General features: G+C 43.3%; 2 protein-coding genes across 5 annotated transcripts; one reads left to right on the forward strand and one right to left on the reverse strand.

The window, feature by feature from the left end:
- Positions 1 to 11,908: 11,908 nt before the first annotated feature.
- On the reverse strand, positions 11,909 to 54,946 carry LOC139223516 (fibroblast growth factor 14-like). 4 transcript variants are annotated; one of them, XM_070855444.1, is made up of 5 exons: positions 54,280 to 54,946; positions 28,397 to 28,507; positions 23,863 to 23,966; positions 12,224 to 12,422; positions 11,909 to 12,057 (listed from the first exon to the last, which is right to left on the reverse strand). In XM_070855444.1, the coding sequence occupies exons 1-5, from the start codon at positions 54,944 to 54,946 to the stop codon at positions 11,909 to 11,911; spliced, it is 1,230 nt and encodes a 409-aa protein (XP_070711545.1). The 4 variants fall into 4 exon arrangements, with proteins under 4 accessions (XP_070711545.1, XP_070711546.1, XP_070711548.1 ...); XM_070855445.1 differs by lacking the exon at positions 54,280 to 54,946 and adding an exon at positions 35,912 to 36,104; XM_070855447.1 differs by lacking the exon at positions 54,280 to 54,946 and adding an exon at positions 32,798 to 32,807.
- A 5,909-nt stretch (positions 54,947 to 60,855) lies between these two features.
- Positions 60,856 to 66,763, forward strand: LOC139223556 (RCC1 and BTB domain-containing protein 1-like). Its single transcript, XM_070855496.1, has 14 exons — positions 60,856 to 60,902; positions 60,999 to 61,028; positions 61,930 to 62,215; positions 62,467 to 62,617; positions 62,877 to 63,043; positions 63,747 to 63,905; positions 63,977 to 64,084; positions 64,193 to 64,335; positions 64,644 to 64,707; positions 64,833 to 64,959; positions 65,046 to 65,172; positions 65,267 to 65,418; positions 65,519 to 65,649; positions 65,962 to 66,763. The coding sequence occupies exons 2-14, from the start codon at positions 61,012 to 61,014 to the stop codon at positions 66,100 to 66,102; spliced, it is 1,773 nt and encodes a 590-aa protein (XP_070711597.1). The 5' UTR covers positions 60,856 to 60,902; positions 60,999 to 61,011; the 3' UTR covers positions 66,103 to 66,763.
- The last annotated feature ends 5,326 nt before the right edge of the window (positions 66,764 to 72,089 follow it).

A 72,089-nucleotide genomic window follows, 5' to 3' on the forward strand; every position in this document is an offset into this window, starting at 1 on the left:
TCTTGACTACAGCTTAACTGGCTGAAAAAATGTCAACCAGAGCAGGTTAACAAAGTTTAGGACTTTCTTCCCCCTACAATTTTCGAGTAATTGTCGTAACAACTGTCGGCACACACCTGGACAATTACCTGCTGCGATTGCTGAGGCCAGATGTGTCTCACGCCATGAGCCGCTGACACAACCGCCTGATTCATCAGGCTAAAAAGCTTAAGTGAATAAATGGGCTGCAGAAAGGCTTTTATTCTGAAAATCAATCTTTTCTACATGTGCATGTATAAGAAAATAATACATTGATTTTCCATTTGATCATCTTGACCTCCCCTGAGCGTGACACGCGCTCACATGCACGCACCAATCAAGTGTTCTGCTCCATCGCCGGTTTCCAAGGTCACCACACCTGCACACACCTACTGGAGCCTAAAAGCAAAGAAAAACACTTTATTTTTTTCTTGCTCTTTGTGCAGCAGTCGGCATTGATCTCTCTGTCTGGCTGACTCTCTTCTCTCTCTCTGCTCCAGTCCAATCCCCCCCCACCCCTTCGGTACCCAGCAAAGAGGTAGACGGAAATAAAGCGGCCTATTCTCAGAAATCTCCAAAGGAAGTGCTGTCTCTCTTTCTCCAAAACCACGGAGCTGTGACATCAAAGCCACTCTCTCAAAACTGGGGGGGGGATGAAAACCGCTCGATACCCGGTATAGTGAGGTTGTTTTGTGAATGAACCAACATGCACTCTCCTCCCTGAGATACAAAACCAATCAAACATGAGCTGTTTCCACATGTTTACCGGCAATTTTATCTCTCGTTCCTCACAAAGGCGCCACACTGAGGTCAAGCCTGATGTTCAGTTCCAACCTTTCAAACGCAAGCTTGCTTGTTCATTCATACTTTCAGCCTTCAGAAACTGTAAGTGCCCTGCAGTTGTGACAGCACAGAGAGGAGCACTCTCGCCTGTCAGGGCCTATTTGTGTCGTAATGCTGTGCGTTCTAATACGCTGTCCAGCTGAGACGTTTAATGACCTCTTCTGACGAGCTTAACCCTCTTAACCTTCAGCGTGTGGAAAAAGATGTTTGCTAAATGCTGATTAAAACATCAGACTCCATTATTACTTCTTCAGCATCAATGCTAGCCGTATTATATTCAGAAATATTTATACAGTCTAATCTATTCTCTGGATTTTATTCTAAGGTTGAAACTCCAAGAAAGAAATGAAAATACCACAAATAAGTTTGTTTTCCAGCCTCTTATTAGTGAGTTAAGAGCTGATGAGGCAGCTTAATAATAGAAGACTTGAACATCCTAAATCATAATAGGATACTGGTGTGTGTTTGTCGGACGAGAGGCAGCCAGGGAAATCATATTCATATGAAATGCAATATTTATGAATGCTGATATCGAGGGCTTCTCTCTAACTTCAATATTAAACCTGCCGAGGTGCCCTTCAAAAATCTTGTAATAATCTTCTGCTCCTTTTTCTCTATTCTCCCCATCCGTCTGTCTAATAATATCACTTACACAAAGATATCCAAGCACATGCACACTCTGAGGGAGCATGTTTTCCCTACTGTTAACCTCTCTGGAACTGTGCTTTTAAAGTGAGCCTCCTCTTAAAGGAGTGAATTACACCCAGGGTTTATCCCAAATTTGTGTGTTAAAGGACACACTTGGTAAATGTTAACCTAGGGCTGTTACAACCCAGAGTTTGATGCTTTGAAAGCGTCAATACTCCAAAAAAAGGTGCCAACGAAGCGTGACTTCGTCCTGCCGTTTTTGATTACTTTGCACGCCAGCCTGGATGCGCTGTGGTCAAACTAAACACGACGCTGCTCCGTGGAGACGATAAGTGACGCGGCGGTTTGAAGTGGACGTGATTACTGTGAAAAACGACCCATGACTCATGGCTGTGTGTGAGTGTGAGTGTGTGTGTGAGTGTGTGTGCCAACAGCAGCCTGACTGGGGTGCATGGTGAAGCCTGAATCTTGGGGATTAGATGAGTAAATACAACTGTTGACATGCAACAGTTCTGTGCTGTAATATACTCTATAATATATGTGCAGAACTCAGTATACAGCAGAATATGAAGTCCTGGTATGTGGATGTGTGGTGCATGATATAGATTTAAGTCAGGAAGTTTAGATGTTATTTCTTTTGGAGCACAATCCTCGCTGTGGGCGCCAAATGGAATAACAAGGCAAGATTTTCGTCGGCTATCTCTTTCTGCTCTGCCCATCTCTCTCCTTGTATTTCTCAGGCCACTGCTCCTCATTTGCATGACAGTTGAGAACAATATCGGCGAGACAAAAGGCTCTCCCTGTCTTTAATTTCGTTCTCCTTTCTCTCTTCCAGCGCCTCTCAGATAATAAAATGCTCCGCAGTCGTCAAAGTGTGTCAGAGATGCCAAAAGTTTCGCCCAGAATGAAGGCCTGATCGCATTCACCAGACAACCCTCGACACAATGCTTTAATGGCGTGAGTATTTATGTTGCTGTTTTGGTTCACTGCTAAATACTGGACATAAATAAGAGATGACCATCACCAGAAAAACTTTTAATTATTATAATTCTTCTTATTATTATTATTTAAAGCTGCTTTTATTCATGTATTTTTTGTCCACTTGGGGGCGACAGAGTGAGCTGTCAGATTATTATCTTATAAAATGACCGGTTGCTGTTTTTACACACCTTGCAGAAGCAGAATATCAATAATCATTTGGACTCATTCTGATGTGGCCATCTGAAGAACATAAATGAAATATTGATCCGACTTTTGAGGAAATAGTTGGCTTTTAGCAGCTAAATGTGCTTTGCTCTTTAGCTAGTTGCTAACTTAGTTTGTCTGCTCTTGGTCATTTATATTTACTATATTATATTACTATAGAAATATATTGATTAGTGCAGCTTTTAAGTTAGAAAATGGTTGCCAAATCATATTTTCCATAGCAACCAGTGTAGAAGTGATGAGTTCAACAATAAATATTGTCAATTTTGTCATTTTTCTTTCTCCAAGTTGGAGGAAATAGATTTGTTTCTTCTCAGCACACACACACACACACACACACACACACACACACACACACACACACACACACACACACACACACACACTCCATGGCACTTCCTCCCTCTCCTTTTAGCTATGATGCTTTCTTGGTTGCCATGGCAGCCAACAAGTATCTCTGGTGCCAGGCAGAAATGGGCTCTGATTGGTTAATCAGTATTCAGCCTGCGTGTTTGCTTGGCTGAATGCTGTTCTGCCCTACTCTGTGTGTGTGTGTGTGTGTGTGTGTGTTAGTGTGTGTGTGTGTGTGTGTGTGTCCATCAAATGCCACTTATCACCTGAGAGATAAATTATTCCTTTCTCTCCTCCTGCCTTCATGTTTCTCTTTCCTCATCAACCTTTTCCTCCCTTTCCTGTTGTGGAGAAAAGGAGGAGGAGGAGTGATGGTTGATGAGAGGGGCAGAAGGAGAACAGAGGAGAAGCAAATGGAAGAGAAGGGGTCAAAGGGGAAAAGGGAGCAGGGGAAAAAGAGGGAGGAAGAAGAAGTGAGAGCCATTGATTTTGAAATTGAAACATCCATCAATAACTGGGCTTCAGTGGAGAATCTAGATTTTTTTTTTAATTTTAACGCTAATGAGACATAGAAGCGGTAATTACAAAAGAGAGGAGGTTTGATCTTAACCTTTCAGAGTGATTGACAGCAGTCTGGTTGCCATGGGGATATAATGAAACGGCACGCTGCCTTACATAATGCAATTATCGTGCGAAAACCCTCACATTGTTGTTGATTTTCATGTTTCGGCTTCAGTTAAAGGATCACACGCTCCCCGAAGGTTCATGAGTCCATTTGAAAGCATAACTGGATAACAGTGAAAAGGAAAAAAATAAAACATGGGGGGGGCAAGCGACATGCTCTTTTTAGGCTCCCTGTTGTTGACAGTTCAGATATACAAGGTTTTCATGTGACAGCAGCTGTGAGGGACATAGCGGCTTGAAATGGCCGTGATTACTATGAAACCCATCTATGACGCATGCCTTTGTGTGCATACGAGTGTGTGTGTGTGTGTGTGTGTGTGCATGTAAACGTGTGTGTGTGAGTGCATGTGCTGGTGCGCCTGTTGTCTTTGATGATAATGAGGCAGACAGAAACAGGCTCTCAAGTGAGCTCTCAATGCCACCTCAAACACATTGCTTTAACATGGGCATACTATCAGTGTGTGTGTGTGTGTGTGTGTGTGTGTGTGTGTGTGTGTGTGTGTGTGTGGCAGATAAGAGACCAAAAGTCCCAACTCGATGCTGTTTTAATGAAATTAATCAAAAAGGCAGGAAATTGAAACATTTTGCACTATGTGATAACAAAATGTCATTTTGCTTTCCGGCTATAATTGGCTGCTTTTTAATAAGAGATTAATGTTCGGCCATTTTGCTTTGTGTATAATGGAGTTTGAGTTTTGCTGGTGGCAAAAGTGATCTCGCTGGCTAGGAGCTAAACATAAATAGACATTTTATAGGAGGTCACAAGTCCAAATTTCAGCAGATTTTCTGGGGCTCTTTTACCTTTTACAACCTCGTCGTACAGAGACGTGCTAAACGTGAACAACCATAAAGAAGCAATAGCTTTTAAACATGTTTTTTATTGCCCCAGAAGCCCCCATGTGAGCTACGTTTCATCCTGTGAGAACAACATAGAACAATTATTGTGAAGCCTTCGATCGTATCACATTAGAGGAAGCTTGTCCGGCTGTGGCATCATGGGGGATTTGAGGAGCGTTAATGCTAAACCTTCACGCCTGTAAGTCCTTAAAGTGCTATATCGGTGAAATCATCACAGCTAATGGGTTCTCTGTGTCAACAGGTCCATCTCCGTGACAACTGAGCGATCCTGCTGATGAAGACCAGGTGGAAAAGTAAGTGGAGTTTGAGCTGAGATCAAATCACTTTTTCTAGGGTCAAAAAGGGATTTTTAATTCTTTCAGGATGTGCATGCGAATAATTTTTTGTTATTTACTGTAAATCATAATGCTTAAATTATTATTATAGTATAATATTTCGTGCCTATGTGATTCTAGCATCATGTAAAAAGTTCACAAACAGCTCGCACCAAAAGAAATGACGTGAACATGTTAGGGATGCATCTCTAGATTAGATTCTTCTCTTTTTGGTTTTGGCCTCTCTGAAGTCAAAGCAATCTGGCATGGCATGCACAAACATGGAAGAACTATGAATGAGCGGCTATTCTTAACATCACTTTGCTCATATTGAAGTAGTCTAATTGAATCTGTCTCCTGAGCGATGAATCACAAAAGTGCAATGACGAAGTGAAAAACCTACATTTGTGCAGGAGGCTTCTGATCACAGCATGAAAGAAACTATGGTGAGGCCTGAAATGACAGAGAATGACAAGACGGCGACATGTTGAGGAAAAATAACCAAGGCGGGATGCAGGAAATAAAATCATGACCTAAAAAAACGCTGGCAAGCACGCAGCGCTGCAGACATAATTAGAGTTACAGGTCTTCATAACCCCCTTCTTGCTAATTAATCACCATGCTGCCCTTCAAAGAACACCCCATTTACGTTACATTTACATATGCAAATCTGAATCACATCCACCTAATTACAGTATTTGCTGGTTCATCTGTCATTTAAGGGAAAGCCAAGCAGAGGGATGCATTTCCCCGCTGCCTGTCAACCTGTCTGAATGTGTCTCCACACGCTCTCTCCGTCCACATCTGCCTGATGATGGAGCTGTTTAATGGTGCTTCCATCGCACTCTGCTCTGTGGTAACGCGGCGATGCCATTTCTGTCTCCAAAGGCTGGAGTACCAGCCGAGCGTGGCAATTTGTTTGTTGTCATTTGCTCAGCTACACATGGGATCTAAAAGTATTTCTTATCAAACAAAAATCGGAATAAAACATCATCTCAGACGTGATGCTCTGGTCCGTGCTCGCTGAGCTTATACACATTTTGCATCGGGAACAGCATCAGACTTAAATCTTAATAGCTGACTGATTTCTAGGTCTGTAAGACCGGTTACTGTACTGTTCGGCAAAATCTAATGTCGTCTGCTAGGTGCACTCTACCTGATTAATAGTTAAAGGCAACAGGATACATACACAGTATTGTGACAGTGATGGGGGGCCCCTAAAGGCTCATTTTACCAGGGTGCCTTTAGCTGGTTAGTCCGTCCTCTTTGGCTGCTCATTTGACTTCATTCAGTACCCAACAGGATGACATACACATATAATATTTCCATTAAGACGACACAAAGCTGCTCATTTACTGACAATGGCGCTCCCTTTGTGGTGTTTTCTGTTGATGATGAATGTTTGCGCTCAAGTTGCTGTAGCAGCGGCTGAATAGCACCACCGTCCCCTTTTTCTAAGCAACGTCAGTCACTTATTGCACATTTTCTTGCTGATAACACAACCTGCCCTTCGGTCAACACAAAGGATGAGTGGGCTGTATTGTGGGGACCAACAGGTGTGTGATGCTGCTAAGTAGTAAACCTATAAGGGATGAGTACATTGATTAAAAAAAAAAACAAGTCGATCAGTCCAGTCACACTTCCTTTCTATAAATCCTTTATTCAATAGCATTGTTTTCTGTGTGTATACAATGGATTGGACACAAACTGTACAGTGCAGACAAACTGTTTGCATAATATGTATGTAAAGGTAACTGTACATTTACTGACAGACAGAGTAATCTCCTTTAAGATTGACACCAGTGACGTTTTGCTCTTAGCTCCTAGCTAGCATGGTTTGCACGAGCAGAATGCAGCAGGTTGTGGTGAATCTGTGACTTTACATGGCTTGTATGCTAATGTAATTACGTGCGTATTAGCCCCGCTCCAGGTCCGTCACGCTCTGCATGAAGGATAGTGTTTAGTCACGCAGCTGCTCCTGACATCAGTTGCAGGAAGAATGTTGGAAATACAAACTCACGGGACGATGCAGGTTAAGAAAAGATGGGGGGGGAAACAGCAGGAGGTCATGAGTTAACTCTGGCCAAGACAGGTTTCTTCCATTGAAGTCAACACAAACAATGTAGGTGGAGTGCTGGAGTGTAGCCTCTGACCATCAGTGGCAGCACGAATTGCACTCCAGCAGAAGAAAACCTTAAAATATACTAAAATAATGGCTTACCGTGTGGCGTGTCTGTGTTTTCAAGATGTTGTATGATGGTCCTTGATCAGGGCTAGCCACCACCACTGACTTCTACACCTACCGGCATCTAAAATAACTTCCTGAGCTCAATGCATCATTGTTAAAAAGAAGCAGCAAAGGAAATCAAGCAGTTACTTGTTCCTATTTTTCATTTCACAATTTTTGTTTTCCTGCTCTCAGCCACCAGAATCAAATATCGGTGCTCTGCTGAAAGCGTCATGCATTAGTGTAACAATGTAAGTGATATGAAGTCATTTTGATTCCTTCTTCCTTTGCTATATTATTGCAATGATGGATTATGCTTCACAAACAATATGTCTCAGTAAGTTGTTTCTGATGCCACTAGGAACTACATGTGTCTACAAGATCTGAATATACAAATGAAATATAAAAAGTGGCCGTAGCATCACCGCCAGTGCAAACCGATGGCAGAAATGAGCTGAGGCAAAGTTTTACTGGTGCTACACTGTAAATGTATGTTTTGTTTTGATAACACATTTCCTACATTACCACATGCATTAGCCCCGGGCGTCTTTCCTCTGTTAAAAACCATGCAACAAGTGGGAAACACAGAGAGGAGGAGGAGGAGGAGGAGGAGGTGGAAGAGAAAAGAGGAATAAGGAATAAGTTCTCTGGCTGCATGATTACAAAACGAGCAGAGAGCGAAAGCTAGCATAGTTACAGTGAACAGAAGATTGAAGATCAAAGGATAATTGAAAAGTAAAATATGATGAAGAGTGTGTCTGCTGTGTGTGTGTGTGTGTGTGTGTCTGAGAGAGAGAGAGAGAGTGATGAGAGTCTTCGGAGAAAGAAACAGCTGGGGAGAGAGCGCGTTTGCTGTCTCGTTTGAGATTCGGATGCAATAAGGCAGTCTTTTGTAAGAGGAATAAAGTGGAACGGGAAAAAAAAAAAAAAGAAAAGAAACGGCAAAGAAAAACCTGAGGGAGACAAGCTACATCATGAGTACAGTGCTAACCACTCCGTGTTCCTGTGTCTCTAAAGTGCACCTGTACTGCAGTGGTCAGCTCACAAAAGCCTTTTTCGTCCTATTATGTCCCGTCTTGTGTCCATTTTGTGCCCTCTGCTTCCAGAGCCACGCTTCATGCAGGACGGAGTAAGATGGCTACATGTGTACCTGTCAGGAGGACACGAGTGGTCCTCGCATGTGGATATCAAAAGTGACCCAGGTTGTTGTGATTGCTCGCTTCTAATTAAATCAGCTGCTCTCCTCCAGCGCTGTTATATATGTCATTATTGTAGCCGTGGTACCAGCGGAGAGAAATCTCCTTGCTGACAGTAATTGCGCCTTTTCGTTGTTTGAACCAGGAACTGTGATTACCAGACTGGAAACACTGTTGTTGCAGTGTTTTTTTTGCTCAGTAGCCAGGAAACCATTTTTTTTTTTTCTGGCCTCAACCATTATTAATTCTTGAGGATGCGCCACAGATCTCCAATAGCTGCTTTCACAGGAAGCGAGCCCTACTGCTAACCTAACAAGCTGAGCCTCTCTGAGGTCCATCTTGCTCGCAGTGTAGGACAAATTAGCTTTTGATAGTCATTCTGTGAACGGTAGTTGCCGTCCTGGAGTTATTGTTAGTATTGTTGTGATGGTATCTCCTAATGGATGCTCAGGCAAGTAGAAAAACATTGTCCTCTATACTGTAATTGAGTGGCTTCTTAGGAAGGTACTGCTTAGACACTGGCAGTTGAGACAACACAGGATACATTAAAAATAAAAAGGTTTACAGACCTGATTGTCTGGCTTTATTATTTTTTTTTAACCATTTTGCTAGTAACCCCTAGTGTGACACGACAAGTAGTCAGTAAATGTTACATCCACACATCTTTGACATGAGACAAGCACAACATTGGTCAAAAGACTTCTTCCTCATCACCGTTATCCCACTTTGCTCTTCAAGTAACATTAGACAGGACAGAGCTGGAGTCTGAGAATTTAGAGATTTTGGTAAAAACCCTGCTGGAGCCCAGGGAGGCGGAGGTCTGCAGCCACCCTGGGTCTCGTGTCTTGAGCTCGGCTGGGGATGAGAGGCACTCACAGAGCAAGAATCTATAATAACACTTTCTGAAGAACCGACAGCAGCAATACATTTCACGTGTACTCGCAGATTTTCAGCATCAAGATTACAATTTGGTGACACAAACTTAAAACTCTTGAATTGCTTTCCCCACACATATTTCATATTTTACATTTTGGCTTTATTTTCTGTGTTTTCCTCTAAAAACCGTAGCCAAGGATGGGCATATTAGATAAGTTAATGCAATGTGAGCTGGTCAGCCACACATATTTGAACACAAAGGCAAGTAGCAGCTAATGAGATCAGAGGAGGAGAGAAAAAAAATGTGGTGTATGTGAGAAATGCCAATTAGGAACACTGAGAGCTGTCTAGTATTTTCACAGTCTCTTCAGTTGCGGCGCGTATCCACTGTACAACACAGCGGGCCGACATTAAACACGACAGAGTGGCTTCATTTGTGTGCAGCCGTGCGGCGCTTTCAGCTGCTTACGCGGAGACGCACCTGTTGCCGAGGCTGGGGGATGCAGCTGATTTGGGCTGGTGCTCGTTTCATGTTGGAACAACTGCAGGGATTAATCACACAGCCCTGTTTTTTTTTTCTAGAGTGGTTGATTTGTCTTCTTTTATAGTTTCCGTCAGTGGAAGTCCGTCGTTTTCAGCAAATACCACATCTGATTAAAATGTAAAGTGGTAATTTTTCCCAAAATTGCAAAGCAAGAGAAATGCTTCTCACTGAGTGTATTCATTTGCATGTGTCTGCCTCATTGTAGCTGACGCTAATATGAAGTGTGGGATCACAGTATTAACGTCTCCTCGGTGGTCTGAGACTTCTTGAGGAGTTAATTGGCGCCTAATCTCGCCGTCTAAGAAAGACGAGTAAACCGAAAGCCTGGGTGTCGACGTCCGGAATAGATTGGTGCCATGTTGACTGTCACAGTGAGAGGGCAAAGCATGGGAATCTATTTGGTTTCATTTCATTTGCAAGGCATTTTGATTTTCCTGCCTTGTGTGTCCTCCACGTTCCACACGAACCCATACCTCAGTAGTCTGATCTGACACCGTAATCAACCAGTGCTATTTGTTTTGGAGGTTAAAAACACATTTCTAATACTTTTTAGTGAGCAATAAAATGATTTCATAGGCCACTGTGCATGCTAATTTTAAAGCCACTGTGTGTAGTTGTACTTCTTCCTTATTCACAGCTTACCATGTGAAAGAAAACGTACTTAAAGGCTGTGCTGAAATCCAGTTTTGCATGACCTTACTTAACTTTTTACTTTACAGCATTTTAGAGACAAATATTAATATTAATGATAAATCTGACAGCTATAGTTATTAGTCCATTAGTTTATCTGATGGGCCTTTGGAGGGGCTCGACCCCCATGTTGGAAACCATCGGATTGAGGCATTGAAGTAGTTAAAGTAAGCTCTTTTTTGACGGCACCACTGGGCAGCAAAGTCAGAAAGCTCCCACACACAGTGGCTTTAACATACCCTGTTCCCCTTCACCCTCATTCCTTTGATTTCAAGTACTTGGGAAGGCAACAGAACTTAAAAAAAAAAAAGTACTGACTCATCTGACCGTTGTGTCAAAACTCATTCAACAATATCTGCTACTCCATGTAAACACTGACTGCTACCATGCTGCTCGGACACCAGCATGCCTCCTCTTGCTACAAATGGGGACTTTGTGGAAAACTTTATTGTTTTGCGGCACCGAGCTGCACACACTAATTTGGTGCCTCACCTGACACGTCAGTCGGTCTCCTCTCCTGAGCTAAACTTGTGTCCGTGACGTGGAAATCATAGTATTGGTAAAGGGGACGGAAATAAAACAGAGAGGTAGAAACTCAAATCTGTTTTGTGTGTCTGTACAACAATGTAGCTCGATAGTCACTAGTGCTCTGTGTGTGCAGAACGACAAACCACCTGGAAAACAGATAATTAACTGAAAGGACAAACATGCTTTAAACTCTCTCTTTATAACAGCTGTATAGTAAGTGACAAAATTAGGGACAGGCCATAAGAAGTGTTTGCCTTATATGCGATGCACCGGGCCAGTTCATTATAGGCTTGTGCCAAATCTTAATTGATCGATGACTAAGCACCCTCTGAATCACCAGTGTTTGGTGTTTAAAATGTTCTCTTTGCCTGATGTTTTTAATCTGTTCTTCATTTACTCAAAGATCGAATACCAGGTGGGGTCGATTTTGGGAGTTGGGTGTGTGTGTGTGTGTGTGTGTGTGTCTGTAGCCACCAGCAAGCAAGCATACCTGGCAACAGAAAACTGTACTATCGGGAGAGGAAAAAAGGGGGGGGGCCTCGTTCTTACAGATTGTCACAGAAAAATACCGGTGAGGACGACATTTTTTCCCATTTTTTGTCTTGTTTTGTCTCCCATATGAGCCGCAGCCCCAGTTCCGCAATATCTGGCCGGCACTGGCCTGACTTTACCGTCTTCATCCCTCGCCACCAGCCGCAAGCGCTCTGTGCCTCGGGCCCTGCCCCACAACATCGGATCCGTCCAATGGCGAGAGAGAGGTGAGGCAGGGCGTGCGGCCCCACTGTTGACCAGTCAGAACTGGAGCTGTTGTTAGTTTTGTTACCTTTTGTCGCAGTTTAGTTTTTTGAGAGCGCAGCAGCGGGGCGAGTCTCTGGCTTTTCCTGACCTCTGGTCGGCCAGGGGAGGGTTTTAAAGGGGGGTGGGGTTATGTCTCCTCCTTGTCGGGTTTGTTGACTGGTTTGCCGCCATTCATGACCACTGGTTCGCTGGTTGTGCTTTTGGAAGGCGGGCCCCCGGCGAGTTTAGGCGCCGCCTCCCCTACGTCGTGCAATGAAGGCTCTCGGTACATTGCAACTAGAGGGGTGATGAAAGAGATACAGTGCGTTAGGAAGAGAAGGAGGAGGAAAGAGGATGTAGAGGAGGATATAAGAGAAGTGTGAATGAATGTTTTTATTCTGCACTACAACCAGACTAAAAGAAATCTGCACATTTAGTTAAAAATAAAAGCTAAAGACATTACCTTCTATAGGTTTAGGTAGGAAGTGTGCAGCTGGTTTGGTCTTTTTGACCCTGTTGCCCTTCATGGCCTGTCCCTCTTTATTGAGGCCCAGAAACCAGGCCCGGCCCGACTCCTTCTGTCTGTAGAGCATGGAGCTGTAGATCACATAGTAGTTCTCGAACACCGATTCCTTAAACTTGCACTCTGCTGTAAACAGTTCCTGCGGGGACACACGGACGGAGACAGAAAGAGAAACGGCTCTGATTATTTCAGTGCAGCTGCACATCTGTCATTTAGATGTAATGTATATCTTCAAAACACTTATTCTTCTTTTACATCTGCTGAAAATGCTGAATACTGAATGATACTGTATGAGAAAATGAACCAATACTGATGAAGTAGCAGCTCCACAAAACACCTGTAGCACCTGTTCAGAAGAGACCAATATTTCCATCAATACATTGGAGTGAATGTGGTCAGTTCCATCATCAAACCTGAACTTTCACACAAACTAGAATGATTTCTCTGGTCAGACATGTAAGAAATAATGAAGCCACATTGATGAGCCACAACAGCACGACACTAACTGAATGATGTGTTGCTCTAACCCGTGTCGTTCTCCCCTGACTCTCTCCTCTGTATGCGCATGAACGACAAACTAAACAGATAAAAAAAAGCAGATTGATTCTGGTGACACAAAAGATCTCAGCCTCCCACCCACATCAGCTCTGCTGTAATGTGTCAAAACTCTTTCCCGTGGCTGCCGGCGCCTCCAGCTGGAGCATATTTCAGCACAGAATCAAGGTGTTATTCTTACTGGGGAGAGAAATCATCTCTCCCCAGTGTCCCCTCGCGCTACTGAGTCACAGCAAGTGCAAAGGCAGCCTGACATAAAATATTGTGCTGTTAGGGGGGTCAGAATTGAGGCCGTCGGAAAAGTCAGGCGCGAGAAATTCTCATTAGTTATCAGCAAACTAGAAATTCTAAAGCAATATTTACATTTAGCAGCTAAAGCTTAAGGCGGTGTCATGTGAAAATAGCATATATAGCATCTTCCCAGTTGATCGTACACATCTCTGGGCTAATTAACTCATCAGTTAGTTAGTAACATTTGAGAATAGCAAATTTCTCGTTTAGCTCTGGTTTGGTTTTACATAATTTTCCTCCTCACCTGCTCGATGTTCCAGTTTCCTCACCAGCTAGTCTGCCATTTGGTACTTTGGCAGACCTTTTTTAGTCTTTTTCTTTTTGGGGTGACAAACAGCTGTGAGTGAAAATGAAAGGAGTTTGTGGGCCTGCAAACGAAAACAATGAGCAGAGCTGAGAGGAGCTGCAGGGCTGTTTGTCACTATACGAAGCACCTTTCACCTTATATATACAGTCGTATGAAAAAGTTTAGGCACCCCTCTGAGGCTGCATAATAATTTACTCTGTCTGCACAGAAAACGCTCACAGTGGCATGCCATTCATTTTCTAATAAAAGCTAAGTAATGGGGTATTTTCCAGACAAAGATTTTTAGTGTAGCAATATTAAGTTGTATGAAATTGTATAAGATGTGAAAAATAGGCTGTGCAAAAATTTGGGCACCCTTGTCATTTTGCTGATTTGAATACCTGTAACTACTTAGCACTGATAAATTGGAACACAAAATTGGTTTGGTGAGCTCATTAAGCCTTGAACTTCATGGACAGGTGCATCCAATCATGAGAAAAAGTATTTAAGGTGGCCAATTGCAAGTTGTTCTTCTCTTTGAATCTCCTCTGAAGAGTGGCAACATGGGGGCCTCAAAACAACTCTCAAATGACCTGAAAACAAAGATAGTTCAGTGTTACGGTTTAGGGGAAGGCTACAAAAAGCTATCTCAGAGATTTCAGCTGTCAGTTTCCACTGTGAGGAACATAGTGAGGAAATGGAAGACCACAGGCACAGTTGTTGTTAAGGCCAGAAGTGGCAGGCCAAGAAAAATATCAGAGAGGCAAAGGCGAAGGATGGTGAGAACGGTCAAAGACAACCCACAGACCACCTCCAAAGACCTACAACATCATCTTGCTGCAGATGGTGTCACTGTACATCGTTCAACAATTCAGCGCACTTTGCACAAGGAGAAGCTGTATGGGAGAGTGATGCGGAAGAAGCCTTTTCTGCACACACGCCACAAACAGAGTCGCTTGAGGTATGCAAAAGCACATTTGGACAAGCCAGCTTCATTTTGGAATAAGGTGCTGTGGACTGATGAAACAAAGATTGAGTTATTTGGTCATAACAAGGGGCGTTATGCATGGCGGCAAAAGAAGACAGCATTCCAAGAAAAACACTTGCTACCCACAGTAAAATTTGGTGGAGGTTCCATCATGCTGTGGGGTTGTGTGGCCAGTGCTGGTACTGGGAATATTGTTAAAGTTGAGGGTCGCATGGATTCCACTCAATATCAGCAGATTCTTGAGAATAATGTTCAAGAATCAGTCACAAAGTTGAAGTTACGCCGGGGCTGGATATTTCAACAAGACAACGACCCAAAACACTGCTCAAAATCTACTCAGGAATTCATGCAGAGGAACAAGTACAATGTTCTGGAATGGCCATCCCAGTCCCCAGACCTGAATATTATTGAAAATCTGTGGGATGATTTGAAGCGGGCTGTCCATGCTCGGCAACCATCAAACCGAACTGAACTGGAGATGTTTTGTAAGGAGGAATGGTCGAAAATACCTTCATCCAGAATCCAGACACTGATTAGGGGCTATAGGAACCGTCTAGAGGCTGTTATTTTGGCAAAAGGAGGCTCTACCAAATATTGATGTGATTTTTCTGTTGGGGTGCCCAAATTTATGCACCTGTCTAATTTTGTTTTGATGCATATTGCACATTTTCTGTTAATCCAATAAAACTCATTTCACTACTGAAATATTACTGTGTCCATCAGTTATTTGATAAATCAAAATGAAATTGCTGATCCAAACACCTCATGATTTAGAAATGAAAATAATGGAAATTGTCAGGGGTGCCCAAACTTTTTCATACGACTGTAGATATAAAGAAGTCTGATAGACACAGCTTTAACTAACTCTGCTTGAATTATTACTGTAATATCACATCAGTATTATTGTCACAAGAATTTCCCTTTCTTGCGGCAACATTTTTATCAAACCCTGATTTCATGAAGGAGCTCTCATTTAACACAATGACTGACATATCTTCTCATTAAGCCAACTGCTGGGGAAATGAAAAAACGGTGTTAATAAACTGCTCCTCATATGGCTGAGGAGGCTCCTGCCAACCCAAACAATCACCCCGAGGTCCCCAGACTCTAGATTGGGAAGTGTTTGTCTAGACCGTCTCTTATTGGTTGTTGTGGGCCTCTTGCCAGAGCCACAGACACATTGTCATTCAGCTCAGGTCTGTCGGTCCGAGTCTCATAGCAACATGAGGAAGAGAGGCGACACTGTAGCCGTGGCAACCAACCAGCGCTGAGAGGGAGGGGTCAGTGGGTGTGTGTGTGTGTGGGGGGGGCGGGTGGAGGGCTGCGAGAGCGAGAGAGAAAAACACACACACATACACACACACACACAAATCCTTGCATTGGTAATCTAACATATAACGTGCTTTACCCTGCGCTCTACCACATCCACTCATGCTAACGTAGGAAGACACTTATTAAAGGGTGGCGCCAATACACAGCTGCGAGGGATCACACACACACACACACACATAACACACACACACACTTGTGGCTCTAGGGGATGAATGGAGGGAGGTGCAGGGCTTGCTGGGATATGAAATGTGACTAAATGAACAAGACAGGTTATAATGAATGGATGCTCTATTTATTGGCGATGTGAGTGATACATGCAAAAACACCACTGCCACAGATCAAATGTTCTCCTCTGGCAACAATGGTTGTGATTTGTATTAACAGTACAGCTTAACGTTTTTAATTCAAGGATTATATTAATTTAATGATATATATTTAGTCTTGACGTGCACCCTGATTCATTATTCATTTGTTAAAGAGGGTGATCTTTGCCAGTGTGCGGAGAGCGGTGCCAGACACTTATTAATGATGGTCAGTGAAGTCATACATTATTGAATGCTGCTTTTAAAATAAAAGATGTCTGATGTTGAGGCATCTCTCGGCCTCTAAGTATGAAGAAGAAACATTTATTCCCGGCTGAATGCAGAGAGAGGAAAAAAAGAAAGTGAACTGTAAGAATAACTTCAGATGAAAACCTCAGCCTTACAGGTGAGTCATTTTAACAACACAAGCCTGCCTGAATGTGTTTCTGCCGTCATTTCTAAAAAGCTGCCCACAGAAAAAAAGACGAGGAGAAAGAATGAATGAAAGACATCGAGGGTGGGGTGGGAAGGGAAGGGGGGTTAGAAATTGGGACGTGAAGGAGAGGAGAGAGAATAAATCACCCAGTGAGGAGGACGACGCCTCCTGATTGGAAAAACAGCAGGGGATTCTCTCTCTCTCCCTTCTCTTATCTTAGTGTTTCTCCCCCTCTGTCATTTCTCTGTGCTCTGCGGAGATTTAGTGGAAGTGAACACACTGCGCACATGCATGCACATTGTTATCTTATACAGTATATGCATCCCAGCCTGAACGGCAGCTGTTTTTTTCAGAGAGCCATAATCAGATGGAGAGGGAGGCCCATTAACATGTCAAACATCTTGCTCCAAAACATCCTAAATTGATACAGAGAGCACTTTGTCCCTTGTCCATTAAAGACCTAAAAATAAGAAACTCACAAAAAAAGAATGGGAAAAGCAATCTCAAGTCTTGGCACGGCACAAAGCCGCACTAATGACTACCACTTGGCAACTAAAGCTGCCCAGTGCTACCACGGCTTGACTGCTGGCCACTGGGAGCTTCCTAGTGGAGGCACACTCATAGTCTAACAAGATAATATTGTGAATTATTACTTTTTCACCTTGTTTGTGTTTGGTTCTGCTGTAATTTACCAAAGCTTTTAATCCATAGACAATCAGGAACGTGTCATGTTGAACAGCGCTGAATGAATGGCATCGCTCTCTCAAGATTTGACTCATGGGCTGAAGGCAGGCAGGCAGGCTGGATGACTGAAGCTACATTCATACCAGGTGAGCCGGAGCTGCTTCTACAAGATCCTGATACCGCTGGGTATTATCATCTTCTCTATCAAAGCAAATATTTAAACAGCATAACTTCATAATGATTACACGGCAATAGTCTTCAATTCAGCTGGGAGACATCCTATCAGTCTCTACGTTAAATGAAAGGGTATGTAATTAAAGCGTAAAATAGGCCTGGTAAAGTACATTACACCCGTCTAATGTTGCAGTGATGGTATCGAGGGGTGAAATCGGATGCTGAACTGTGATAAGATCACTGTACACTCTCGTGAACATGTGTAATTCCAGCTCTTGTAACCTGGACCTCCTGACTGTTGAGGCACCAAAGATATGACCTGACCAGCTCTGCTCTTTTCAGCCTCACAACATCCCAAACATCCAACAAATCCTCAAAAGTAAATGACAAAATATTCATACGATTGGTTTCTGATCAGCAAACAGGCCGTAATGGCTGTCATGTCATCCCTCAGGGCATATACGCCAGATACCAGCACTTCCACTAGTGTCTGTTCAAAGTGTCTGAGATCATCACGGAAAGGAACAAAGATACACCTATAAGGTGTTTTTTTATTTACCCAGAAATAGCCATTATATCGCTCCATGCACCACCAGACTCCACTGCCAAAAACAGTTATTTTACATGGGCGTTTTCCAGCTGTGTCGATCAGTTTGTGTTATTGTGTGGCTTTGGCATTTTAAAGGGTTAGTTCAGATACGATCCGCAAAAGCGAACCAGGAAGCAGTGGACTCACTCAAGTGTCCCGCAAGGTAAAATGACTGTTTCTAGTTTGAAAGGCAATACGACGACTGGCTCTGGTTTAACAAATGATCTGTAGGGATGCTTTCTGTGAAGATATCAAATAATAATCTGAACCTATCAAGTGGCAAAAACACACTTCGATTTGACTCAACTGCCCCGAAGGATCACATTACAGCCGTCGCAGCCTGTTCGTGGCTGTTAGATGAAGCTTTCGCATCAAACTTTTATCCTTTAAGGGAAGGGTTGCGGACAGGGTTAAAAGAAAATGTTGACTGAAAAATTAAAAAGTTCCACCAAGCAACCTCCTCACAGTATATTTCCTTCTGGCAGTGCTACAAAGACGAGTTTGCCCATGATCCTCGTTCAGCTTTTCAGCTTAGCAGCTTTTTTAAAGGCAGCTCAGGTTTTTGAAACACACCTGGTTGTCACTATTTTCCTTTTCTTTATAACCAAGAAATTATCAGCTGTGACTGAGATTATCATCAGATCGGCACAGAGTTTGTTAAAGTAGTTGCTGTATCTTATAAGTGATGATGTAGTTTTGCTTAACTTATATAAAAATGAGCTTAATTATCAAAAATGACAACTTTGCAGTTTCACTGTTTCTAAATATGTGGAAGCATCTTTCAGCATCTCTTTGTTCCCCCTCATTTAAAAGTACAGTTGCTCTACTTGTAATGCTACTAAATGTTTCATCCCAATGCGTATGTATGTATATGTGTGTGTGTGTGTGTGTGTGTGTGTTTATGCGTGTCTGTTTGTGTGCACTGCTCAGTGAGTGGGTGTGTTATTATCACAGCGCTAATTACCCAGGAGAATTGTGGGTAAACAAATCATTCTAAAGAAAAGAAGCCCACAGAGAAGAAAGGAGAGGAGGAGTGGAAAGAAAAGCGTCGGCATATGAAAACAAAAAAACAAAAATAAAAGAAGTGAAGAGGGCTGTTGGAGAGGGGACTTGAAAGGATGTCCTCCAGCCCAGACGGGCTGAATGAAAGCATAAATCAGACTCCGATCACAGCGTCGCCAGACCTGAACCTTTCCAGGCCAGACCTGCACACCTGATCCAGCTGCTCTGTTGTGAAAATGCGATGTCTTAGAGCTGGAGCAACAACTCACAGCACAGGACTTTCAATTACTTCTATAAATCAGCCTATGAAGCATTTAAATGATTTATTTTTTGAATTAGTTGCTCCACAAACGTTATTGCTGATTGTTGGCTGTCTCTATAAGGCTCTGCTCAGGCGGTGCGAACACGGGGGTCTCATCGTCCTCGGGTTTATTCAGGTTGGATTGGATCGGTTTCTATGCACGTCTGGTTCCGTCCAGTTGGTTTTCCATGGGTTTGGAGCGGATCGAACACTTCAGACTGGGGAGAAGCTCCACCTGTGTGAGCTGTGAAACATCATCAGCGGATGATAGTTTCATCCAAACGCTCTGACCTGCTATTTGAGTGTGGTGTCCGTCCTGTGGTACTTCAATGCCACGAAGCACAGAGTGGCATCTTTGAAGAGGCTCCACAGCTCACCAGTAACTAATTCATTCTCTAGTCACCAGAAACTAACTGTCTGTGTGTGTGTGTGTGTGTGTGTGTGTGTGTGTGTCATGACTCATATGGCTAACATTTATTCGCTCTGCCACTCCTCTTCCTTCTCATCTCTCTGGATGTAGACATCACAGGACTCACTCTGTCTGAGTGCTGTACTGACTGTGTTATGAATGGAAACACACGCCTACGTACACAGACGTGTGCCAGACACACAGATGCACACACAGGCACATGCATACGTACTGACACACACCCTATGCTCGCTAAGAGCACCCTTTCGTGGGAAGACATGGCTGTAGCCCAGGAAGAAGAGGGCAAAACTATGAATAAAGAATAGAAAAAGATGAGTAAGGTCAGGCGATTAACTGTTTCAATCATTTTTCAAGAAAATACACTTTTCCCTCCAACTCTCAGATGTGAGGATTTGATGCTTTTTTCATCATAGTTTACTAAAATGGCCATTTTCTGAACAATATATAGCACAAAGGGATAACTCGCTTAACAAAGATCCCAGCTGGAGTCATACCAGGGATGTTGCAGTTATATGTGCCTTAAATATAAGACTACCAGAGCGTCCCAGATCTTTTTTCTTTTTTTCACCTCCTCAAAGCTGGCGCTTCTTCTCTCAGGGAAAGACTTCTCTTGTTGCATATCAAAGCTGTGCAAAAAGAGAAGTGTGTACAAAAAAAGAACAGATGGATGGTTACGTTATAATCTCACTGTGATACGTGTGTGAGACGGTAATGATTTAAAAACGCAGGAATGGGTTTGATTTAAGATGCCACCATATTATTTAGTCAAATGTACGGCTCATGTCATTCATCTGGAAAGTCTGCTAAGCCTTCAGCACCAGGAGGACCACCTTTGCCTGCAGGCTTTCTGCCATCCGTGCTTTAAAATGTTCCTGAGGATGACCTGAGGATACCTGGACTGAAAGAGGAGGCTGAGCAGAGAGGAGTATTAGCGAAGAAACAAGAGGAGCAACAAGAGGATGAAAAAGACGGATTGGAGGATGGATTGAATTGATGGTGTTCGGGCTCCCAGGACCTCTCCGGCAGACAGACCGGGGCTCTAACAGTCTGACTCACAGGAGCTGGCATGAAGGAATACATTTCCATTTCTAATCTTGGCTCGTGGACAGTTAGCGCAATTCGGATTTCAAAAACAAGCAGATTTTAAGGGGGCACTGGTGAACACAAGCCGCGGTCATGATCTAGATCCAGCTTCATGGTGCTTAAGCAGTTGAACTCATTATGTCCACAAAGGGTTTTTAAGAAAAATGCTCCAAATGTTCCTCTTGTTCGTGTCTTTGCAGGATTATTTCTAGCAGTTCTGATCCATGTCACAGCTTTTACCTTTTATATCGCTTCTAATACTTGTCGGTAGTATAGGAGACGGTAAAGATTGCAAGAGAATGATATAAAAATAGCAATAAGGAGGAGCAGTAATAGTGGCATGTTACTGGAAATGTGTGATGATTTTGCTGAAACAGTCAATTTCCTCTTTCACCTCTCAGCTACCCAAGCACCCTGACACACCCACACACACACACACACACACACACACACATGCCAACACATGTATTACACACACTTTTCCACAGGAACTCACTCTTGTCACTCCTGGTTTCATTCACACACAAACACACACGAGAGTCCCAAACTCATCAGCACTTTTTTTTTTTTTTTTTTTTTTCCCACTTTCCCCAGCATGCTCTGTAATTATCACATAGCAGCTCATTGCACACTGTGCCATCTGTTAGTTGCACACACACACACAAAAAAAAAAACCCACACGCCTGCACGCTCGATCCGTGCATGCGCAACCACACACTTCCAGATGCCTGGGATCTGGGATTAATAAGATAGTCCTACCATGTATAACTAAGTTTGCAGCATATCATTAACAATTTGCAGTAAGAGGATAAAGGATCTCATTGAGAGCAGTGCAGTATAAATTTAGGAACAAGCTGAGGCTCAACTCGCTCGGTTGTACAGAGAATGCACTACACAAGGACATGCCCTACATTTTTGAGACAGGGGTGGGCAAAATAGAAAAAAACTGGCATCACAAAACTGCAAAAGTATAAAAAAGGCATGATAAATACTAAAATAATGATTTATTTGCCAAACATTTGTCTTTTCTAACATTTTATAGCCTAGATCAGCAGTCCAGACGAGTATGTAACATCTCATAGTGATGATATATTTAAATGACATGGTAAGATTCAGGTGAATATTCATTTCCAGCTGAGAAATGTGAGCTGCGATATCTCAAAATAAGAAAAAATAACAGTTTTCAGAGTGCCGGTGAACCGAATGTATGCTGGCTCTGGCACTGAATTTTCTTTTTGGACTGTGTTACATACAATCATCCTCACACAAAAAATAGAATTCAATATAACACCATTAATCACATACTTGCCCCACAAGCGCCTTTTCATGCAGCCTGTATTCAGCACATCATGTTCTAATTATGATGAATACATGATTACAACATTACATTGTTACCTAAAAGTTCATGTGAGGGAGAAAAGAACTACTTGAAAAGCCGCTTTTAGTTGGAGTTACAGGAGCTAGATTTGTATCGACTACCTGACACAATAACTAACCTGGCGGGACGAAAGATCATTTAAACGGTGTCCAATAAACAAGCGACTGTTAGAGACACAAATACATAAAGGTAAAAGTAAGTGCTCCGGGTCAAACCAGGATAGAATAATAGGATGATGGCGCCTCGTGATGTTTAATGAGTATCTCAGTATCCTCACCACACACTATAACACACTGCACCTGCCAGGACCATGGCAGCAGCCAATTAAACATCAAGCGGCGCTGACATCATGATAAATTAGACCTGCTGTATGTAATTTATATATTCGTTATCATGTAGCTGCCTGCACATCCGTCATAGAGCAGGAACATGATCAAACATCCTCACTTTCCCTCTACGCAGCTTTGGAGGGGATTTCTACTGTGTGTGTGTGTGTGTGTGTGTGTGTGTGTGTGTGTGTGTGTGTGTAGGGGGGGACTCCCCCTCTTCAATTATTTACAGGAAGCCCTCATGCATCTGTGACTTTCAGCGACAGGCTGAGAAAGCCCAGCAGAGCAGCACAGATCTCCTCTCTTTCTCCTCCCGATTACTCCTCTCTCTTCCTCTCAGCCCTTTGTCTACAATGTTTTTTCCTCCTTCTCCATCTTGTTTTCTCTTCTGTCTGACGCCGTTTTCTTCCTCTGTCTACATTTTTGTCCTCCTTCCTTCCCGGCTTCAACCTCTTCCTTCAACTCCAATCTCTTTTTCCGCTTCTGATTACAACCTCTTACTCCTCTTTTCCATCTTTCTCTTCTGCTGTGTGCACCTTTTGCTCTCCGTCCTCCTTCCCTCTTCCTTCAATAAACTTTTTCCTCTCCATAGTCTTTTTCTTCTGTCTATAACATTTTCCTTCCCCTCTTCATCTTTTCCTCTTCTGTCTGCAACCCTTTCTTTCTTTCTTTCACCGTCTGCTACCTCTCTGCCTTCTTTTCTCTGGCGTCTACAACCATTTTCCTCCTTCCTCTCCATCTTTTTCCTCCCATTGTCCTTGTCCTATTTCTTTCTCGGCTCCTTTCTTGCCTCCCACCCAAGTCCATCCTTTCTTCTTCTTTTTTTTTTCATGATTTGTCCTGGCCTCACCTTTATTCATCTGACCTCTCCCTTTCATTTCGCTCCTTTCATCTGCTCTCTTTCTTCCCTGTCCCCCTCCCATCCATTCCTGTTCCTCCATCCACTCTTTCTAGCGTCCTCTCGGCCTCCTCCCGTCACCTCCGTTCCCCTCCTCTCAGGCTCCTGTCATCTCCGCCCAGAAAAAGAAATGAAGGGGAGGAGAGAGGGATGATGTGAGGGAGAAGAGACGTTGGTGGGAGAGTTGAACTCTCTCTGAAGAGTCAGCATGGAAATAATTCATATTCCACTCAAGCGGATCTCCTCCTCTACCCCATCTCCCCTCAAACTGTTCTTCACCACCTCTTTCTTCCCTCTTTCCACTCATGTCTTACATATTGTTCCGTTAGCCCCTCGTGAATGACGTAGGTCCGACTATTTGAGCTTTACGACTTTGTTCTACTAAAGTTAGCTTTGTTTTTCTGAATCTTTGCACTAAAACCAAACACCCTCCCTCCACCTGTGTGCTTCTATGTGTCTGCGTGTGTGTGTGTGTGTGTGTGTGTGTGTGTGTGTGTGTGTGTGTGTGTGTCTGTGCTCACCGATGAGTAGAGGTGACCCTCTCCGTTCATGGCGATGTAGAGGCCGGTCTTGACTGATTGGATGGCCACGACTCTCAGACCCACAGGAATTAAGTTAAACAGAGCTGAGGACAAAAAGAGACAAACTGAGTTTACTGTGCATTTTTGGGCTGTTTCTCTTCTTGAAGCACAGTGACACAGTGTGTGTGTGTGTGTGTGTGTGTGTGTGTGTGTGTGTGTGTGTGTGTGTAGCTCTATAATTTACAATTAAGGTGATCTACTGTAAAAGGGATGAGTTATTACACCAAATAAGGAAGTAGTCCATGTTTCATGTGTTATATAAGTTATGTATTAACATAACAATGCAAAAATGTTCCTGCATGAGGCCCTTTGTATGTTATGTGTAGTTATATCTAAATATCAGCCAATGTTTGTGTGTTTTTCAAAGGCACAGTCACGCTCTCAGCTCCATCGGGTCAGTGTTATTTGAAGAACAGCAGCCAGTGATGGTAAAGGAACAGACAGCTGATCACACCCTTATAGCCTTGGGCAGGTATTTTAAAGGACACTGGCATTGTTTTTGTGCACTTCCTGCAAATCCCTGTACTGATACTGCTCTGTAATCTTTGTGGATTTGGTCTATGAGATCTTTGTAACATGTATTTTGAGGCCATAACTGTAAAAAGCTAATTTTCCACATTCATAAAGTGCATTAGAAAAAAAGAGAAACCATGTGAATGTGTTTTTACAAGCAGCTCTCGCAGTGTTGTGTATTCTTATCTCTTTAAAATGCTTTACATGTTCAGAGAGGAAAACAAAAGTTCACAGCCTGACAGCAACATCGGGATTCGACTCAGCAAGACATGACGGAGCTTTTCTGTGACGTTAATGTAACACTGCGGCGGTTTTGCGTGACATTTGGAGGCTTTGCTTGCACGGCCTTTGGAAGTTCAGCAGCATCATACTAGTCCATATGAGGAAAAAGTCAGAATTTACATCAAATTAGCATAACACAGTACTGGAACTGTCGTTTCAGACGACCAATCAAATCAAAAGAAAACCTCTCAACTGTCAAAACTCCCATAACACACTGATGGAGGAGCTGCTGCAGGAGAGCAGCTGACATTTTGCTCTAAACCATAAAAAGGCGATGATGGAGCTGCAGAATGATGATTATTATAATATTTTCATCCAGATATATCCCAGCATAGTGTCCGGATCCTCCCTAAGTGAAAATGGGACAAATATGATGTCGATCATTGGGCCATCTTTAGCTGTGACCTTTTCAAGGTTGCTGGAATTCGTCAGTCTCCCTCTGAGGTCAATTGAAGCCGTGACTCTTTAACCCGTGCGCCTCCAATCGTTACAGACTTATTGATTCACCAGCTGACGTTCAAGGAATTCTGACAGAAACAATGTCAAACTCAGCGGTGGGCCAGCAAGGCCTTCTCTGCTGGCCTAAACTCAGAATCACTGACTTACGTTTTAATATTTTCCCATTAATCTTTTTAGATTATTCCTAATAGTCTGTGCTCCTCATTTCATGTGTCGCCCTGAGGCCTTCAGAATCTAAAGTGCAGGAGCCCCTAGCTTAAAATACTAACTGTTGCTTTAACCAATCAGATTTCGAGCTGGTGACCCCAGGGCCACCTAGCAGGTGTACGATGACGTCAGTGTTTTAACGTCCTCTGATTGGCTGGTCAGAGAGTTTAGCCAAAGCTAGCGATTCTTAGCTGTAGCGACCTGCACGAGCTAAAACTTTATCGTAATTGTAAGTATTAATAGCAGTTTTCTTTAACACACAGTGGCTGACGGAGGAGAAGATGTTAATTTGGTCGCAGAACAACGGACCAATGGACGTTTTGAGGAAATGCCGCCAACCCCGAAGCTAGCGAGCCTGTCCCAGCCGGGAAAAGGGTTAGTCCGCCTCTTTCAGGTCAGTAACTAGGAGCCTCGGCTTACAGGCTCCGAGCAGCACTGTGGATGGTGCTGCTGGTGATTCCTGGTGTTGGAGACTGAACGACTCGGTGTTTGGAGCAGAGTCGGTGTTTGGACCGTTAGTGACGCTGATGACGCAGGTGCGCAGCAGCTGGTGCGCAGGAGACTCGTTGAACGCTTTTAATTGGCCTTAGTGACGTCATTCATCCTCCGCAACATGAGATACCTGTCTGCGGTGCAGCGTCCTGTTAGACTGCCTTTCTGTATAATACTGTTGGTTTCTATAGCCGTGGCGTCATAATGATGGTATTCAGAGGTGGTTTGGTTCAGGTAGGACGTCACTGAAGGACCAGGTGTGAAATGCACGGCCCGCCACTGGTCAAACTAAATACAAAGTGAATCTCGCTTCTCTTCGTGCATTCAGTAGTAAAATTCAGGCGCAATAATTTGGTGTAAGAGTTTGAAATGCAGTTGATTACTGAATATATATTGAGGCAATTTAAAATTTTTAAAAAAATGTAATCTAACCTAAATGCTTTTGGATGACTTCTGAATCAAACATTGAAAATATTGCCATTGTAACTTAAGCTAGTCTGCAATATCTCTCACTGTTTGGGCCTGAAACTCAGATCTTTGTCCCATTTTAGGGATGTTTTTATCAATTATTGATGGTGTAATTGTCTGTGGTGTTTGTGACTTCACTCCTTCTTCAGTCGGAAAAAGATTTTATGTTTCATGTTGTCGGTCTGATGCCGTTGTGAATGCAGAAATGAACATTTTCAGTAAACGTAGCGCTGTCGTTGCTTTTATTTGCCCAGGTTTTTAAAAAAAAAAATCGACCTCTGAGATTTCTGCCTCCGCCCCAATACAATGGAGGTGAAAAGAATTCTGCTTGTGTTGCTTAAACCTTTTCAAGACATTTGTAAAAATTCATCGATGGTGTTTCTTTCATAAAACACTGTCCAAGTTAAGCTGGATATTAGACTTTTTCTTCTCTTTCTTTCTTCATTAAACTGAAATTATGATGGGAATAGAGCAAAGATGGTTGTTGTGATCAGCTGAATTACCGACTACTGTTTATAGATTTCGTTATCATTATAAAATCATAGTATGACCTGTATTGAGGTCTGAGGACGTTATATTTGTGACCAGTGGCCCTGCTGCTTTTCTGTCTAATCAAGGGCTGATTACACCTGGAACATCAGAGCCCTCATTAATCAAGGTTGCATCGAAATGATTGTTAGATGTCTCTAACAACCAACATTTACAGTGCTCAGGCTCGAGCAGGGTAACTACACCTGCAAGTAATCACCCTCGATAAGTATCACACTTTCTAAACCGCCATCCCTTCATTAACATAAAGATATGCACCCAGCTGATTAGAGACGGTGACAACCCTCCCTTCAAATGCTGCAGGAAATGTCACTGATGTGTCCCCTCTGCTGAACATGTCTCAGCCAGACAACTTGGCAACAAATGTGAGCTGCAGTAAATTCTGTTTGATTTGCACACTTGAAAAATGTAAAAAAAAAAAAATGTAATGCCAAAAATTGATGTGAAGACGTTTGCCAAAATGAGGAGAAATCATAGTAAACAAGTGGGACATTGCTGCAACGCAGAATGGCAGACAGCAACCAGCCAATGTGGAAAGGACGCTTTGAACCAGTGAGTTGCCTGCTGTAGTGATTACAGATTAACATTTGTTTTTCTCTCTGCCTCGGAATATAGCAAAAGCTACATTAATCAATAAGCCATCCGTCTGCGGCTCCTCCCTGAGGCAGCGCCGGGTGCAGAGGTCCAATAAACTAGGCCTTAAAAAATACATTCCTCTGCACAGTCACTTGTCGCTGTCAGTCAAACAGTCGGTGTGCTCTCTGAAAACACACTGCCTGCACAAGGAGAACTGTCCCAAATGGAGCCACTATGAAAGCATTATTACTGTCTTTATGACAACCAACATCAAAAATCAGTCATTTAGCTCCATGTGTTGGACCTTTAGTTTTAACTAACTGCACAAACGTGTTGCTGGATGAATAGCATGTATTACTGCAGCATCTTATACTTATATAAATATATATATATATTTATAGGATTCGTCACATCTTTCCTGCTGGTCTCTCTCTAACAGCGAGAGAAAGACTTCTCTCTCAAATGAGGACAAGAGACTCATCATCTAAATAACTGTTTGGCCATGACAGAGACTGTCATGGTTTCCCTATGCTATGATGAAATTTCAGATTTAGGCTGCAACCCTCCTCAGCGCCGATTTTATTTTTCTCTTTGGTCTTTTCTTTTTCAGATACTTGTTGCGCTGCCTCACAGTCGCGTCGCACTGTACAATGACAATACTGATTAAAACTACCATTAGTGGCAGAATGCATAATCCAAATGTGCAGTATGTCTCAGAAAAGCACTTTACAATTAGGAAAACATGGTTGTTGCAGTTAGATGATAATTAACGTCACGTTTAACCGACATCACAATCTTTCCCTAACTTTAACCAAATGCTGTGAGCACCAAAACACAACCACACGTTGTCAGTGAACATTTGAAACACCGGTTTACCACAGCAAGACCAACTCTTGTATTGTTACGTGTATGCAGTGTGACTACTTACAGGAGTTGGTGCTGTCGTCTTTGGTCCCGTCCAAACTTCCATCCTGGCCCATCTGGAGATAGAAGCCCTGCCTGCAGAACAACCTGGTCACTATGCCCTTCAGCTGTGGTTCTACACAAAACCAACACAGACAAAGACACACATATTCATTACAGAACATGCTATACATGAAATAGGAACAAGGAAATGAAAAATATTTGGTCAGCTTCCGCAGAGTGAGAAAGAAAAAAATGGATATCTGCAAATTCATCTCCAGAAATCAATTTATTCACAAATCCTGGGAGGCACATTTGAGATACGATACAGTTTGACATTAAAGAACAATGTGAGCGCATGCTGCATCCTGAGGGATTTCCTGTGGAGAGACTAGTCAAGCACATCCAATCCATTACAGGATTCTTGGGCTAATCCTCCCTTCGTGGTCATTGTTCCATTTGAATAACATTGATAAATTATTTCTGAACCTTTGACAGTCTAGAGCAGTTCCATAACGACGCTGGATCTGCCATATTCTGGTTGGTACTCATCTATTGGCTGATATATTGGTTTGTAGGGATCTTTCCTTTAATCAAAACTTACATGGAGTATGTGGATCTCCCTAGTTAAAGTAACTAATCTTTGTAGTTTAAAACAAATACTTATTACCGCCACAAATCATTAGATTTTACAGATCTGATATCGAAAACACAGGAAAGTCATTGCAGTTCCAATACTCCTTTTTGAGTATGTGCTCTTGACTGATCCATAATGCTCCAATTAAACATCATTCATCTTCGCCTCTGACTGTTTGGTTCTCGCATCCCACCATCAAATAGAAAATGACTGACAAACACTGGCTGAGTCACTGGATAAAGATGGAGAGTGAGACACCTGCATTAGGTGATATAACAGCAGCGCTTCTTCTGCGGGTACAGACACGCTTTTCTTTTTTTTTTTTGTTTCCATTCTATCATCATTATTCTCTGTAGAAAGGTAGCACGCTTTTTCCACACACACACATTAGGTGGTGACACTGATTATTTAATATGGCTCTTCGCACACATGTAGGAGCGACCACACCCATGCTCTCGCCGTAAAAAACACACATCGGGGCAGCAAAAGCAGGGTGGGAATCCCCTTTGAACGTGTGTGTGTGTGAGACGGAGAGTGAATGTGTAAAGGTATACCCTAATGCACAGAGACAGAAGAAAGCCAAGACTGACCCAGTTTATAGTGTGTGTGAGGGAGAGAGAGAGAGGCAGGGGTGCTTTCCATCTTTGTGAAGGATCCATCTTGTGCAGCAGGGGAGAAGGACAGGAGAGGAGCTGTGAAGCTCGCAACGAGCACTCAAACTGACAAAATTCCCAGCGTACTACTTAGCGTGGTGCAGTCAATGATAGAGCTCAGTTTGATTAGAATTAGAAAGACAGCGTTTAAAGTTGCTGGCAAGGATCTTGCACCTCTGTGTTATGTGCACATCCATGTATTTTTTGGGTTATTTTTCTGATACCAAAAGCTGGCATTGAATATCTAATCATCAGCATCTTTTAATAATTCTTAAATCACATATTTAGTGATTTAAATCATCACTTTGCTCATTCCAGATTGTGCTGTAGCTGCTTATGTTTTAACATTAACATTTGAGTTAACTGGCTTCTTTTGTTGTAAATAAATAACGGGCTTAAATTAATTCACTCCAGCAGTTGTTGTGATAATTTTTCCGCTTTCCGTTGTAAATTTAATATGTTTGAGGCTGAAGGGGCTGGTTGCAGTTTGAAGACAACAAGCTTAGGGTGTGATGAGCATTTTTCATTTCATTCTGACACATAAATATCGACATATATCGAAAATATTTGATAGTTGCAGCCCTGTGCACAAACCCTCCTCGCTGCAGCAGAATTTTTCCGCTCCTCTTTCCTCTAAATACAGTTCCGCACAGGCTTCATTTTCATACAATAAGTAAATATCGTTCCATCTGACAGCTGCGACATTTCTTGCTGCTTTCATGATTCAAAATAACAGTTTACCTGCCCAGCATGCGTGTGTCAGCACGGACAAACACGCTGCCCACTGCAGACGCACCGAAATCAGACACATTTCAATCTCGCTGTGCTTGTTTGTGTGACACAGGGCCACAGGAAGCTGCTGGAAATGGAATTTATTGTCTTAAATCTTTGTCTGTCATTTGTGTTCCATCGATAATATTTGAACATAGGAAACGATATATAAATTAGATATATTACAGCAGGTGATTTCAGCGGCAGTCTGACCATCAGAATACTTTCCCTGCTTGCTGTTGTGACTCAGTCGACAGTCACTTTCAAGGCCACCGATTTAGATCTTGAAAAGGGGTTTGTAGAAAAACACTTATATTTCTCAAAATAAGATATTGGAATAAAAGTTGGTGGTACTGATATGGAAACTTGATATGGAAACAATATTCAACCAAACTTCTGTCTGAGTGACTGACTGATTACACTTGTGAACTAATTCTAAATCAAAAGTTTTAGTCAGTAAAAATGATCATTTATCATTTATATTCTGAACAATCGGTGTTATAAATTAAGCTGGCTGTCGCTTGGCAGGTGATTGGATGAACCACCTGTCTATCACTGGTGAATTTCAACCAATCAGATCAATGAACCTAACATAGTTAAAACTTTTTAAAACACTGCGACTACGACATTTATCTTATTTGATATCATCTGTCGTCCTATAGATTTTTAATCACGTCGTCCGGCCTTATTATGACTGCATTTGCAGCCTCAGATGCTGTTATTGTTGGTGTTTGCATGGCTCCCCGCTGTAATGGACAAAAAATCAATAATTCTCCACGGGGGACTGTCCTGGTGAATCTACTCAGCATCAAGTCATCATCTATTTATGTGTCTATTCATCCATCTAACATCCAGTTATCCATTTACTCATATTCCAACCCGATGTGCCCAACTGTTGCCACAGTGACATCCTCACGGTCGTCAAGGTGATATTCCCAGTCTTCCCAGCATCCCCACAACCCTGTCTTGTTACTAGGGAAATTCCCATTCTCGCGTTGCCACGGCAACAGTCTCGTGATTCCAGACTGTTCCAGTGGAGGGGTATTCCCCCATCCAACACACACACACACACACACACACTCACACACACACACACGTACAGTACGCATACACACACAGCTATATTTTCACCATAATCTGATTCAGTCAGTCAGCCTGTCGAGCCGCCACGCTGATTTGACACGTCGCTGTCTGTTAATTCGTCCCAGTCTGAGTCTAAACCCAGTGTTTAACATGGTATAAACTATCAACATGGGTGTCTCATACAGCCGATGATCTCTCTCTCTCTTTTTTTTTTTTCTTTTCGCAAACCATCGCACCAAACAAAAGCACCCAAGTGAAGAATTCATGAGCAGCAGCTGAAAGCAACCATTTTATCCTCATTTACATCAAAACGATTAGTGATTAGAGGAACACTTAAAGTGCTGAAAGGGGACAATTTCTTGGTAAAATGCAGATACGGTTAAACCATTCACATCCGGCGAACGTCCTTCACCTTTAACACAGCAGAAATTATGCAATTTGTTTGATTATGCAACACCACTAACAAATAATGAAAGTCTTTAGCCTGAATGTGTCCCAGTGAGATATTATATTTGGATTTTAAACAAGTCTGCACCACATATCATTGCTTCTTTAATGCTGTATTGGCTTCAGGCTTTTCCAGCCTTCCAGGAATACTATGTCATCTATCGATTACCCATACCTGCTTATTATTATGCATTGATTACAGGCAAGGGAACACCCTGTACTGGGATGATATGTAGACAGAGGTGACAGAGCTAACGCTAATGCTTTCTCTTTACTGCTTTATCTTAATTTTAGTTTTAGGCTGTATTTTATTTAGTCAAACCTCCACTTGGGTGTGCCTGAAAAAGTGCAGCTAGCTCCTATCCACATGAGGAGCAGCAATCCGACCTGCACCACTAAACTCCTCATCTCAGCAGTCAATCCGTGTTTTGGCATATATCCATGATCTCATCCTCTCGGTCACTACACAGAATTCAATACCACGGCTGCACGATCAACCGATCGGCAAATCAGGAGCTTTGTGGTTCAGCTCCCTCTTCGGCCACAGCGCCTGACCAGTAGTCAGTCTCACAGGTATTTGACCCAGAGGCTTCTGGAGGTGCCAGAACAAATAGCATTTGAAGAAGAAGAAATATCAGGGTCTGTACCAGGACACTGTTTGGGGTCTTACAAGTCCGAATGGGCTGTGTGTATGCACGACTCATTAGCTAACATGACTCTTTAACTGGCTAACAAGGCATTTGAAAGCATCGTCTCCAGCTGTGAAATAGAACCTTTAAAGACTAAACAATTAATGACAAAAATCAGTGACATATTGATCAATAATGGAGGTAACCTTTTGTTGCATCCCTGCAGACACACTGTCCTCCCTTCAGCAGCATTTTCTCATGTTCCCTCTGTCCTACAAACACGACAGAGTCTACATTTTCATGCGATAGCTAGATATCATTCCATCTGACAGCTGTGATATTTCTTGCTGCTTTCATGATTCAAAATAACAGTTTACCTGCCCATCATGCGTGTGTCAGCACGGACCAGGAGTCGGCACACGCTGCCCACTGCAGACGCACCGAAATCAGACACATTTCAATCTCTCCGTGCTTGTTTGTGTGATGCAGGGCCACAGGAAGCTGCTGGAAATGGAATTTATTGTCTCTTTATCTTTTTTCTCGAATGTCTCCTGCGCTTCCCACTTCGTCTATGATGCATGCATTCATAAAAGATAACGTTAGATGTAATTTTGTACCTTAAATGTCTTTGAATTAGACCTGAAGGCACGTTGTTTGGCTCTGATATGGATATATTACAACAGGTGCAATTCATCGGTGAAATCAGAACACCTTTATTGCCACACTGTTTATTTTTTGATTGTATCTACCAAAAGCCAATAGTCCTGCCCATCATGTCACAATCAAATCCTCCATCGAAGTCAGACTGATGAAGTAGTTCAGCGGCTCTCAAATTAAACTGGTTTTTCTGTTTGCTGTTTAGTTAAATCCTCCCACACCAGCGCCGTGAATTCTCCACTCAGACGTCTAATTACTAATAATAACATATTGGGACTAGCTGTGGACAAGAGGGAGCCTGCATCATGTCAGAAGTGGACTGATATCATGTTTTCACATAAAAAGCCGATTTTGGCTCCGTGTCAGTCTCAGTCTGGCTGATAAAAGTATGCAAATTTAAGCTGTACTGAACCCCATCTTTGATCCAGTAATGAAGGCTGCAGATGAGTTGGAGTCCCGTCTGTCTGTCTCTCCTTCACAAAACCTCTGGAAGACAGTAGGGGATGTTGGCAAATCTCTCTCTCTCTGTCTGTCTGTCTCTCTCTCTATCGCACACACACACACACACACACAGAGCACAGAGAGTGTGGACATTGCCAAGCTTTCACCAGCAGCTCCCACAGCTGGGAACACAGAGGAAGGAGAGACCAAAGGAGGGAAAGAAAGGAGGATGTAGGGGAGAGAGGGAGGAAAAATGAAGCTGGAGGAAGGCAAGGGAAGTCACAAGAAGAGGGGGGAGAGGAGTGGAGAAGAGATGAGAGAAGAGGAGGCTAATGTCATCTGTTCTTTCCAAATAAGTACGAAGGGATGGAGGGATGAAAAGATGCAAGGTATAGGGAGGGGAGGGAAGGGTGGAGAACAGGAAGAGTGGTAGACTGGTGGAGCAGGAGGAGAAGAAGGGAAAGATGCTAATAGACGTGTGGAGGAAGAGGAGGAAAGGTGTAAGAGAAGAGAAAAATCTCAGGTAGGGAGGGAAGATTAGGATAGAGAGAAGAAATGGTGGCACAATGAAGAGAGGAAGAGGAGGAGAAGAAAGGAGGCAACAAAAAGGGAAAATGGAAGAGAGAGATGAAAAATGTAGAGGGACTGGAGGTGGTACATGACAACAAGAGGATGCAAAAGAGGAAGAGGAAGAGGAGAGAAGGGGAGAGTGGAAAGGGGGAAAGGAGGGGAGCAGAGGAGAGGAGGAGAGGAGTAAACAATGAAAGGAGATGAAAGGAGGCTTTTATCTTATATTCTTCCCAAAAAGGAAAGATGGGAACAAGACTTGAAAGAGCAATTAAAAGATCTAAGGTTGGTTGGATGGTACGAAAGTGGTGGTAGGACGAAGGACAAAAGGGAGGTGAGGGAGAGAGGAGAAGGAGGAGGAGAAACGGTGACCAAAAGGTAAATAAGGGAGGAATAAAAATGTAGGAGGAACTAAGGGTAATATAAGATAGAGAGTCTGTTGCTCCTACAGGAAGGAAGGGTGGAAGTGAAGGGAAGGAAAGAGGAGAGAAAATGGAGAGGTTGTTGAAGGGTGGAAGGACAAAAAGGGAGGAAAAATAGGTAATTTGTACAAAGTACGTAAGGGTGAGAGGTGGCAGCAAGGGGAGGAAAAAAGGAAGAGGAGGGAGGAAAAAAAGATGAGACGTGAGCAGCTAAGACGTGAGGGGAGGAGGTGACAAAAAGAGGAAGAGAAGGAAGAGGCGATGCCACAGTGCCCCCCCACCCCACGCTCACCACACCAAATTGGTGAAAACCCAATTCCCATCAACATGACGCCTCACACTCGCCCTCCCCTCTGTCCCACCCTCCCTCTCGTTTCCTGCCTCCTTCCCTCCCTTCCCTCCCTCCCTCCCCTCATACACCGTCACCTGCTGCTTTCCCACACAATCAATTGATTACAGCAGCACTTATCGCCTCTGCTATTGAATCAATCACAACATTCTCATTAATCTGCATTCACTTCCATATCTAATCACCTCTCTGTCCTGTGACTTCAAATCTGAATGGTGGAAATGCTCACATCTACTTTTTTTTTTTTTTTTTTTTTACCTTTTGTGTTTTGGCGTGTCAAGAGCTAAGTGTGATTTCAAAATAAGAGTGTTAGTTTGGTTCCTGTCATTCTGTTGATGCTGAGGCAAAGTCCTGATCACGGTGATGAGGCTTTTTGAATTATGAGCTGAGAATGAGAGAGCGAGGTAGAGACACAGACAGAGAGAGAGAGAGAGAGAGAGAGAGGCGAGACAGACTAATCTGTGGCTTCAATAATGGATGTACCTGGAAACTACTGAACCATAGGGTACTACAAGACATGACAGTGTGTGTGTGTGTGTGTGTGTGTGTGTGTGTGTGTGTGTGTGTCACCACAGAGGGGAGAGAGGGGGAAAAGAGAGAGGGGCGAGTCTGTCAGTCTGTGTTTATACATGATTGGGGGTGTATGAGCGCGCGCAAGTGTGCAGCCAGGGCGTGCATGTGCGCAATTGTGTGCGTAAAAAGTGCATATGCGTGCGTGCGCCTCTGCTTCTGTGTGTGTGTGTGTGTGTGTGTGTGTGTGTGTGTGTGTGTGTGTGTGTGTGTGTGGAGGAGCGCGCATATGCATATCAATAGAATTTTTTGCGCGTGTGAGTGTCTGTGTGCGTGCATGTGCGCATTTCTCCCCCCTCCTCCCCTCCCCGCACCTTGTCTCCGTAGCCTCCTCTTCTTCAAGCCGAATATCCGGACTTTGGAGAAGATGTCGACCAGGTTCCCGTTGCACAGCCCCTGCTTCTTACCGGGGCTCTTCCGCCGCCGGTGAGTGGTCGGTCGGTGGGCGTGCTGCTCTCTCGCCTGTCGCTTCTGCCGGATCAAACCGCTGGCGATGGCTGCTGCCATGTCTCCGCCGGTACAGCCGACACAAAAACAGCCCGGTGTCCGTCCGTGTCTCCAGTCTCTTCAGTTGTGTCCACCGGAGGGGACGGAGCGCAGACAAAAGCAGACACAAACCTCCAGTCCCCGCGTTACCGGCTATAACGGCCCCATGCTGCGGCCACAAAGTCCAAAATAAACCACTTCACCTTAGAGCATATCTCCTTTTGCCGTGATCCCCCAGGCCATTGATTTGAGACGCACCTGTCCGTCACGTTTCACCTGTCTGTCTGTCAGTCAGTCAGACAACAGCTGCTGTCACTGAACTGCGCCTCCGACCGATTTTACCGGAGCCCGTTTGTCACTTTGTGTTCCCATGGTCCCCCTGTGGGAGGCAGGACGCAGCCTCAGAGAGCCTCCGGAGCTCCGGTCTTCTCCTCGGTAAACGTCCGTTTGGATGCCGCTGACAGAAGCGCGAGGCGCGCGTGCAGCCGCGAGCCGCTCCAGCTGCGTGAAACTGGCGCGCGTTACTGCGAGCGTCACCGGAAACGGCACGGTTAGGCTTTTCAAAGTGAAAGCTTCGTGGGGGTTTGTGTTTCTCAAACGGGCTGCAGAGAAGAATTTTAAGCTTTTACATTGAGACATCTTTACCGTATTCTTCCTCAAAGCTTAAGGTTCTTTTATGTTTTTCACTTTGTGCCATCAAATAGTCGATTTTCATCTAAATCATTCAAAATATTATTATCTAGTTATTTAAGAAAAAGTGTTTCTTTTTTAATAAACACATTAAACCCGTTTCTTACAGGCCTACCTTTGTAAAGATTTAGATGAGCTAGCCTACATCATCTGTAGGATTTAAATGTACTGAAAGTATAATTAACAATTCTGTGGTAATGAGTCCCCCTTTTATAAAGCGGCTGTTTTCATTTACCATTGATCTTTACTGTTTTTACCTTTAAACATCTGCAGGAACGTATATTTACGTCTATATTTCAGAGCTTACAGAACCAATTGCATGCAATTTTTTTTAATTTATTTATTTATTTTATTTTGAAAGTGCTAACCGGATGTCGCTGTGATTACCGCTCTGGGTGGCTTGACGTTGGAGCGCTCTCTGGAAACCACACCGTCGCCGGAGCCACGCGCCGAGTGAGCGGTCACACACGCGCTCTCAAAAACAACCTGTCATCCTCATTATGGGGGGGTGAGGTGGTGTTCAGGGGGTGAGGGGGTGAGGGGATGTGGGGGGGCGTCACCGGTGACCGGGCGTCATCGGATGGAACCGGTAACAGGTGGAAACTTCCATTAATTTATTGATTTATTGATCAGAGTGTGGGTTAGAATAGAGTATTGTTATGACACCCTGTGGTTTAGATCATGTTTTAAAACACTCTGCTTTGATCTGGTTTCTCCTTCAATCATCTTTACATCCACTCATTCTGCTCCACTGAAGAATCCACAAATTTATGCATAAGCAGATGTTTTCATTCCAGAAGTTGGATGCCAGACGTCTCCTACTGAAAAGCCCACTGGAGGTTTCCACGCTCTCCCCACAGCCGATGAGCCACGTTAAACTCCCTGCACCTGCATCCGTCTGCCCAGTGAAGGTCAAACACACAGGTGACGTAAGCAGGACACATTTCTGAGAGGAAGGGGGGCTTTAAATTTAAGGGGTCAACATCTCTCCCTAATTTGATTTCAGGCCGACACAAGGAAAGAATGTAACTGCTATGTTTAGGGATGCAGACGATGAAACCTGCTCCGCTCATTACCTCATCCCACACATTCCAGCTGTCTGTATTCAGCTCATGGAGGGCTGTCTGAATGACTGGTTTAAAAATGCAAGAGGTGGGCTAGATTGACATGCTGATGAACTGCAGGGCTTCCTGCCTGGCATGTGCAGGCTGCCAGCTGTAAGCTTATACTACAGTACGCTCGCATTTGTTCCATGATGCAACAGTATGTGGTAGGTAGGCATACAGGTGGGTGGGTTAGCAGAAGGAGGACGTGATTAAGACTCACATTATAATGCAGAAAAGGTGAAATAAGAAATTAGGAAAGTTTAAGTTTAGTTTCTGCCTTCAAGAATCTTCCAGTCTTCCCAGCATGTAGGTCAGCCATGTCTCCGGAATAAAGAGCTGGGCTGGGACGCTGATACCTTACCAAACCTTTTCCGATCTGTCCGTCCCAGTTTAGCCATGATCGTATCATGGACACAATTAAAAAAATTCAGATATTCTGACTGAAATGTTAATAGCACGTCTCAGGGCTGCAAAACACTGGTGTGGAGCACAATATGTCCAGCACTTCCTGTAGGGATTCATCATGTGATATCCACTTTAGTGAAGAACTATCAAAATCTGATTATCATTTATCACTTTCAAACTCCCTCAGCAATGAATCATTTCAGCTTTGCATATCTCATTGTCTAATGGGCTGATTGTCTTTTAATATGCTGATGCAATCATTACCCCAAGCCGATAAAGTCTATCAATACCAGTATAGATGATACGCTTTATTATAAGAGAGTGTGGCTACAGTACAAGTAACTCCATCCCAACAGATTATGTCAAATAAACCCACTGCATTTAGTATGATTTTAGTTTAATTCTAAAATCATTCCAAATAAATGCAAGTCCCACTCAGTCTTGAATATTTTCATCCATGCTGTGTGGCTCCAAAAAGGAGCTGAGGGCAGCGGCTGAAGCAAATGCGATTAAAAAATAATCAGATGTCGCTTTGAGGCTTAATGGCGTCAGACGCAGGTCAGAACACTTGAACCAAAATATTTCTGCAGCCTCTGTGTGACTCGCACAAGTGGAGAAAGACCTCTGTGTGTGTGTGTGTGTGTGTGTGTGCGCTACTCATAGACACACACACTCTCAGATGCAGACTTCACACACACACACACACACACACTTCTCTCCAAGGTGTCACAGAAATATGATGCAGTTCCACCTTTACGCCCACTAGGTGGCGCCAGAGCGCGTCAAACAGCATCAGTCCAGTGATAACAGCATTAATAGTGGTGCTACATCAGTAACACAGTGGCAGCTCACTGTGTGTGCTACACAAGGATCAGCAGCAGACAGGATAGAGTGGGAAACCTGTGGTCATGTTAAATGCTATAAAAACTAAAGGGAGTTCTGAATGCAAGATAAAGGCTCATCAGATTTTGGTGTTGGAACTAAAAATATGCCATCTTTTTGTCCTATTATGGCCTATTTGGAGACTCATATAGATGCAGCAGCAGTCTGTCATCCTTGATTTCCATCTTTTGTCCCATTTCAGTGGGTAAACCCAGAGTCTTCGACTCGAAACAAGGCTTTCCTCCTTTTGCTCTTGATGTTGCTGACACACTGCTATTCAAATACAGAAAGAAAAAGTGATTCGCCCTTGCTTGTATCCCAGACAGCAGGAGAAAAGGGAACAAAAAGAAAGTGTGTGTGTGTGTGAGGAGGGGGGGGGTGTACGCTGTTTTATCCAGGTCAGTCCAAGTGAGAGTTATGAATAAATCAAAGCTACATTTACATTAAAATTCATCTCTTCTGCCGCTTTTTATAACATCGGAGGGAGACGGGACACAGCTCTTAAACTTCAAAAGAAAAAAAAAACTCCTTGCACTCTATCCTCCTGCCATCCACTTATTCCACCATCCATCCCCTGGAAAAAAAAAAAGAAAAGAAGAAGAACAAAGTCTGTCCATACCAAATCATTCTGCTTCTGTTTGCAAGAGACACACAAATCATGCAAATAGACAGAAATGTGCAATACTGCGTGTGAATACTAAAAGAAAATGCTTTTAATATCCAGTGTTCTCGCCCCAGGGTGCACACAGATGCACACTTGTATAATTTTCTGTTGTTCCAGAAGCTTTTCTGCATGTTTGTGTCTACACAGTTTTCTACAGGGGCGGCAGCTCCCTCTACAGGCGCTAACAGGAAACAGCACTTTCCACTCATCCACCTGCTCCCTCATAAATCCCTCTTTCATTTCCTCGGCTGCATTTTTACTCAGTTTGTCTATCATTCCTTCTCAGGTAAAACAATACCTGCCTATTATTTTACATGTATTAAACAGGTTGCATGTTAATGATTCAGTTTTAATAGAGATTTCAAGGTGGTGAGTTCCCTTATAATTACTAATAATGCTCATTTACGGGCCTCTGATTGCTTCCATGACACTATTGTTCCACGAGCCAGCTGCTGACAGGACAGATGTCTTTAGATCTCGTGCCTCCTGCTCGTCCATCCTCACAGTCTCAGTTTGTTAAGGGCGTATAGCGTGAGAGGTGAAGTCCTCTAAAATCATGAGACGAATGCACTGCAGATGGTGATCTTCTATTACTGACAGTGCAGTGCTCAAAATAGACAAGATGGGTGCCCTTGAAGCGGTGGGAGAACCAGAATTTTAAAAAAAAAGGAAAATGTTGCTGCAGAAAAGAGTTTAAATGGTCGCTGAGTATGGTTTATTTTTGGTGTCTATAGGCTCCCTGAGAGGTGTAGTGGTTTTCAATCTAAAGCATTTAAAGGACATATCAGGTATTTTTTAACCTATTTTTAAATGTTTATCCAGTAGATCGCCTCAGACAGGTTGCAATGTAACCCTTTAGGGCAACTGTGCTCACTGAAAGGGCTTCTTTTTGTTATTCTAAGCGTCTGATAACATTATGGAAAGGATCCCTACAGAGATACACCTGTAAGATCCTTTTAGTTTAACCAGAACCACTAGTTGTATTGCACTGTTCAAACACACAAGACTCCATAGACGAAAACAGCAATTTTAGCTCACAGAACACAGGAGTCGCAAGTCAACCGCTGCCTCGATTGGCTCAGGCCACTGAGAAGGTTATTCTAAAGATCTGATAACATGATAGAGAGGATCCCTCCAGAGATATAGTTTTTTGTTAAGGAGTAAGATCCTTTTGGTTTTACCCTTCTGCCTCTCTCTTCAGAGCCACCAAACTCCATTGACAAAACCAGCAATTTTACCTCACAGGACACAGAACTTTGTGTGACAAAAAAACTCACACAGTAACACAAGCTGCTGCATCAGGCAAACTACTGATTCAATTCCAAAACTTTTTGCACTTACTAGTCAGTTCAAACCTAAAGTATGTAAGAAAAATCAAGGTTATAAATAAAGTTACCCTTTAAAAAACAACCCAATTAATCAGCCAAACAATAGAATTAGCGTTGACATTTCAAGGCATTTGTTCTCAAGCACCGAGAAAGGAATGCTGCCTACGCTAAAAGAGGAGAAAAGAAGACTTCTTGTACAGTACCGGCACCAAAACTACCTTGAGAGAAGAACTGAACATGTTGGATGTGGGAGGATGACGATGACTGTTTGGTTCTGATCTTCATTTTCTGTGTGTTCATCAAGAAGCTCATAGATAGATGAGCCAGATGGGCACTGGATGGAGGCAGACGTGACTTTTATTTACCTAAAAGTTTTAACATTTGCTCATTATGTTTAATTTGTGTGGAACACTTGTAACTCGTGGCAGCAGCATGCTCACGCCCGTGGTTTTTGGAATGATATTCAATAATGCACACTGATGTTATCGGTTATCCACATGCTTTTGGTGATGTATACTTGTATTACTTGATCTGTTTTATACTTTTACAAGACCTAATAGCTCAGTGGATCGCTTTAAGGCTAAAACCTGGGCTCACAGACTGGATCTAAAGCTAATTAGTGAGTTTTACTGGCATTGGTGGGTGGATTTTCAAACTTTGGACAACTGTTTCCAGTCAGCTACATCCAAACGATTAAAGTGCATAAGCATTTATTTCCCAAAATGTTGAAATATTCTTTTAAATAGATTATTAACCTAGCGGGAATTAGGCTTCATTCATACTTTCCAAAAAAAGCAAGATGGTTCCGAGGGATCACTTGTCAGTCAAAAAGCATCTCTGTAGGTGGCGCTCTTTTCTTTGTTTGGTCTGAGGCCGCTCATACAGATTTGGTGTTTTTCTCCTGCTCTGAGCAAACAGCGAACAGAGAGACAACAGGTAAACCCGGCAGATATATAGAGATACAGTCAATCAAACAGCAGAGGAGAAAAGAGGGGATGATGGATGAGAGATGGAGCGATAGGAGGAGAAAGAGAGGCAGACACAGAGGCAACAGATGTGGGTGGGTGTTCCCCAGACAGGAGTGTGAGGATAGCCACTCTGAAGTGAGCAGGATGAGTCATAATTTACTCTCAGACACCCGCCCACACGCTCTCACAGGAGCACAGACACGGGGAAGTCCACTGTTACCTAGGTAACGAGTGATTAGTGACGCAGGTGGGTCTCCGAACGGAGGGAGAGAACACCTGCTGAATGCTGAGAGGATAACACACACACACACACACACACACACACACACATCTGGCATCAATTACATTCAGACTGCGTCTTTCTGCTCCGTCTATGTTTTTGTGTCTCACACACAATAAAAGGTATCAAACAAACAACAGACTGTCTCTCTCTCCTTTCCCTGTTTTCTTTCCTTTCCTCTCATCTTGTTCAATATCCTTTCCTTTTCTCCTCTCCTCATCCATCTCTGTAACATCCCCAACTCAGCGGGGAGGAGGAGTAGAAGGAATGGAAGGACTAAATTATTCATTCACACCCCTTCCTCTCCTCTCTCTTTTCTTCCATCTCTGTCTGTGAATCCCCCTCCCCTCTTTCTCTCTGTTCTACCTTTTTCCTCTCTCATCCCAAATCTCTCTCAGAGCCTCACAGACCAGTGAAAAACCCACAGGGATGTATTTACGAGGAGAGACGCCGTGAAACATGCAGTGTTTTTGTTTGCCGTCCAAAGCGGTTTGTCTCTGGGGATAGTTAAAGTGAGCTTCATTATCACAAGTGTAACTTTCTGACAGGGGAAAATGGGGTTAAATTGAGTATGATAGCAGGATGAGCAGCCCCTTGTAGCCTAGCAACTGCAGACAAAGTTATGTGCATCATTACAGAAGTAAAAAAGAGTTCATTTGATGTTTTTTACAGCCAATTATCTAATGTAGTGGTAGATATTGTATGTTTATTCATCACTGAATCTCAATGTTATTCATCAGGAAAAACCAGAGAATCAGACGAACGCCTTTTTCATTTGTGAGCACTTAGCACCTATTTAAAAATAAATAAATAAAAAAAGCAACAAGTGGCTTGTTGTCCCCTCTGAAACACTCGGGCCTGAACTCACACTGACCCTCACACACTGCAGGGTTTCTTCAGAGCCTTAACAGATGTTCTGGGCTAAAAACTGACTGCTCTGCTTTTGTAAAGCAGCCCAGGACAGCTCCTAAAGTGGCGGGGACATTTAGACATTTAATAACACAGTGCTGACGTGCATCATTCCCTCAACATTTGTCCAAATTGCCAATCAATTTTCCACTGCTATAATTTCCCAGTAGGGAATAATATTATAATATAATATATGGTTTTAATAACCAACATACTGTAATACACACAGTGACGCACTGACATTAAATTAAATATCTTAACCGTATTGGGGATATAACAGAAAAATAGCAGTGCATTAGAAATCTCCTGTGTGCTTGAAAAGCAAACCCCACAGCAGGAGTGGACTCGGATGTCAGTAATAGAGGGCTTCATGGATCATGCTCCTCTAAACACTTCACATATTACTATTGATCTCTCCTTTAAAAGCCCCCTTGGTTTTAGCTTCAGGGGCATTTTAAGGGGATATCCCAGGGAAGTGATGTTATAATATCTCTGGTGTTGTTTGTACTTTGAAGTGTGAAGCTATAACACTGAAAGTCAATTCGTGTTAGTCATGCCTTTATCCCAAGGGTGACCAACTGTAAAAGAATATGTCTGCTCTAACTTGACTTCATCCATTATGGCTGCCAGTTATTGGATTTGTACTCACTCAGACATATATTGAGTGTTTAAGGTCAACAAGTCCAAAAGAGACCACATTAAAAATATATAATATCATTAAATAAACCTGGATAATAATCTGAAAATGTGAGGATTCAGGACACAAACACATTATATTACATATGTCAGTGTGGTCTCAGACTTTTGGACAGCCATTCTTACAGCTATTATAATGAGGCATTTACTAATACTACTGAAATTGACTTTTCTTTTTCTTTCCCAGACACGTACGAGGTCGCAAGCAGCTGCCAGAGCAGGTGTCTGCAAGGAGGAGGCTCAAGTCATCAGTGGCAGTTTTCCCACACAAAAATGATAACAGTTGAAAATGGAAGACCTCTGCGTCAAAGCGGTTACATAATTGCTCCAGATCTTCCCCCCCAAAAAAAGTCTGAACTACAGAGGAAGACGGGAGGAGGGGAAGAAGAGGGAGAGGGTGGAAGTACGGGGATGGGGGAGAGACCGCAGAGCTTCGGGCGAGAGTGGAAATGGGATGGAGGGCTTGAAAATGTGTATTTAATGTAAAACTGTAGCTCTACTGCAGAGTAGGACATCTTATCTACCTAAGTTTGGGTCTATGTTTTTAGAAATATCAAGATTTGTGTTTACAATGACTTTCTACCTCACTTTTGCCACATTATATCTTTTAAGTTTTGAGTGTCTAATAAACTCCAAGCACAAGATGGATAAAACTGACTATTCAGTTGAATCGGTGCAGCATAAGAGTGCTACTTCATGCTTTCTCATCCTCTCTAAAGCTCTCTTTAAATAGATCGTGCAGTCAAACAGACTGCCGTGGTACAGTGGGCCAGCAAGGCCTTCTCTGCTGGCCTAAACTCAGAATCACTGACTTATGTTTTTAATATTTTCCCATTAATCTTTTTAGATTATTCCTAATAGTCTCTGCTCCTCATTTCATGTGTCACCCTGAGGCCTTCAGAATCTAAAGTGCAGGAGCCCCTAGCTTAAAATACTAACTGTTGCTTTAACCAATCAGATTTCGAGCTGGTGACCCCAGGGCCACCTAGCAGGTGTACGATGACGTCAGTGTTTTAACGTCCTCTGATTGGCTGGTCAGAGAGTTTAGCCAAAGCTAGCGATTCTTAGCTGTAGCGACCTGCACGAGCTAAAACTTTATCGTAATTGTAAGTTTTAATAGCAGTTTTCTTTAACACACAGTGGCTGACGGAGGAGAAGATGTTAATTTGGTCGCAGAACAACTTAAAATCCATTTTCAAGGCGGACTTTCCAAGAAAAGCTGGATGTTTTGAGGAAATGCCGCCAACCCCGAAGCTAGCGAGCCTGTCCCAGCCGGGAAAAGGGTTAGTCCGCCACTTTCAGGTCAGTAACTAGGAGCCTCGGCTTACAGGCTCCGAGCAGCACTGTGGATGGTGCTGCTGGTGATTCCTGGTGTTGGAGACTGAACGACTCGGTGTTTGGAGCAGAGTCGGTGTTTGGACCGTTAGTGACGCTGATGACGCAGGTGCGCAGCAGCTGGTGCGCAGGAGACTCGTTGAACGCTTTTAATTGGCCTTAGTGACGTCATTCATCCTCCGCAACATGAGATACCTGTCTGCGGTGCAGCGTCCTGTTAGACTGCCTTTCTGTATAATACTGATGGTTTCTATAGCCGTGGCGTCATAATGATGGTATTCAGAGGTGGTTTGGTTCAGGTAGGACGTCACTGAAGGACCAGGTGTGTAATGCACGGCCCGCCACTGCCTCTATGACACAGCAGCTTTCACCTGGATCCAGTCACTACTTGAGAGGGTTACATCACTGTATTGGTGACTATTGGTTCGATCTGTTTGCTAAAACACAAAGAACGTGCAGGTCACCATATAGATTGTTGTTTGAAAGTTTTCATTCTGCTCTTCCTCTTTGCACTGCAATACTTTCATTGATAATGCTGCAGATTTACACATCGGACTCTTCATCTGAGGGTCACTTTAATGTAAATGAATTAGGTTGGATAAGCGGAGCTCCTGTTGATGCTGCTGAGGTGTGTGTACACACACTAGTTGAGTGTAGAGCTGGAGAGGCACAGCGCTGTACATACAGTGGACGGTTGTCAGAGAATCTAATGCGTCTGTCAATACTGATTAATACTCTCCGGCTGTGGTTGAGCATGTGTGTGTAAATTACAATTTTCCGGATCAGAAAGCACTCACACTCACGGTTTCCCAACCGCTGCACTCTTCCAATCTCAGCTAAACCAAGCTCACCACTCCTCTGCTGATTGTGCTTTTCAGTGTACTGGCCCTTTAATGACAGTGGATTTTATTCTCATGCCTGAGTTGGTTTTAATCTGTTTGATTTTTGATATTATATTACATTTTAACTTTAAAATGTATGAAAAAACAGTGACAACATGTGAAGCACGTGCACCAAAGAAGGAGGCTAAAGCTGGCTGAATAAGGCACAGAGCTGTTCTGAATAACGGGAACAGAGAGCGTAGGTAGATAATGTGACAAGAGATAAAACTTTGTTAAGCATTCAAGACTCAACAAAGGAGAATGTTTTCGGTGCCACCCACAGCCGTGCACATGCTGGGCGATGACTTTTCTCGGCAGCAGTTCCAGTCAGCTGCTGTCTCAGTAAAACAATGCCTAATTTCAGCTACTTTGCTACGAAAAAAAAAAAAAAACTTGTTATACCTCACACCTCTCTGCAGAGAAAAGTTCACAATCAGTGGAGGCGGAGGACAACTGAGCAGGTGGTGGGTTTTTGGAAGTGTTTCTTTGCGTTGTAATCAGAACTCAAAAAAGGCTGACAAATTTAAAAAAAAATAATAATCTAGGCTGATACAGCAGATTCAGCGTTTTTAGTCTTTCTTTCTTTTACCTAAAGTTTGGATAGATAATGAAAAGACATCACAAGTGGGCAGGAAAAGGATAAAAATCCTTAAAATAACACATTTAAGCTGCTGAAGAGACCTCTTACTAATCAGTTTTCCCCACAGTGCTGCATTAAAGGAACCTTGAACCTTGTGTGCATGTAGCAACACAAGACTGCTTCTAATCCAAACTGTGGCCCAACACAGGTCTAAATACAGCACAGCCACCCTGGGCGGCTGGATTCTATAAGCATTTTAAGACCGGGTCCATTATCTAGGGCCTTAGAGAGAACAGGCTAATGGATTTGAGATAACAGCGTGTTAACATGCATTACAATTCACTTAAAATTTGACAAAAAGACATGAAATTGCTCCCAATCTTCTCATTTGACAAGAGCCAGTTTATCACAGAGCATTTAATTACCGGTGTTAAGCATTAAAACACAACGTGAAAAGCATTTTTACACATGATGAAACCTTTCAGATTCTCATTCTGCCCCGTCTAATTGCTCCAAGGCAGCATCAGTGAATTAGCCTATAATTTATAGGCTGGTGATATCCTATATTTTTCTTGTAAAAAAAAAAAAAACTATTAAAAGCCCATTACTGAGCCACGCTGTTGGTTTGAATCAATCAAACATAAATCCAACTGTATTTTTTACCTGAGGATGATGAGGACCAAGAAGATGGCTTTGTTAGGGAGGAAGCAACAGATGAGCACCTTTACTGACCACACACACACACACACACACACACACACACACACACACACACACCACTGACAGCTTTATAATACTGAGTCCTCCAGACAGATGCAGGAGAATGACGCCCGACTTATCAACTGCTACAAAAGGCCTGTCACTTTTCTGTGTGTGTCTGCATCTTGTCAGCATGTTATGTGTCTCATTAGTTAGAATTAGAAATTAGAATTAGAATTAAGGCCCAGGAATTATTAAATTGAGCATGTTGAGCAACATGTAGGATCATTTTTGCCTGTCCCAAACCTGTCAGTCATATCTGAGGTGTTTTTTGTGTGTTCAGAGAGTTATAGGTGGATCTGAAATTCAAAAAAGTCATTCTAAGCAAGCGAAGCTCTGTTTTCTTGTCTGTCAAACGAATTTTAATCACATTTTTAAGAATTAAAGAATAAAGAAATGGGTTAGTTTAAATTGTAAATACGTAGAGACAGATGTTTCCAGTGTGAAGAGCATCTTACCTGTTTCAGCTCTGCCTAAAGCAGCCTTTATTCTCCTCTCTGCTACCTCCAGTATAAACTCAAGGTCCATGGCTAACACACACACCTGTAAACACCAGTCTGAAAACTCACTTCTTAAATCGCCTGTACTCCCCAGACACACACACACACACACACACACACAGAGCGAGTGGGACAGATATGACCATTATGTCATGCAGAGCTGTCATCGAGCGAAAGGTTAACACAGACAAGACTGACAGTCAGCTCAAGTGTGTGTGAGGGAGAGGTTTCTCTGAGAACAGAGATAAAGAGCAGTTTACATTCTTTACTGTTAACTTTATGTTTTATTTGAAAGACCAACTTTCATGGTCTCTAATACTTGAAAATATATAAAAAAGCAGATGTTTGTATACTAATATCATTATTCAGTATCTCCAAGAAGCTCTAGATTATTCTTATTATACATGAGCAACATGACAGCTCTAAAAATGAGATCACATGAGTGTTTATCTGCCACCACTACAATTAATGAGATATTAAGGTGCGTTTCTTAATTACGGTTGAAAGCTCGGGAAAAAAGGATTATTCTGTCAAACAGAAACAGAATATCAGCGGCCTTGTGCGTTAATACTGTAGCGCTACAATATGAGTATACTGTATGTATATTTGGCAAATTAAATCTGTTATGCAGCGTGTCGGGGAGAGACTGACTTGTTGTCAAGTGTTTCTCCGCTTCTTATCGTTCAGTCTGTGAAAACACTTCTTAGCAGAGCCTTTGATGCCCTGCTGCTTTTTAAGTGCACTTGGAAAAATAAGCACTCGCTCTCTCTTGACAGAAACCTGGAGCGAGAGCTGTCCAAACACACACACACACATTCCCTCAGTCACCTTTCCCTTCCTTATTGCTTCATTTAGAAAATTATAGCGTTTTGCACACTATAATCAACAGCATGGTCTTCTCATGACTTTCTTTTTACTTTGTTGGACACCCTGCAGTAACTCCACCTACTTACCACGACTGTTTTCTAAGCAGAGATGGAACAAGTGTGGTGGAGGGCAGTTTCAGGGTCTGGTGCCTTAACGTTTGTAGCAGAAACGGGTAAAGAAATATTAGAGGGAGAATGAAATTTGGGGGCATTTTAGTGCACTTGCTCCAGAATTAGGATTTAGGATGCAGGCGTAATGTTTTAGAAACCAGCTTGTGTTGAATGGAGATGAACAGACCTGTGCAGTTACACACACACACACACACACACACACACACACACACTAGGTCACAGTATTGAAACATAGCCCCGCATCGAAATCAGTGGATCTTCTGCAACAAGTCTACTTTTCCCACATCATTTTTCTTTCCTCTCCTGTTCTGTTATATAAATGTAATCAATACTGGATTACCCCCCACGAGCCAGTCATCGATGTTGTGTTTACATCAGCAGCCACATTCATGCTTCTACAGTGGCTTATTCAAGAGCTTTTTGTGCTAAGCTTTGGTATTGTTGATTTAAAGCTGATCTAATCGATATTTTTATATAACATATTTGCAAACTGTTGCCTAGACATCCAGCAGACACAGAGCGGCACTGGCACTCCTTAAAATCAACCTGATAAATGGAAATCCAACATTCGCTCTCCTTTTAGCTCCATGTTTGGTCTCCACCAACTCCTGAGGAAAATATCTGTCTCTTTAGCAGCTAAACGCTCTCTAGCTTAGACTCTAACTGTCTTCTGCTGCTTTTTTTTCCCCCCTGCAAAGTTCAGTTCAGTTTAGAGTGTCTGATTATATAAACGACCTGTGGTACTGCACTGTATGCATTTGTGACGGGTGTCATTAGACCGCCGGCGAGTGTGTGTGTACATGTGTGAAGTATGACGTTCTGGAGTGTGAGTGCAGACAAAGTCATAATGTTTTTCTGCAGACTCAGTGTGTTTGGACAATGAGGCCATGAGCTAATGTACGTTTACACACACACACACAAAGGGAGCATATTAGAGTACTGCACCAAAACCCTCCCCGTGACCTCTGAAGACAGACATCACTATGATGTCTGTCACTATTTTGTCAACTCATCACCTTTGGACAATGTAGCAGCACGCAACTGAGCAACAGAGACAGAAAGAGACGCACACAAATTTAGTTTGTTGCAAGCTTGAGGAAAATGTGACGATATCCACCAGCAATGTACAGTTTGAAGGCAGATCTCAGCACAAATAGATTCTTAACAGGTTGGACAGTAAAACAAAAAATGTGTAGTGTATGCATGCGTGTGTGTGTGTGTGTGTGTGTGTGTGTGTGTGTGTGTGTGTGTGTGTGTGCCTTTCACTTACAGAGATAGATCCGAGTTGGCATGAACCCCACTGCTATACTCCAGTGTTCAAATAAAATATTAAGTATGATGCCTTAATGGCAACTCGCAAGAGAAGGCGAACAGGCGTGTGTGTGTGTGTGTGTGTGTGTGTGTGTGTGTGTGTGTGTGCGTGTGGGCGGCAGGCCTACGTGAAGCTCTAAAGGGTGAAACTCTCTATCTGTGTCACGCCACACGGGACACAAGACAGTGAGTAACGTTGTGCTTTATTCTTTTTAACAATGAATGATACTGATGCTGGTTCACCTGGACGAACCAGAGGGAGTCCCTTTTACAACAGCGGACCTCCATTCACACTGTTTCAGCTGTTTCCAGCAGGTAATGATCCACCTGACCGGGCAGCTGAACACAAATTTAAGATTTTTTACCTTTTGATTAACTTATTTTAAAAGTGACAAACTATTAATATTCATTTTTCGCAGTGTTTTTGCCAAAAAACAGACAAATTTTTAATCTGAACTATTATTTTTCATCTGAACACTCAGGACACACAGGATGTTTTTATCGCCAGCACTGCTAAAAAATATCTAAATGATTGCTGTTGCTTGTTCCATCCTACTCTTTGACATTGTGAAGTGTAATGCACGCTGCAGCATCTTGGGACCTGATGTGGCTCTGAACTGAAGTCTAGAAACTAAATAGAAATCCACGATACAGAGTAGTAAACATCAAGTTTGATGTATAATACAATTATCAAACAACTGCAACAGCAACTGTAGTAAGAAAGAAACAGAGAGTTCATCACACACATATATATTGGCATGTGCACACACACACACACACTGCTGAGGGAGGGGGTTCATACGTTTTCTTTAATTAAAAGAGGAAGTGAAAGCTAAATGGTGCTGGCTATAAATCTATGGGACTGGCTGCAGGATGCTGGTGGGAACTTACTTTTGTGTGGTTTGTGCAGTACATGCTGCCATTCCTCTTCTGTGCATTCCCACTGTGGGTGTGTGTCTGTGTGTGTGTGTGTGTGGGGGGGGTTCTTTCATTAGTGAATGACAACCAACATATACAAAAGCCAGGTCTCTAAACTCCAGAACTGAATGATTATCTGGATCCCTGTCTTCGTTTTTGATTACATCTGTCCATAAAATGCATAAAAAAAGGAATGAAACGTAACCAGTCGACCAAAATCCAATGTGATATCCTGAAGTTCCATATTTTACCGTCATAAACCTAAAAGGTATTAAAGTTGCAATAGCATGAAAGAGAAGAAGAAGTTATGAAGCAAACGTCTGGTCTTGTTAATTTGATTAACTTTAACCTTTCAAGGGAGTATTAGAAGTGTCAAACTAACTTTCTCTCTCTCAGGAGCTGTCTACCACATCTCCTGACGTGGATGGGGTTGTCTCAGTTATCCTCGTGAGGCATCGACGTACCGAAGCCAAAACCGCAGCTCAAAGTCTGTCCATTTAAAGACGTTCCACATCCAGAGAGGGAGTCTAAAAGTGCAGGGTAGGTGCTCGGCGTTGTTGATATCCCTCCGTGTTGTTTATGTATCACAGGAGCGCTCTCATAAATCCACCTAGTCTCGCTTCAAGCCAATTCACCAAATAAGCAAAGAGGAGCAGGCAGTGTTGTGTTGGCAGGCAGTGAAAAGAAGCTGTGAAAATGTTGCAGTTAATACAACTATTCAGTGTACTCGGCTCTGTGAAGCGAATTAGTCCTTTTACCTGTGCCAGCACGTCAATATTGGTTTTGTTTTGTTTGTTTTCACCTTTAATCTCCAAGATTAGCCGTTTATCTTCGGCGCTAAAGACCGTTTCGCTGAGCGAGCACGCGTGGAGGGTACGTGCCTTTTTCCTGTAAATGCTTGCTGATTAAGTTCAAATATATTTCCCAGGAAAGACCCAGCAGCCTTTCATAAACTGTGCATACTTTGAATTGTTGTTAAATCGGTCAGTGAGGGAGATATTTACAACTTCAACAGCAAGTCACATCTCTTGTGCCAACCCTTGTCTGTCACTTGCTACCGTCTCCTGCACATGTGGGTGCATTAATTGGGATCATCACACGCGTGGCTGAGGTGATGAGTGTGCCGCTGCAGACTGTACATCACGCTGCAGCGTTAATGCACATTTGATTTCTTATGCGTTTTTTACGCGTCAGCACCAAATTGAGGGACAGTGCTTTGTAATCAAACAAGTGGAGGAAAAAAACTGACTCTTCAGCAGTCAGGGACAAAGAGAAGACACAGCATTAACGTTTTTTTGACCTCATCACACCATCAGAATATCCGCTCAGTGTATTTCATTTTTCCTTTTTCTTTTCTTTCACTTTGGCTGTGGTCGCTCAGTTGTTGCAATCTATAGAGAGATGTAGTGAAGGACTGAGGGAAACGTTCAGGTGTCTATTTAATGAAAACGTTCCTCTCTCTAGATACAGTGTAAAGACGCTTGTTTTTACTTTGCTCCACTTTTTGTCTAATCTCACAAGTCACAACTTGTTTTCAAATGGGTCACTTTCTGCTGGACCTTTGGCTGTTCGAGGCGTGATGAAGAGCCCTTGAGCAACACCCAGCTTGCAGACTACTGATCTGCCTTTTTTGTGTCAGAAACTGCAAAAATAAAGTTTGTACAAGCGGCTGCAAATGTTTGTTTATAACTTCAAGTTGCACACGTGAGCTAGTTTTGAGGTTGGGGTAAATTACCATAGATTACTGTGTGTGACTTCATATTAAGTCTGCAACTATAGTGACAGGCTGATTTCCCTAGACTGAAAGTGTATAAAACCTTTCATATAATGACAAATACCTATCACAATTTAACAAATCCCAAACTGATGACGTTTCAAGCTTGTCAAGCAGTCAAGAAACCCAAAGTTTTCAAAGTGCAATGGCCCGCTATGCTTTGTAAATACACGTGAGGCTTCCTCTTCCGTTAAACCTCCCTGCTGTTGCCCTCTAAACACTGTGTTGAGGATACAGAGGCCAGCTCTCTGATGCAGTGTCAATATGTCAATAATGTCAACAATGTGCACATCCTCTTGCACTGCCAATGTCAGTCCCAGTCCTGCCCTCGCCCAGAGCGGAGGGAAAATCTGGTGGAAAAACCAAGCAAACGATTCAGTTTGGTCAGAGCTTTTAACAAATCTAACTCAGCCCTGCGCCCTCTGGAGAGCATGACTAAGAATCAGAAGACCTGCTGGCAAATCTCTTAATTATATCCCTGCACCCTGCAGATGAACACAGTCTGAGACATGAACCAGACAGGTGTCTGCATGTGCACAAATCCAACTTCAGAAGGTGCTGCCTGCGAATGCACCAAGCACGATGGAGGACGTAGCTTCATCGACAGCTCGCCTGAAGGAAAAAGTTGCAGTGAGCATTGGGTGACCCCCTTAAAGTCGGCTCGCCGTGAAGCTCCCGGATCACAGCAATCACATTCAGGAGACGTTTGTGTTCACACAGTCTGACGGAAATGTCTGCAGCCATGAGGGAGGCAAGCAGACCTTTCCTTGCTATTCTCCAGCATGCACTGTACATCCACAGTGGAAGTCTAAATAAGGCCATGTGCTGTTTAATCATGCAGGTTACTGGAGCCTGAACAGGTCTGCTGCTGCATTAGACTTGATTTTCTGCAGCATCTCTGCCACAGCACGCAGGCACCGCCACTGTAGTCAGTTTCTGTGCTAATAAGTTATCACCCCCCCTCCTGATTCCCTCCCTCTGCCCACCCCCATCATACCCCTCTCCCCTCCCTCCCTCCCTCCCCCTGTAGTGCACTCACTTGCTGCACAACTGCGATTGCAGAGAAACACCAGCAAGCAGCCGAACAGTGCAGTCTCGGGAGGGAATACACGCACAAACACGCAATAAAGTCTTTTCTCTGTGACACCCACACACGCACGTTCACACACACACACACACACACACATACACAAACACACACACCAAACTCACCAGTTGGGTTCTTGTTTTTCTTGAGGCTCTTGCCACAAAGACACTGCAGCATATGCGATCCTTTGCTGAAAATGTTGTTCCAAATAAACCGCATGGATTTGGCCGAGACGGGGGAGGAGGAGGAAGAGGAGGAGGTGGGGGACGAGAGGCGCTCCGGATGCGGCAGCCTAAAATTCACCCACCGCATGGGGGCTGATCCGCCCCCCTGTTTGCATGCCAGCAGAGCCGGCCAGCTGTTGGGCTCAGTTCGGCGGTGCTTTGGCCCCCCAATCTGCACCATAGACAAGAATAAGAGCAGGAAGCCCGGCTCGTCGCCCGGTTTCTCGCCCGGTTCCTCCACGAGCCCAGAAATCAGCAGCCGCACGTATTCCGCGTCGTCGTCGTCCCCGTGCGGCAGGAATAGAGCAACCGCTGCGGCGCTTTTCTCCGCGGTCTCCACTTCCGGCTGCCCCAGCGGCCGGTGGTCCTCAGCGGCGGAGGATCGGTCGCTGCTGCTGCCGCCCGGCCGCCGCGGCGTGAAAAGCCCCCGAGCGCTCCTCTTCAAATGGCGTCGTCTGCCGCGCGGCGCGGGGAGAGGAGCGGCAGCGGCGGACAGGCATGCGGCGGCGCTAGCGTGAAGTCGGCGGTACGCGGCAGCTGTCGGCTTCTGCACAAAAAACCATTGCATATTAGTGGGGATCGCAGGGGTCGGTGCGTCCGTCCGTCCGGGAGGGGAGGAGGAGGGGAGGGGTGCGGATACCGGGTGTCCGTCAGAAAGTCGGTGGCATCCCTGTATCCGTTCAGCAGACAAGTACTGCAGCGGGGGGCTCCTTTCCAAACACACACACACACACTCACACACTCACACGCGCGCTAGATGCAGAACGGTTCTCCAGCAGCAGCGCTGGTCCTCTGGTCTCTGGGCAGTGAGCGCATGCAGCGCTGGACCGGCAGGTGAATCACTGCAGGGAATCTCTGCACTATCCAACTCTGTGTTTTTCTCTTTCAAAAGTCCTGATGAATATTTCATCCGCGTTTCGGCCTCCACTTCTCAATAATCCATAAGCTCCAATGCGCCAAGATACTGCTGTCTGTCTGTCTGTCTGTCTGTCTGTCTGCCTGTCTCCTCTTCCTCTCCTCTCTCCACCTCCTCTTCCTCACCTTGCTGTGGGAGAACCTGCAGCCGGACCGTGGCTCCGCCGCCTCCGCCACTTCCACAAACTGGACCAGAGAAGAAGAAGAAGAGGAGCGGCTCCGGCTCGTGGTCCTCTCGCGCTCCTCCGGTGCTTCAGCGTCTTTCTTCAGCTGCGCGCGAGACGACCGACGGCCGGTGGGGCGCGAGGAGGTGCACTGACTGACTATCTATACCCCGAGCAGCTGCAAAGTGGGGGCGATTCGACAAAAGCGCCTGTTCCGGTTGGGCCCTTCAAAATAAAAGACCCAAACATCCACACTTTTAAATGAGCACACTTTTATGGAATGGAAGTATACTGCCTCACCCTTTCCCCAGAAAAGTATGTGCTTTTTATTTTCTTACATTTTTACTTAACTTATTACAAGTACATTCTGATAATTTTGCATTCTTATATTTTGGCAATGGCAGAAGAAATACTAGGGAACAAAATCAAATTAAAAATGTTCATCATAGAATTGTGTCCTGTAGCCTGTGTACCTAAACTAGTGAGGCACTTTCTGCACCCCTGTCTTTATTAGTAATATTTAGTACATTTATTAGTAATGCATGACAATTGGATGGAAACATCATGACCGTGTTGTCCGGACCTGCAAAGCAATCTACACTTTTGTTTAAGACCGCCTTAACTCCTCTTCTCTGGTTTACCCCCTCGACTTTTATTGTGAAGGAGAGCGTTACCTCCGGTTAGTCCGTGCAGCTTGACGCTGCCCTGCCGAGAGAAGCCGCTCACAGCTACGTAGACACGTGGATCCCACACCGTCTGTATCTGGACTGACTGGACATGAACCGTAACCGGCAACATTTGGGGAGGGGTGGGGGGGCAGCGGCGAGATGTCGTCACTCATTTGGGTGCGAGACCACCAGACACCTTAGAATCTCCATTCTGCTGAGCTCCGAGCGCGTCATTGTATCAGACGCGCGTCGCTCCGGACTCCGTCCAAAAACGCGGCAGTTTATTGCCGCCTCTTCTGTCGACTCTTGTGCGCACCTGTTGCACGACTCCTTTGTAAATCTGGCTTCTTCTAGTCAGTTCGGCTTGTGTTATATGGTCTGCGAAGGCTGTTTTCTTAACATTTTCCTCTGGTTCAAACAATTTATTAAATTAGTAGGGTTGAAATATGGCGCTTGGTGTATTTAATGTACACTAAAAGCAATACAGAAACCATTAAAGACAGTCTTGTACTCGGAGCTGAAAATGCTGCAGTGGTTTCAGGAGCGCAGGCTGGAGCTGTCCGAGGTGCTGAATCCACATCAGCTGCTCAAACACAAACACACACACACACACATGCGGGAAACCTTATCACTGGGCAACTTAATTATCCTATTGACAGGCACATGAGGTCTCCAGACTGTAGTAACTGCCACAGAGACGTTTTAATCTGATTAAACAAACAAAACCACAAGGAAGAGCAATACACTGACTTCATTACTTTGCAGGTATAAATCAGTCACATAGTACCTTTCCTATGTCTATAATTTACCAAGAGAAATAATTAAAAATGTCAGTGAATGATAGAAAACGTTAGGGAAGAGGCAGTAAAATCTGTCTAGCACACACCATCAAGTACCCTCAGAGCGTTTTGGCATCTTGAAAGGCTTTTAAAGCACACCATCCATTCTCTAGATAGGTTTGTGGTTCATTTGCCTGTGAATCAGCCAATTTAATTTAAAAAAAAAAAAAAACTAAACCTAAAAAAGCAGTTTAACTGAGGAAAGGCAATGACTTTTATGTATAAAGTGCCTTTGATGTTTGCAGTGTAATAAAATCCCCTCTGAGAGCTGACAGAAATGCAGGTGCGGACCTGGGAAACATATGAAGAAACCATTCACTCAACAAGAAGAGAAATGTATATTTTTCAGGAGAAATAGTGGCATCAAGTTATTTTTCTTCCAGAGACAAAGTCAGAGTTTGTACTGTACCGTAGATGGTTTTTTTTCTATGACTCTAGCCGTAGCTGTCCCCTGCTGTCATGCAGCAGGGGACCTGTTTTTGAAGAACTAAGCAGAATTTGATCCCTCTTCCAGCGTCCCATCATAACCCCCTTACAGTGTCCTAGTGCATCAACTGTAATGGTCACACAAAAGTCACCTAAAGCATAAGAAACAAGAGTAAAATATGGGATACAAAGATTTTCAGCATTACTTTACAGCACAAAATAATGTCAGGCTTTTTGGAGTGTGGTGCAATAATAAAAAACAAACACAACAAACCACCAGGCAAGTCACAGAATACATAAAAACATTACAAGAGTGGGAGGCTTGATAAGCCATTACAGGCTCTATTCAAGAAGGGTTTAAGGGAAAAGTTATGATAAACAACGAATATACAACCAGCGTGAAATATAAGCCACCCACTGTACCCTCCATGGCCTCATTTGTTCACAATGATCATATCAAGCTGTCACAGCTCCTCTGACGATGCTGTTTGGATGTTTAAAACAGCTGCAAACGGCACATTTGATCCCTCACCTGGCACTAAAACAGCCAAATATGACTGCGAGACATCACACGACCGAATGAGAGGAATTCTGCAGTGGCACAAATTACCAATTACAGACAAACACTGAACTTCCTGGAACAAACATCCCTCTCAGCTGCATTGCAGTATCGGCAAATGAGGCCAGGATAATGGTCCTCACAAACAGCCCAGTCTCCTGCTCATCCAGTATATTGTGACATTTGGATCACAACAAGGACCACACACACACACACACACATGCATAGACACACACACACATTACTGCAGGATGACTGACGCCTGGCAGATTTTTTTAACACCCCGTTCACGACTTGCATTGTTTTGCGGAGCTCAAGGCTGCAGCATGGAACTGCTGTCATCGAGGGGCAAAACATCATCTGCGCGCACACAGAGCTTCTCCGGCTCTGCAAGCACGCGGCCACAGCTTTGCACGTGTGTGTGCAGCATGCGTGTCACACCACAGCACGTGGTGGAAGCAGCAAAGGAGGAAAAATGAAGGGAGTGAGAAGACAAGAGGAAAACAAGGAGCGGGCTAAAGACTGATATCAGAGAGACACCTGCAGCCAGTGGGAACCATAAAAGACAACATATCTCATAAAAGACTTTTAATTAAAACACTCGCAGGTAATTGACACCAGAAAGGCTGCAAAGCTTCTCAGCTTGCTATAAATGTCTGCTCAATTTTATCTGATTGCAGAGAAAACACTGCTGTGGGCCTCCATTTTTCTTTTGTTTTGTAGAATAAATATAACTTGTCGCTTTCTCTTCTTCCTCCATAGGAGGCCAAAAGCAAAGAAATAACCTAAGTTACATTGTGTACATCATTTAACGTTGTGAAATGGTCACAGTTTGGTTAAGTTTAGACACCAAGACTGGAGGAGAAGAGTATGGTTTGGGTTGAAATAAGTACATTAGATACAGAAGAGATGTAAGTGTCCTCTCTACTGTTCCATCAAACGGGACAGAAACACCAAAAGAACAATCGTGTTAAAAGGATAGTCTACAATTTTAGGCAGCATCTTTTAGTGCTTGCAGTGCTTTTCTATCTGCAGGAATGGAAATACGACGACAATATTTCACTCAAGTGAAGGTAAAATTCACTTAAATGTACTCAGATAAAGGTAAAAAAGTAACAGTGTCAATGTGAATACATTACACTGGCTATATGATGATTAGAATTTGATATGATAGAACTATTAAATGAAAGAAAACCTCTAAAATACAAAAAAGTACCACACGACAGAGCTCTTGTGTCTTTCTATGCAGACAGCCTGTGCATACGACTGTCATCTATTATTATATAGTATGCAACCCCAGGTAGCTTCACTGGAATTAACCAGAACAGAGGACAAAACTCAAACAATCAAACAAAAATGACCAAGAATAAATAAATAAATAAAAAAGGGGCTGTGGACCAAGCGCAGCAAACGTCATTAGGCTAATTGACTTAAACAACGTCTCGCTTTAACAGCAGTATGACGCATCACCATGGCAACCAAAGCAGGAGTGGATGGAGAACGTAGCGCTTAAGGAAAGAGCGGCTGACCGCAGCCACCAAACACACACATTAAAGCAGCTCCAGCGGTTTGTGAGTCCTCCCAACTTCTCTGGTCCCACTCAGCATGACAATACGCAAATATACCCAATATACCTTCCACCCTAAGTAATCTGGTATGAAATATAGAAATATACATGTGAGACAGAGTTTATCTAGTTGTGCTGAGTAGAGTACAGCAGTATCTATAAAGTGTTTAGAACTGTCTTTGGTTTGAGTCACTGTAGAATTCATAGCTCCTTCCAGAAACTGTCCACCAGGAGACCGACAGCACTTACTTCTGAGCAGCAGATTTGTAAACCGGATGGCTTTAGGAGCACATAGTGGACACCAGGCTATTGTGAAGTGGGTTAGCACTAAGTGTGTTGATGTATTGATCTGTTGGCTGCAGCTCCAACAGTAAAAGCACAACATGGCCCGCATCCAGGGAATATCACATAACTGCCCTCTAAGCAGACTTGCAACACAAGCGGCGAATCCAAAAGCGGAACCCAAATTGGGAATGATTATCCGGATTTGCAGGGCGTCATATTTAATCTCATCCCTTGTGATATAAAAGATGCTTTTACAAATGCCAGAAATATAAATAAAAAAAAGTGCTTTGGATGCATAAACCAAGACAAACTGTGCTAAATGAAATCCTTCCCCTCGGTCCACTTCAGAATTTAAACTAGAAAGCTTTGACTCAGCATGTTCACCTCATTTGCACCAGAGAAGTGACTAATGATGGTCCAGAGAATCTGATCATCTAAATCAATTACTGTCCAATGGTAACAAACCGACATATCATTCGTATAGTGAATCGTGACAGCTGGACTGACTCCCTGAAGCATAAACCCTAGTTTTCTGGCACTGTATCACTCTGAGAGCATCCTTTATGATGCAGCACATCAAGGCTGATGTGCCCAGATGTGGTGATTCTCCACCTGCTGGTTACCAAGGGAAACAACAAGTAGATGAGGAGGACTTTTTTCATTTTGAGGCAATAAGATGTGTTTGACTGATATGGACAACAAGAAGGTGTGAGGAACTATGATTCCAATCTATGAAGCCATGGTCAGGTCTGCATTTGACAGGTGACATGATATCTGAATCAGATGCACCCTTAGTGTTAAAGAAATTTGGTGCAAATAGAATATTTGTATGGGTTTTGAGAAGGTTTTTAACTATGGTTGAAAGTTGACAAGGCGATTTTAGATGTAATGTAAAAATAAGTCTTTCCTAAAGTTAGAATTTCAGTCCAACCACGTTTGGAGCAGCTGTTTGACACATGACCGGAAGGGGGCAGGAACACGCCCATGCATCGTCTACTCTGCCGGAAATAGAGCAGACGAAGAAGAAGAATTAGCAACACTCAGTGCAGTTTTAGCAGGCATCTCCACTGTTGACAGCACCGGGCAAACTAATCCAGTCGGGTAACTCTATACCATTAGTTTACATGTTGTAGATGAGGGAGTATTTCTGATAGAGATATTATAATGAAATGTCGGTGTCTGTCTGTCTTTTCTCAGTTGTCTCGTTGTCATGGAGCGATGCTTTAGGTAGGAAGAAGACCAATAGGAAGCGCTCAAGTTAACTAAGCACCTAGCTTCTCCTGTTTACCAGTTAGCTTGTTATTGTGCCTTACTGAAGGGTTGAAATGAAAAGATTTTTTTGCTGCAGCCCTGTGAGGGAGCATTTCAGAGAAAAAACGCAGTTTTAGCTCGCTGGCAATGTTCTATGGTGTTTTTTAGCTAGCTCTGATCGCGAACTCCACTTAAAATTTGACCAATTTAAGGCTTTCCGGCTATAGGATATATCTGATATTGTAAATAATAATATATGACTCAATGGCTTTTCTTAATCTTTAGTATGCCTAAAATTCGGCAATCATTTAATCTTTATTCCATCAAAACTGTGAATATGATATCCATCACTTCCAGAAGGTGCAGTACTATGCAATGTGGTTGGCCATAGGGACTTATGTGACCTGATATTACTTGAAGTGTGATGTGAAGCTGGCATACATCCCGAATTAAAGGGCGGATGTGGTTAAGCAAAGTAATGAGTCATAGCCGCCGAACAAGTTATCCGACATTTGCCTATAAGCATGGATAAATTGCAGTGACACTTTGTATTGAATTTCAAATATATGATGCATCAAGCCTTGCAGTAATATCTACCTTGTGCTGTTTTGACTGCATGCTGTGCTTCATATCCATGAGCTGGTTGAGACTTCAGAGATCCTTCATCTTTGTGAAAGTTGAAAAAAGTTATTTTCTTCAACCAAGAATTAAATTCTCGCATATGGATAAAGAACCACTGAATTATCTTTTGCTTTTCGTTCTGATTGCATCTGTGTGTGCATGTTTATATCTGTGTTCAGTTGGTTCATGTTACGGAAATTTGACTTTTTAAAAACTAAACGGATCATTGTTCATGTCTCATCTTGTTGTTTTGAAGTGTCAGCAGGGATGATTCTGCTTCTTGCTCGCCACCTCCTCCAGCATCACCTCCTCCTCACGCCCTCCCTTCTCCTCGTCACCTCCCTCCTATTCCACCCTCCTCTCCCCCGTCAGCCCTGACTTCTCCTCCGCAACAAGGGAGGCTCAGATCTGGAGCCATGGTGGACGTCAGCAAGTGGCCCCTGTTCTCTCTGCTGAGCACCGAGGAACTAGCCACAGTTCGGCAGGCCTGTGTCTTTGGGACCTCTGCTAATGAGGCCATCTACATCACACATGGCAATGAGGTGAGGAGTGTGTGTGAGACACTTGTATACATGCATCCTCTTTTGAAAGTTCATAGAAGCTATAGAACACTGCAAGAAGCATTGTTTTCTTTCTACTTTTGACTGGAATATCAGCATGCCACCACCAGCAGACAGCATCACATAAGCCGAAATGTTCCACAAGCCTGTTGTTATACTCTATTGTTGTACCTACGCATTTCTATTTAGAGCACTACTTCCTGTTCTCTCATGTGTGTTTGATTACTTCCCAGGTATTTGTGTTTGGGTTGAACAGCAGTAGCTGCCTTGGCACTGGAGACAGCCTGAGCACCATTGTGCCAAAGAAGCTGGACTTCTTACGAGGGAAGAAGGTGGTCGGCCTGAGCTATGGCAGCGGGCCCCACGTCTTATTGGCTACTGATGGTAGGTTATCACTTATGCTAGCCATATAAATCATTTAGTCTGCAAACCATCCAGCCATACCACGTGTCTCTTCTCCTCTCACGTTTAATCCTGTCAAGTATAAGTGCTCCTATCTATTTTATAACAAATCTTGTGATATTTAGTGTGAGTAAGATGTTCTATCAGTGGTAAATAGACCTTTTGAGCTTTGATTATTTTGTTTGATTGCCATGGACTCTTTGCCTCATCTTGATCCTGTGCAATCTTTGATTTAATGCAGACGGACAGCTGTTCGCGTGGGGGCACAATGGCTACAGTCAGCTGGGGAACGGGACTACCAACCAGGGACTGTCCCCGCTGCTGCTCACCGCTAACCTGCAGAACAAGAAAGTGAGCGAAGTGGCGTGCGGCTCACATCACTCCATGGCCCTCACTCACGACGGAGAGGTACCCGTTAATGTCATTACTCTGCAGTTTGATCACCATTTACTGAGTACACTCAACCTACTACTTGTATTTTTAGAAGGATTAATATCCAGCTTCATGTGGCAGTGCTAATAGGTAAAATATATAGAACGATAAAGTTGATGGGCATTAATTGATAAATAATACCACTAGTTGAGATAAATCATCCCAGTGTGAGTCAATCAATCAATCATTCTAAGGAAGGCATGAGTCTTGATGCGACACGTCATTGCCCGCAGCGAAAAACACATGACTTTGACATTATGCTCATCATGAAGCGGGAGCAGCATTTCTAAATGTTTTAATATGTTTGTATTTCATGTTTAGCTGCAGGCGGGTCTCTGAAACCCTTGAGGTAGCCGCCTCCTGCTCCGCCAGTGTCAGATTAAGCACCTTATTTATAACCTAAACGCATTAAAGCTAATTAGGCAGTGTGTGTGTGTGTGTGTGTGTGTGTGTGTGTGTGTGTGGCCTGCACGAAAGGCTGTTACTGTGTGAAATGTTTTTAACTGTACGGCAGAACATTTCACAGTGTTGTGCCAACATTGCATCGTCTGTCTGGATTGTGATGTACAAACCTGGTGTAATAATTTCAAAACTGAGAGATTTGGCTTTCCTCACGATAGAACTTTCCCATCAGATGTGTTGAATCGCTGCTCCTGACCTGCCCCCTTTGCCCCTCCAGGTCTTTGCATGGGGTTATAATAACTGCGGCCAGATTGGCTCAGGCTCCACAGCCAACCAGCCGTACCCCAGGAGAGTCACGGGCTGCCTGCAGGGCAAGACTGCGGTCGGCATCACATGTGGACAGACCTCCTCCATGGCTTTGATCGACAATGGAGAGGTACAGATGGTGTTACATGAACTCTTGATAGGAATCTGAACTTCACATAGTAAAGTTTTGTGTTCATCTAGGTTTATGGCTGGGGCTACAACGGCAATGGACAGCTGGGTATTGGTAACAATGGAAACCAGCTGACGCCTTGCCGCCTCGCTGCACTGCAAGGAATGTGCATTCAACAGGTGACCTAATGTGACACTGTGAACGCCACGGTTGATGTAAATGACGGCTGTTATGCACTCGTCTGTATGCATGACGCACTCATAACTTAAGCGTTACCTGTTCTCCAGATTGTATCGGGTTACGGCCACTGCCTGGCACTAACAGATGAAGGGCTGCTGTATGCCTGGGGGGCAAACACCTACGGTCAACTGGGAACTGGAAACAAGAGCAACCACCTCAGCCCTGTTCAAATCATGGCTGACAAAGAGAGGTACGGAGAGGATGGAAGGAGGGGGGAGGGTGACTTTAGACAGGCAAGCTTCTCCCCATCCTGTTAAGACTGCAACTTCCTGTTTCCTGTCCTCATTTCCTCCCTCTGTACCTCAACTTCCACTCCTGGGCTTGAGTAGACGTCAGCCGGCAACTCGTCCTTGACACACAAAAACAATGACTATAGACACCGTTCACTTCCGTGTGCTGACATTCCTTTGCACACGTTTTTCTTGCTCTGGCTAGTCTATACATAGTTAAAGATTTTTTTAAAAATGTGCATTTGTTAACACATCTTTCATTTAACAGGACTGTAGAGATCGCAGCATGCCATTCAACTCATACTTCAGCAGCCAAGACCCAGAGCGGGCAGGTACATCATACAAGTGCATTAATTTAGTCTACAGTGGTTCCGTGTGTGTTCTGTTCATATCTGAGTGTGTTTGTATGTTTAGAGCCGGTGCCCTCTGACTCCCTCTGACAATCCTCTCCCTCTAGGTGTATATGTGGGGTCAGTGTCGGGGCCAGTCCATCGTCACACCACACCTCACACACTTCGCCAACACAGACGACGTGTTCGCCTGCTTCGCCACCCCCTCCGTCATGTGGAGGCTCATGTCTATGGGTGAGTGAGAGAGAGAGAAAGAGAGAGAGAGAGGGTGCTGAAACCTGAAGGATGATGGGTGATTATTGTGCTCGGCTTTATTCTAGAGCACGATGACTTCCTGACTGTTGCTGAGGCTCTGAGGAAAGAGTTCGACAGTCCAGAAACCGCTGACCTGAAATTTAGCGTTGACGGCAAATGCATTCACGTTCACAAAGCTTTACTGAAGATCAGGTGTGTGCCGATAAGTCACAGATAGAACTGAGATGATTTAACTGTTACCAAGCCTTGTGCACAGTATAGATGTTGGACTTTTTGTTGTGAGCAGGTGTGAGCATTTCCGCTCCATGTTTCGCTCCCAGTGGACGGAAGATCAGCAGGACGTGATAGAAATCGGCCAGTTCTCTTACCCCGTCTACAGATCCTTCCTGCAGTTTCTCTACACAGACACTGTTGACCTGCCACCTGAGGACGCCATCGGTTAGAAAAGTTGCCAACTAACTCATTTTTATGGTTTCTAATCAGTTTGGGTGTGTGTGTGTAAAGGTGTTTACCCTCCATCTGTGTGTGTTGGCTGCAGGCCTGTTGGACTTGGCCACCTCTTACTGTGAAAACCGCCTGAAACGCCTGTGTCAGCAGATCATCAAGAGAGGAATCACCGTGGAAAACGCCTTCACCCTGCTGTCCGCTGCCATACGATACGATGCAGAGGTACAATACACGCAGATGTAATGCTCTAATTGGTGTAACGCTTTTACAAAAGTATCACAGGAGTGTTTTTCCTGGCAGGACAAAAACATTTGCAAAACCTCAGTTGGCAGAATAAGGCGACACCCAGTGTGCACACAGCGAACTACATTAACAACATCTCACATGCCTCTATTCTAGAAACGGCTCCTACGCTATAATGTGTTCTCCAGAGGGAATTTAGTCTTTTCTTGACTGCTCTGATCTGTTCTTATATATTACTTCATCCTGTATTTGTATATTCTAATCATCTCTCATATTTCTGTCTTTTTCCAGGACCTTGAAGGCTTTTGTTTCAGGTTTTGTGTCAACCATCTGACGCAGGTGACTCAAACCGGAGCCTTCTGGCAGGTGGATGGAGCGATGCTCAAGGAGTTTATCAGCAGGGCTAGCCGCTGCGGAGCCTTCAAAAACTGAGTGGGACTCTTATCTTACAATTTATAAACTATATACTCTGACCAAGTGGATTTGGCTCTGATCACATTCCTGAGAGAAAGTGAAGTCTTGAAATGTCGATTCACCTGCTTATGGAGGAGCATGTGGGCACATGAGCAGCATCATTCACAAGACGTTGGACTGGAATCTAAGCTGAATCATTCCCAGATCTGAAAATCAGCACTTTGGCCAATTCCTGTGGAGTCGCTCCACAAAGGCATGGAGGCTTCTTCCTGTGACTCTGCATTGTATTCCTTACATGCTGTATGTATACTTGAATTTTTGTTTGTTTTCTCGGCCAGCGTGCACACGTCCTCTTTTACTTCTGGAAAAGTTAATATGGGGGACAAAAGATCTGGAAGGGGTGGAAAACTAGCTCAAAGGACAGAGTGTGTCTTTGTTAGGGAACTGAAAGAGATGTTTTGTGAAAAGAGCTTGGATAACTAACTGACTTACACTGGCCAGGACACGAGCACCACTGTCTGCTTTCTCTGTTTATACCTGATGCTGAGAGCATTCACAGGATATGTTCTTTTACAAAAATTCTATTTATTATTACTGTGAATGCTGAAAGCATTTACAACATATGTTCTACAAAAAAATGCTTTATTATTCTTATTGTGAATGGTTAAATATGTTTTTCTACGCTCAAAAATTCTTTAATATTAGTATTCTGTTACATGCTATTCCTACCACATTTTCCAATGTAGAAACTTCATTCAAATGTCAAAATATTTCGCTCGATTAGGACAAACGGGCATCTGAAATATATGAAATACTTTTTCTGTGAAATGTTCCCCATTCAAATGAATGCACAGAATGTTCAAAATGGTTTGTGTTTCAACTCAAACTATGAAGTTTCAGCTACAAACTATTCAACAACAATAAAACGTTTGCAACACTTGGGACTCTCACATTAATGCAATGCTTTCATACAAGTCTCATGTAAATTTTTCAGCACTTCTGACATTTTGCATGAGTGCGTACGGGGGCAGAGTGTTCAGAGCCAGAGCGGGTGACGTCACTCGAGTGTAGAAGAGCTCCCCCAAACATAATCTGTACATCAAAAGGTAGGAAAACTTGTGCCCCTCACTCAAAAAAACTCAGGACATTTTCACACGTTTTGCAGCACAACTCTTATCGACTCATTCACACATTCCATTTAAAGTGAACACTTTAAATAGAAACATAGACAGGAAGTGCTATGTTTCATGCTGTGATGTCTCAAGCCAGCTAATTGACCAGCTCCACTTCAAATTTGGCAATTTAGCAAAGATCCTCGTGAGGTTTCTGGAGAGCAGAGGTCAAATAATACAACCAAATATCTCAGTTGTCATAATTCTTGTATGTTTACATTGTGCATTTATTAATATATCCATCAACATACAATAAATCAGTGTTTATGACGCGGCTGGAATGATTCCTGGAACAATGAGAACAATTTCCTTTAAAAAAAATACACACTTACTATTGTTAAACATTTGAAAGGCCAGATGCTGCTTCTTTTACGGTTTTCATTAATTTCTTGAACTAAAAGTCAAATGTTCACTCTTTCCAGACCCTCTGTACCTGGACTGTACCACTACTAGCTGTCTTCAGAGGGTCTCCATTAGTACTTCCGCATAATGGTACGATCCAACTCTGTCCTCGCTTGTGATTGGCCGCACGGTGTGTCCATCTGTATAAAGGCTGAAGGTTCACAGCTCCAGGTGCCAGACGGCTTTTCTCCTTCAGGTACAAAGAACCGGACGGTTTGCTTCTGCTTCATGAAGTCTTTGGAGGGAGAGAAGAGGAAAACACCAAGGAGGCTGAACAAAGGCAAACAAATCTGTGTTCAGTAGCAAGCTAATTAGCTAATGCTAGCTAATTAGCTAATGCTAGCTAATTAGCTAATGCTAGCTAACATGCTAATGTGGACGGCTGATACATTTCACTGCTGTCTGAGGAGGATTTATGCTAATATAGATCTGTATATGCTAATAACAGCACAGCAGTCTTACTCTGTGATTTTTGGATCTATTGGTGGTTTCATTGTGGCTGGTGAACCTGTTTAGGAACAAAAGTACCAGATTACTGTTGTAATAAACACTGATGGTTCTAATGTTCTCTGTTTGCACTAGAACCAACAGAAGTTCCTCATCAGGCCTCGTTGATCTTTGCAGCTGTTTGCTGTTAATCGGCTGCTGCAGCAGGAGAGTTAAAGCTCAGACTTAGTGTAATGTTAGTTAAAGTTCAGTTTCTTTAGTGTCTGCAGTGAGTTTGCTGCTAATGACTGGACTACAGGGTCAATAATCACTGATCACTTCCACCTTGTGGCTAATCAGTGGCTACCATGCTGGCTAGTGTTAGCATGTAGCATTAGCATGTGGTTGTTTATAACTGGATGTTCTTCAGGAGCAGAACCACAAAGTTTAACCAGCAGCTTTGAAGTGAGGAATCACAAACTGTATCACATTTAGTCTGTTTGCAGGTGAACTTAACCTATAATGTCATTTCCTTTTTACTTGAGTAAAGAGCTGTAGTTTTATTGTGAAAATCTCTTCTGTTGCAGGTGGTGTTTCCTGTCTGGACTGAAGAACCTGTGACAGGAACAGCTTTTGGTAAGAACACTCAACTTTACCTCCAACATCAGATGAATGTGTTTAGACCTGAAATGTGAGCTTTTATTTTCTCCTCACATGTTGTCTCTCTTGGTGCTTGTTTGTAAAGGTAGAATCTAAAGTATCAGTAAATAACAACACAGGATGTCATCATGTCAAACTTTATTTAAAATGAAGAACAATTTTGTTTTTTAAAACTTGTCTTCCTGTCTGACAGGATCTGCCTCCATGTTCCTGCTGAGTGTCCAGTGTGTCTTAAATAAAAAAAAAAACTGGTTCTGTTGAAATCTTGTTTCCTGTGTCTTTTATATTTTGAGTGATTGTTTTTTTTTTTTGCATTTGCTTAACTACACTGTCTTAATCTTGTGTTCAACAATTCTCTCTCTCTCTCTCTCTCTCTCTCTCTCTCTCTCTCTCTCTCTCTCTCTCTCTCTCTCTCTCTCTCTCTCTCTCTCTCTCTCTCTCTCTCTCTCTCTCTCTCTCTCTCTCTCTCTCTCTCTCTCTCTCTCCTCTCTCTCTCTCTCTCTCTCTCTCTCTCTCTCTCTCTCTCTCTCTCTCTCTCTCTCTCTCTCTCTCTCTCTCTCTCTCTCTCTCTCTCTCTCTCTCTCTCTCTCTCTCTCTCTCTCTCTCTCTCTCTCTCTCATACTCATACATATATAAGCATGGGAACACAGGATATAAACCAACTTTATTTGGGGAACAAAAAAAGCACAATACTATTAAAGTGAAATATGTTATCAGGTCATAAATTCACAGAATGAGGCTTTGGCCAAACCTCCCACCAGAAGCATGAGATGAACTGCCCACAAGCCCTGTCACACTAGAAGGTGATCTCAGGTTGCATTTGGGAAAATCTAAAAAAAAAAAAAGCACAACATTTTGAAGGTGAAAAATGTTTTTTTGGAAAGGTGCTATATAAATGTAAGCTATAATTTACAATATATCAAATAGTACAATGATGCCGATGAATAACAAGTAATGAGGATTTGGACGAACCTGAAGAATCTTCCTCGGCTCCTCAGCAGTGAACACCAGCCCACCTGAAGCATGAAAGGAAAAACAATGAATCAATAAGTGATCACAAGTTACAGCTGGATCACCTTCATGTTGAACAAGGCTGCACACATTTGATGGATGAAATAAACAAAGTGGATATTTGCACTGATGACTTTTCTCTCATTTCATTCCCTTTACATTTACACTGTTGAGATACATTTTCAAACTTGCTGTTAAACTTCACTAACTCAATATTTAGACATTAATGGTGATTACTGACATTTCAATGAAAATGAGCTTAAGGAAACACTGAATGATCTATTTCTGATCCTAAAGGTGGTAAAAATCCAGCCAAAACTAGAAACACTGCTGCTGTGTAACAGCAAGCAGCTTGGTTATTTCAATAAACATCATCCACAGAGTCACAAACTAGAAATAATAGTGAGTTCAGTGTTTAATGTCTGTTGCTGGGCTTTTCTGTCCTCATGTTTGTCACTGTAGTGAAGCTAATCCACAGGTGCTGCTGATTTCCTCTGATAGTAACAGTGTGAAGTATAAAACATGTTCCTTCTCATAATGAGCTACATTTAGTCATCATTCTGGTGAACTTGACCGCTGGCTGGTTTCTTTATCCGCCTCAAAAAGCAGTCAAATGTGGCAGCCACGTGTTAGCATGGTTAGCTAGCGTTAGCTCGTTAGCTAGCTGTGTGCTGTGTGTGTGTGTGTGTGTTGGTGTTCGTGTGTCCACTCAGCCTCAGACTGACCTCTTTAAACAAAGACAACTCGGTGTCTTCGTGGTGTTTTCCTCGAGTCCTTCTCCACTTTTCCTTTCGTCCTCCAAACATCTTTCTCAAGCAGAAAAACGCTCAACGATCCGCTCAGGTTCAACCTCACCTGTTGTGACGTCACTTCCTCAAGCCGAGCACCGTCGCAGCGGCAGTGACGTAAACAGCAGGAACGTTTAGCAGCAGCTCTGTAGATCTAGAAACTACGGGTGTTAATCATTCACAGAAACATCTAATACATTATTTTCAGGGAGTTAAATGAGTTAAACTGTTCCTTCATGCTCATTCCCACAAATGCCAAAAATGCACCTGCACATTGGGGTTCAGCGTCTTGCCCGAGGACACTTGGACACGTTGACCCATCGGAGCTGGTGATTGAACCCCCGACCTGCTGATGGAGGGACGACCCACTCTACCACTGACCCACAGCCGAGCTCACTCCACAGAGCAGGTACAAGTTTGGCTTCACGTGTTTTGCATCTGTGAGGACACAGCGCCCTCTTGTGTCCTGTAGGAGGAACTATTTATCTCTGTTCCTCCACTCCTTTTCTCTTTTCCACTGGTTTGTCTTTTCATTTATTAGATCTTTATGTCATCTCTTTACTTTCCACTCTGGATTTTACTGCCTACACATTTATTATAGGAGGTATAATGGAGCTCCTTGTGCCACAGGTGCTGTTATTAAACACACGACAACATTTTCTGCTCCGAAATGATAAAAACTGACAAAAATTGGTCATTGTCATACACCAAGTCTATGATGGGACAGTGAGGGGCAAGTAGCGCTGGGACTGACCGCTGACCCTCCTTTTCTCTCACCTCTAGGCTCAAACTAACTCCGGTGTCGCCTCCAGACTTGTGATGAAGCTCTCACAGTGGACCCTCACCTGCAGACTGAGGTTAGTGGCCTTTCTCAGCACACACTTGCAAAGGAGAGCGGCCCCAGAGGGCAGCGAGCACATGAGCCAGAGCCCGTCTGCCCTGAGCCACGGCTCTGTGGACAAATCTGGCAGTTTGAAAAGAAATGACACAGTTAGATTAAATCCACATGCAAATGACTTCAGACTGTTGATCCATCACTTTGAGCTGTTTCATTATTTCACTATGTCAGACACTTTTAGTTGCCCATTTCAACCTCTTTGCTTGCTAACTAGTGTTCAGTCTTTAAAACCCCTGCCAGGAGTGACTTTGTTCACTAATAGATAGATAGAAATACTTTATTGATCCCTGGGGGGAAATTCTGGTGTTACAGCAGTAAAGGAGTAAAAGTGAGTCAAAGTGACCACCACCATGAATACAGACAAATAAATAAGCAGATAAAAAGATAGAAATGTGCAGATTAAAACTGAAGTGTGATTAAATAAAACTTTAGTGCAAGTTGAAGAACAGAAGCACATATTAGTGTTAAACAGCAGAGGGAGCTGAAAGCTCTCTGCCAGCCAGAGATGGTAACTGTGATAGATAGATAGAAATACTTTATTGATCCCTGAGGGGACATTAATACAGGTGCATCTCAAAAAGTGAAACTCATATAGATTCATTCCACACAAAATGAAATACACTACTCACAAACAGTTAGGGATATTCG

This window comes from Pempheris klunzingeri, chromosome 24 (genome assembly GCF_042242105.1).
Source record: "Pempheris klunzingeri isolate RE-2024b chromosome 24, fPemKlu1.hap1, whole genome shotgun sequence".
Lineage (NCBI taxonomy): Eukaryota > Metazoa > Chordata > Actinopteri > Acropomatiformes > Pempheridae > Pempheris > Pempheris klunzingeri.

Coding starts and splice junctions, on each gene's coding strand:
- LOC139223516 (XM_070855444.1), bottom strand. CDS start 54,946: ATGCAATGGTTTTTTGTGCAGAAGCCGACAGCTGCCGCGTACCGCCGA. Junction 23,967..28,396: donor AGACGACAGCACCAACTCCT/GTAAGTAGTCAC, acceptor TTTTGTCCTCAG/CTCTGTTTAACTTAATTCCT. Junction 12,058..12,223: donor CCTACCTAAACCTATAGAAG/GTAATGTCTTTA, acceptor TCACCCCTCTAG/TTGCAATGTACCGAGAGCCT.
- LOC139223556 (XM_070855496.1), top strand. Junction 64,708..64,832: donor CCAAGACCCAGAGCGGGCAG/GTACATCATACA, acceptor CTCTCCCTCTAG/GTGTATATGTGGGGTCAGTG. Junction 65,650..65,961: donor CCATACGATACGATGCAGAG/GTACAATACACG, acceptor GTCTTTTTCCAG/GACCTTGAAGGCTTTTGTTT.